The sequence below is a fragment of the Brassica napus genome, unplaced genomic scaffold (genome assembly GCF_020379485.1).
Source record: "Brassica napus cultivar Da-Ae unplaced genomic scaffold, Da-Ae ScsIHWf_1354;HRSCAF=1928, whole genome shotgun sequence".
Classification (NCBI taxonomy): Eukaryota; Viridiplantae; Streptophyta; class Magnoliopsida; order Brassicales; family Brassicaceae; genus Brassica; species Brassica napus.
Genome location: NW_026014771.1, coordinates 10,082 through 82,170, shown reverse-complemented (window position 1 = coordinate 82,170; position 72,089 = coordinate 10,082). Strand labels below are relative to the sequence as shown.

Sequence of the window (72,089 nt, the reverse complement as noted above, 5' to 3'; positions counted from 1 at the left end):
ATTTTAATTAGTTTTTGGGAATTTATTTGAGTATGTTGGTTTGGACAGGTTATAGATTCTAAGTAGCCGAACCATGCTTATCTAGACTTGATGTTAGGATATCGGCCTTATGAATGTGCATTGTGTCTTGTGTAGTTTCAGGATCGGACATGGACCGTGGTAAGGGAAAGGCACCGTGAAGACTCAGGCCATGATAAGATGTGTGGTGAATGGGTCATTGTAGATAGATATGAAATACTGATAGCCTATTGTGCAACTTGTGAACTTATGTTATACTAAGTGTGTATAACTTATTAGGACGAACCTAAGAATGATGTATGAATCTCAGTTTATATTTATACAATTGATTTGCCCCTGGGCCAAAATCACCCAAACAGTTCATGGGAAGGGCCAGCGTGCTGAGTCCAAGGACCAACGTGGTGATATGTGTACTGATGGACAGCCACAGACGTCCTGTGTGTGCTGACGGATACACACGGACACACATGGACAGCCACGAACATCCTGCGTGTGCTGACGGACACACACGGACGTCATGTGTGTGCTGACGGACACCCACGGACGTCCTGTGTGTACTGAAGAGACAGCCCACATGGGCCAAAATCACCCGAACAGTCCACAGGAAGGTCAGCGTGCTGAGTCCAAGGACCAATGTGCTGATATGTGTACTGATGGACAGCCACGAACGTCTTGTGTGTGCTGACGGACACACACGGACAGCTACTGATGTCCTGTGTGTGCTGACGGACCTGTGTGTGCTGACGGACTGCCACACACAGCCACGGACGTCCTGTGTGTGCTGGCGGACACCCACGGACGTCCTGTGTGTACTGAACAGACAGCCCACGTGGGACAAAATCTCCCAAACAGTCCACGGGAAGGGCCAGAGTGCTGAGTCCAAGGACCAACGTGCTGATATGTGTACTGATGGACAGCCACGGACGTCCTGTGTGTGCTGACGGACACACACGGACACACATGGATAGCCACGGGCGTCCTGTGTGTGCTGCTGGACACACACGGACGTCATGTTTGTGCTGACGGACACCCACAGACGTCCTGTGTGTGCTGACGGACACACACGGACAATCACGGATGTCCTGTGTGTGATGACGGACAGCCACAGACGTCCTGTGTGTGCTGGCAGACACCCGTGGACACACACGGACAGTCACGGACGTCCTGTGTGTGATGACGGACAGCCACAGATGTCCTGTGAGATAGACTGCGGTCCACAGATCAGTACCTGGAGCCGAACACACGGACGTCATGTGTGTGCTGACGGACACACACGGACACACAAGGAAATCCACTGACGTCCTGTCTGTGCGGGCAGACAGTCACGGACGTCCTGTGTGTGCTGGCGGATACCCACAAACGTTCTGTGTGTGCTGGCGGACACCCACAGACGTCATGTGTGTACTGAACAGACAGCCCACGTGGGACAAAATCACCCAAACAGTCCACGGGAAGGGCCAGGGTGCTGAGTCCAAGGACCAATGTGCTGATATGTGTACTGATGGACAGCCACGGACGTCCTGTGTGTGCTGACGGACACACAAGGACACACATGGACAGCCACGGACATCCTGTGTGTGCTGACGGACACACACGGACGTCATGTGTGTGCTGACGGACACCCATGGACGTCCTGTGTGTACTGAAGAGACAGCCCACGTGGGCTAAAATCACCCGAACAGTCCACGGGAAGGTCAGCGTGCTGAGTCCAACGACCAATGTGCTGATATGTGTACTGATGGACAGCCACGAACGTCTTGTGTGTGCTGACGGACACACACGGACAGCTACTGATATCCTGTGTGTGCTGACGGACAGCCACAGACAGCCACGGACGTCCTGTGTGGGCTGGCGGACACCCACAGACGTCTTGTGTGTACTGAACAGTCAGCCCACGTGGGACAAAATCTCCCAAACAGTCCACGGGAAGGGCCAGAGTGCTGAGTCCAAGGACCAACGTGCTGATATGTGTACTGATGGACAGCCACGGACGTCCTGTGTGTGCTGACGGACACACACGGACACACATGGACAGCCACCGACGTTCTGTGTGTGCTGCTGGACACACACGGACGTCATGTGTGTGCTGACGGACACCCACGGATGTCCTGTGTGTGCTGACGGACACACACGGACAATCACGGATGTCCTGTGTGTGATGACGGACAGCCACAGACGTCCTGTGTGTGCTGGCAGACACCGACGGACACACACGGACAGTCACGGACGTCCTGTGTGTTATGACGGACAGCCACAGATGTCCTGTGTGATAGACTGCGGTCCACAGATCAGTACATGGAGCCGAACACACGGACGTCATGTGTGTGCTGACGGACACACACAGACACACAAGGACATCCACTTACGTCCTGTGTGTGCTGGCGGACAGCCACGGACGTCCTGTGTGTGCTGGCGGATACCCACAGACGTCCTGTGTGTGCTGGCGGACACCCACGGACGTCCTGTGTGTACTGAACAGACAGCCCACGTGGGCCAAAATCACCCGAATAGTCCACGGGAAGGGTCAGCGTGCTGAGTCCAAGGACCAACGTGCTGATATGTGTACTGATGGACAGCCACGGACTTCCTGTGTGTGCTGATGGACAGACATGGACACACACAGACAGCCACGGACGTCCTGTGTGTGCTGACGGACACACATGGACGTCTTATGTGTGCTGAGAGACACCCACAGACGTCTTGTGTGTGCTGAAGGACACACACTGACAGCCACAAACAGCCACAGACGTCTTGTGTGTGCTGACGGACAGCCACAGACAGCCACGGACGTCTAGTGTGTGCTGGCGGTCACCCACGGACGTCCTGTGTGTACTGAACACACAGCCCACCAGGGCCAAAATCACCCAAACAGTTCATGGGAAGGGCCAGCGTGCTGAGTCCAAGGACCAACGTGCTGATATGTGTACTGATGGACAGCCACGAACGTCCAGTGTGTGCTGACGGACATAGACGGACACACACGGACACACACAGACAGCCACAGACGTCCTGTGTGTGCTGACGGACACCCACAAACGTCCTGTGTGTACTGAACAGACAGCCCAAGCGGGCCAAAATCACCCGAATAGTCCACGGGGAGGGTCAGTGTGCTGAGTCCAAGGACCAACGTGCCGATATGTGTACTGATGGACAGCCACAGACGTCATGTGTGTGCTGACGGATACACACGGACACACATGGACAGCCACGGACGTCCTGTGTGTGCTGCTGGACACACACGGACGTCATGTGTGTGCTGACGAACACCCACGGACGTCTTGTGTGTGCTGACGGACACACACAGACAATCACGGATGTCCTGTGTGTGATGACGGACAGCCACGGACGTCCTGTGTGTGCTGGCAGACACCCACGGACACACACGGACAGTCACGGACGTCCTGTGTGTGATTACGGACAGCCACAGATGTCTTGTGAGATAGACTGCGGTCCACAGATCAGTACATGGAGCCAAACACACGGACGTCATGTGTGTGCTGACGGACACACACGGACACACAAGGAAATCCACTGACGTCCTGTGTGTGCTGGCGGACAGCCACGGACGTCCTGTGTGTGCTGGCGGACAGCCATGGACGTCCTGTGTGTGCTGGCGGACACCCACAGACGTCCTGTGTGTACTGAACAGACAGCCCACGTGGGCCAAAATCACCCAAACAGTCCACGGGAAGAGCCAGGGTGCTGAGTCCAAGGACCAATGTGCTGATATGTGTACTGATGGACAGCCACGGACGTCCTGTGTGTGCTGACGGACACACACGGACACACATGGACAGCCACGGACATCCTGTGTGTGCTGACAGACACACACGGACGTCATGTGTGTGCTGACGGACACCCACGGACGTCCTGTGTGTACTGAACAGACAGCCCACGTGGGCCAAAATCACCAGAACATTCCACGGGAAGGTCAACGTGCTGAGTCCAAGGACCAATGTGCTGATATGCGCACTGATGGACAGCCACGAACGTCTTGTGTGTGCTGGCGGACACACACAGACAGCCACAGACGTCCTGTGTGTGCTGCTGGACACACACGGACGTCATGTGTGTGCTGATGGACACCCACGGACGTCCTGTGTGTGCTGACGGACACACACGGACACACACGGACAATCACGGATGTCCTGTGTGTGATGACGGACAGCCACGGACGTCCTGTGTGTGCTGGCAGACACCGACGGACACACACGGACAGTCACAGACGTCCTGTGTGTTATGACGGACAGCCACAGATGTCCTGCGTGATAGACTGCGGTCCACAGATCAGTACATGGAGCCAAACACACAGACGTCATGTGTGTGCTGACGGACACACACGGACACACAAGGACATCCACTTACGTCCTGTGTGTGCTGGCGGACAGGCACGGACGTCCTGTGTGTGCTGGCGGATACCCACAGAGGTCCTGTGTGTGCTGACGGACACCCACGGACGTCCTGTGTGTACTGAAGAGACAGCCCACGTGGGCCAAAATCACCCGAACTGTCCACGGGAAGGGTCAGCGTGCTGAGTCCAAGGACCAACGTGCTGATATGTGTACTGATGGACAGCCACGGACGTCCTGTGTGTGCTGACAGACACACACAGACACACACGGACAGCCACAGATATCATGTGTGTGCTGACGGACAGCCACAGACAGCCACGGACGTCCTGTGTGTGCTGGCGGTGTAAGACCCGATCCCGGCCGCCTAGGCCGCGGTCGATGCTTCACGTCGCTCGGTCCACTTCCTGGCCGAACCTCTTAATTTTCGCCCTTTATTTATAATATCACCTAAAGGCGAGGGCTAACTTAGATCTTAGCTAAAGACTTCCCTAGTCATTAATAACCTAGATCCTTTCAACTGTTGTGAACAATAGAGAATTCGTGTATAATTGTTCTGTATATTGTTAATCATCAAAAGGGGTTCCTTATATAAGGATTACAAGATAGAGATAAATGGAAAGAGTACATATCCTTATCCAAGATGAAATAGGAAAACTACTAATACATGGGAAAAGGAAACTATCTATATCCTAAGTTGGCCAAGGCTTTGGCCGACTCTCTCTCCTCCTTGCTGTCGGTTCTCTCTCTCCTTAAGTCGGTTAGGATGTGGCCGACTCTCTCTCTCTTGGACGCGGCCGTGGCTGGGCCTGGTCGTGGCCTGATGGGCCTTCTCTTCTTGTCTTGGTTAATGGCAATCCACACATGTTCATAACACTCCCCCTTGGATGCCATAACCATACAGGATTTGTAGTACGCTTAATGTTGCCTCATTAAAACCTTATCAGGAAAACCCAGTGGGACAAAACCATGATGAAGGAAAAAGAGTACAACATGCACTACTCCCCCTGATGTGAACCTCGGTGTAGGTTCTACATACTACGCATCTTGATGCGTGATCTATCCTGTCTGTGTAGGAAAAGGGTAATCGGCCAGTTTCTGTACTGAACCGTAACTAGACCTCTTCGACCTTTCATGGTCGTCTCTCATGTCCTTTTACATTGAGTGTCCCGGTAAAGCATGTGTGCTAAGCAATGTGAACCACATTGTCATCAGGGATGGTCTTTTCAAAACGTGTTTGCATCTGTCCATAGTCTAGACGTGATTGTCTATTTATCAAACTCATTTACTTAGGTTAACTATGATAACCATTCGGCCATGTTTCAATCTGGCCGATCAATGTCCAGTCCATAGACCACGTCCATACTTGTCCACTTATTAATTTTATGAGTGTTCAATGATTATTGGTTTGAGGTTTTATAATCTCTTATCATGGCTCTTCGGCCGAACACACTCTCATGTATGGACATCGATCTTTCTTGCCATAGGTAATGCCGTATTCTTTATTCTTTGCATTCCTATCTTAATGACGTCTCATGACCTTAGGTCATAGATCTCATAAGCTTTATGGGCTACAATACTTCTTTGGTATCCGACAGATTTAGATGTCTCCTTTTAATATTATGACAAAGCTTTATGGAGTTCATACAGCAGCAGACCATTCTGCTATGCTGGATCCTTAAGGGATCTGATGTCGGATTGCAACCTGATGGTTGATCTTTAGTTTCCATTAGCCCGTGACCAAGAAGAAGGGTCAGACACCTCTTAGGTCTAAAAGCTGGACGTGTCTAGAAGATCTGGATGCTCTTTGCTGAAGAGCCGGACGCCCTTGGACGGACATAGTCGGACGTCTTGAATTTGAAGGGACCGGATGCTCTCAGCCAATGTGCTGGACGCCTTTAGCCAGTTACTCACATAGATTTTATTCTATATCTACTAACCTCCTCTAGGTTTAGTATAAGCACAAGGAATTTCTTTATAAATTCTCATATGTATATGGACTGTTATTGGATTGTCTTTTATACAACTCCAAGATCAATGATCATGTGTGATCAATTTCCTTTTACATACTATATGCAGCTGCTTTTGCTTTAGTCCATGAATCAGCTTAGGAACGAAGCTGTTATTTCATTCTATATTATCTTATCAAGTGATCCATATGCTGCTTACTATATCCATATTGTATCTAATTCTTTCTCATGACCAGACCATTGTCAATTTCGAAAAACTGTAGCAGCAATCACCACATTGGAGTTCATCTCCTTATAATCTGTTCCTTTGATCTTTGTGAGTACCTTGTGTAACAAGCTATGATCTAATGCTGTTAATATGAAGACATAGACACTCTAGGTCACGTGATTATGTTTCTTCTCTCACGGTTTCTTTATCTCACAAGATCCATCTATTTCACTGGTTTATCGGATGGCGTTTCTGTATATGTTCATGGCCAATACGCTCATCTCTCTTTAGATACTTTTGAACCTCCACGTTTATCTTTCTAATCTTTATGATCTTTCATGATTCTATGATTGTATGATGAGTACTCATTCGTGGGTTCATCTGATCCTCGCTTATATCTTACATTCCGGTTATTCTCTTTATACATCTTTGTATTCATGTATGTGTGTGTCGACACCTTCATGTAGTTCCATTATGTTCCAGACATGATCTGATCACTTTGAGATTTCATTATCCAGGACCTTTATTACCTAGTAGCTTGGCGTCCCAAGCCACTTGGTTTGGTACCTTAGATGTGTAGCTGGCCAGCCTTATCTCTATGGCTGGTATGGTTTCTCTTATAACTTCGGATCTATCATTCTATGCACCTTTTCTTTCTATCCGAGTTTCCTTACTCTTATGGAACACTTGGTCTATCTTGTATAGACTCTGTAGCAACTTGATTATGTCTCTTCTACGACGTTTCATTTGGTGCTACGCTGGTTATGACTTAGTCATTCTTTTCGGGTCAGTGTCTGGCATCTCGATTAGCTTCTCAATTAGATAGCTTTGTATAATCTTTCTTTGGACGTCTTAAATCATATTCTCTTGTCCGAGGATCTTGCCAAGACAATGATGGTTAAAATCATTTTTATCATTCCTTTACTCTTTCTTTATCCAGCTTATAATCTTTCTCCTTTAATGTTTGGATAGTCGGATCTATGCAATCCGTACCTGGCCACTATTTTAATCACCCATGTTTTGGCTCAAGCTTTCTTTGAATTCGTGGGAGAAAGTAATACTCATATCCAACATATATTCCCAATCCTCTTATGAGGTTCCATCTTAGACGGCACACATATGTATGTGGTGGTTTATTTCAATGAACTCTTAAGATGGTGTATGTCTGGTTTTAATGACCCGTATTCATTCTTTAGATGGGAATATCTATGCTCACTTATATGGCCTGATGCATATTATCATTCTGTACATGTAAATTCATAATGTCCCCAAGCATATAGGTAATGGCCGAACCTTTTATAGGTAATGGCCTCTCCGGCCGGTTATGGCCTTTGCGGCCAGGCCGTTGTCTGTTATAGTCTCTTCGGCCTCTTTGGCCGAGTCATGGACTGTGTGCGTTCAAGCCTGCACTATTCAGACAAGTCACGGCCAAGTCATGGCCAAGTCGTGGCCAAGCTGTTTATAGGTGATAGCCTCTTTGGTTTGGCCGTTTGTATCATGGCCTCTCTTTGGTCGGGTAATGGCCCTTTATGGCCGAGTAATGGCCGAGTCATATATCATGGTCTTTAGACCATAGTACACGAACTTGTAGTATTGATCATGGGTTTATCCTCTCTCCCCCTCATGACCATACTATAAGGTTGTGGTGCTTGGGATAATTAAGCCTAATGAGTTTCCCTATGTGTATATGTTTCACAACGTGAGATCTTTACGGGATAACTAGGTTCCTTTAAATTTCTTTGCATCAAGTTTAAACTTTAGGATGGCTAATCCTATCATGCCATATAGTGTAATTTCGTGGGATATATCATTATAGTCACTACTTCTCTTGCCTCTTTTATCATACTGATCCTTAGCATAGTTTAAATCAGTAGAGATCATAGGTATAGTATCGATTACTTTCTTATAAGGTCTTAGACGATTTTTCTTTCAAAATCTGAATGAACTTGTTTCCTTCTTGTTTGTCCATTGTTTCTCATTTGGAAACCATTCATTATAACTCAATGGACCACGTTTTCCTTGGGTGTATATAATGCCTTGTAGGCAAATGCCTTAGCCATAGTTTCTTACTAGGCTTTCTATACCTTTCATGATTTCTTACTCGGTTTTTATGCCCTTTAGGCAACACTTTAAAACATTCATATGTTAAGTAAGATCAGGCAAGATTCAATAAACTTAAGACCAATTCATTTATATATAAAAATCGTGAATGACACTTAGGTTAAAGTAAACACAATTGCAATCATAAAGCAATAAGACTAGTCGTATCGAAATTTGGTCTCTGCCAGAAGCAGACATGCGATCAGGTCAGTATAAGTGGTGAAGCCTTTTATTCTATACTGTTGTTGCAGTATGATTTTCTACACATGGAATGTGGAATAGGTCTTCTCTAGTAACTCTTCCTTGGTTACTACTTCACCACAAAGTCTCAGCATCGAGACTGTCTTAAACAAGACTGAGTTGTACTCATCCATGACTTTGTAATCCAAGAATCTTAGATTCTTCTAGTCATTTCTAGCCTTTGGAAGCAACACCGTTTTCTGGTGGTAATTTCTATGCTGTAAAGCATCCCAAAAATCTAGTGGATTTTCCATAGTGATGTACTGATCTTTTAGACCTTCAATGAGATGATGGAATCCTGTACCAATTCATTCTCATTGTTTTCCTTTTCGATATCTGAGTCACATTGTCATTTAAAATTTAGGTTCACAATGTGGTCATGCAGCCGCATGATATTTAGCAAGCTCGGCCACAAACAAGTTCTTACGCATCTATGAGAACAATCGATCATGGTGTGAATCAAGTCACACGGCCATGTTAATGATACAACGATCTTAAAGATCGGTTCATGAGATATACAAACAAGGTCGCATGATCATTCAGATATGATGTCTCTCTAGACCATACGGTCATACATTGTGATGCCTTAAGCTTCACAGTATTTATGTGATACAACAATCCTAAGGATTGGATCATTATGCAATCCGGTTTCGATAACCATCCGGATGCTTGGCCATACGGCCATATACAATAGGGGATTATTTAGTATAAGTGTTTTCAATCCTATTGCATAGTTGCATATCTATTAATTTCAAGGTTGGTAATATTCAACTAGATTTTAGTATCATGCAATCTAGCAACCTAACTCTCATTCAATATGTTTATGCAAGCAACCTTAATCAATTGGATTCTACTTTATAAACTATATTGTTTTAATCTAAACTTTAGTAAAAATCGATTTAGCAAAATAAGATTAAGGTTTCAAGGCCTTTAGAATTTAAAACAAGATTTAGGGTTTTAAAACATTCAAGTAACCGATTAAGGGTTTCAAGGCCTTAACTCAATTCTCTCGTTCGAATGGGAGAAAATTCGAACTTAGGGTTTCAGTTCAAACAAGATTCAGATTCAAGTTTTAAAACAATCCTAATCACAGCTCTAGGTGATCAATCAAAACACTCAAGTTTCAAATCAAAATTAAAACCGATTTTCTAATTAGGGTTTTAGGGGATTTCGAATACTTTGATCTTTGATCAAGGGGATTTGATTTGAGATTCAAAAACCTTTAAGGCTCTGATTTTAATTGATCAATGGATCAATCTCTTTCTTAGGTTTAGATCGAACTTATAGAGCTTCGATTTACTCATAGGGTATTGATCTATTATCCTATGGCTTTCAGTTTTAGAGACTATCTTTTAGGGTTTCAATCTTGACAAGACAACCAGGTTCGATTCATGTTTTCAGAATTAGGATTACCTTTGTTTTGCAGATTGTAGAAACCGGACCTCCAAGATGGACTGATAAACCTCGGACGCGAGCTGTCTGTTTCGCGAATGCAAGCTGATCTGGATTGCGAGCTGTCTCACTTGGAACGTGGACTGGCTTTGTTTTGAACAGGGAGCTGAGGACGTCTTGGATCAGGAACACCTTATGTCTGGAGCTGATCGGATGATGCAAGCCGGAATGCAAGCAAGAACAATTTAGGGTTCTTCGCATTAACTCCTCTTCAGCTCCTTTCATAGGATTTGAAATTGGCTAGAAAATCTTGTAGGTTCGGATTAGGGTTCCAAAGAACTAAGTCGGCGCCGTGTATTGTTGCTGCAAGTGTGGGCGCGTCTGAGATCGGATCGACGAACGGTTTCGGCTGATGGATTCTTCTCGTCAAGATCTTCAATTTGATATGTGGCTCGTCGTCTGGTTCGTCGGGGTTGGAGAAATCGATTGATTTGAAGTTCCGCCTGATTTAGGGTTTATGTGTGACGGATTTTAGGTAATGGTTTTGTCTCAGGGTCTGGAGACTATCGTGCTGATAACGTGTTGTGAACAATAGAGAATTCGTGTATAATTGTTCTGTATATTATTAATCATCAAAAGGGGTTCTTTATATAAGGATTACAAGATAGAGATAAATGGAAAGAGTACATATCCTTATCCAAGATGAAATAGGAAAACTACTAATACATGGGAAAAGGAAACTATCTATATCCTAAGTTGGCCAAGGCTTTGGCCGACTCTCTCTCCTCCTTGCTGTCGGTTCTCTCTCTCCTTAAGTCGGTTAGGATGTGGCCGACTCTCTCTCTCTTGGACGCGGCCGTGGCTGGGCCTGGTCGTGGCCTGATGGGCCTTCTCTTCTTGTCTTGGTTAATGGCAATCCACACATGTTCATAACATCAACAGATACGCAGCGGATTATTCTGTAGTTAACCATTGGTCTAAAACCAATCTAACACTTGTCTGGTCGAATCACCTTAGCCTTGGTCAGTTTACTCAACTACCAATTAGCTTAAAGGTCAATCCTAAACCCAAACCAAGCCATACAATTATGAGGTTCCATTCCCCTAAACCATTCTATCTAGATCTACATAAGTAAATGCTAGATCATACCTTTGCCACATCTACGGAGCTTATTAGCTCATCGGTCCTCCATTGACTCGAATTGCTCTTGCTTGACAGCTGGACCACGATCACTCAATGATCTTACTTAAGGTCCTTATCTTGATTCCTGCATCAAACAACTCCCCTAGGTACTTAGTCATTCAACCAACCATCCCCACAGACATAAGTAACCTTTGAGAAGTTTTTGAAAGGATAAGGGTTTGCATCTGGCCTTTCTCGGCTCATGCACACTCAAACATCCCCTTGCCATATAGGCAATAGTACCCAATCCATATTCTGGACTGACAAATCTCATTAGATCCTAAGTCAATCAACCAACAATCCTCACATGACTTGGAACTGATGAGTCATCATCTGGCCTGACCGGCTTTGGGACTTAACCCAAACAACATATATGATTTGTTCATACCAAATGATGCATTCCTTAATCAGATTAGTTCCGACACCTTGAACCATCATTCAGAGGTCAGGTCATCCATACTCAACCATGATCAGATCTTACACGGCCTTCCTTGAACAATCACACTTAGGCTCAGTATCTATGGTCTACGACACATAGTACTAGCCATACACTTCGTCATGACTCTTAGCCAATCTCGAAGCTATCAACACCAAGGTTGATATCTAGAAGCATCACATCAATACTCTTACTCCAGCAACGTGACTATCCATACTAGTGCTCGGCCATCGAACCATCGTCATGAAACATGATCCGACCACCAGACTTGATAAGCCATCGTCTACTTAGCAGGTACTGATATAACCGGCCTTCCATTGCCATCATGTGGGTCTACGCCCTACATAATGCATATGGCGCCTATCCTACTCACCAACCCAAGGTTTATTGTAAGATATCCCACTTAGCCTTTGCGTCTAAAGCCATCCAACCATATCCGGATCGTCCATAGTCCCGTCTAACCGTCTGGTTAAGATCTAGGTGCGATCGACCAGTTATAAGTCTGGCCCAAAGGCTCACGGACCTTCTTACCTGATCCGACCCAAAGCCTGGATCCATACCAGAGAGTAAGGCCCAAGACCAAACCGGATTGCCTTGCAACCAATCAGACCTTGCGACACAACACTCCGGTTAAACTAACCGTCCATCCGTTTGACTATGCAGCCGGGGACTGTCCACTTGGTTCGGCCTAAGCCTTGAACCAATGGCACCGTTTGGATCTCACACCCTTTGGGAACTAGTACCCTTTGGACACTCGTGCCTCTTGGCAACTCATGACCCATGGCAACTCGCACCCATTCAGATGTTCCAACCGTTCGACCTAACTGTCCGTATGGACTTTCTGGTCTGTACGTGTGCCCGGCCAATGGCCAAAGGACCACGCCTTAACCTACACAAGTCATGAACCATTGTGACTGTTCAGGGAAGGGTTGCAACCGTTCAGAACAGAACATAACCGCCTCTATCCAATCGGATCACCTGAGGCCGGTTTAGACCATGCGCGCGCCTAACTCGACGGTTATGGACCGCGACCGCATTACTCTACCAGAACCACGGTTTTAACCAATCCCAACATATCCACAAGTCCACGCCAATGTACAGAAGGAGTATAAGAAGAATTGGATGAAAAGAATGAGAAGAATAGGACACAATCCAAACGCCCATGGCTAGACCGGTTCGGACTGTCTGATTGTCTTAGCCGATGAGTCGGTGGTTACCCCACTGACCCTATCTGACTGAACCACGGCTTTGGAGTCCTTCTCCAGACCTTTCTCTATGCCTTGGGTATTCATAACCACACGGCCTCCTCTCTCCTAAACCGTTCTCCTTTCCGGAGATACAAAACCACCACGACCGGCCCTTTTCCAGCCGATCTCTTGGCCGGTACTCTCTCTCTCTCTCTCTCTCTACGTTTTTCTATGAGCATTTTACTCTGGAATTGGATAATGAAACCAACAGGAGAGGCCCCATATTTATAGAAAACGAGGGGGTAAGTCTTGCCCCACGAACAGGCACGACTTGCTAGCGAACAGGCACCATCGGCCAAGGGTTGTGCCCTCTAGGCCACTTGCATCCCATCGCCCTTTCTGATTGGGTTTGGGGTCGGTCATAAGACCAACACACGCCCCAAGCCTCCTGGACTTAGCCCACGGCCTTGTCCAAAGACCCAACAGCCCATGGCCTCATGGCCGGACCTCACAGCCCGCCACTGACCCGGACCCGGACCATCGGCCTAAAGCCCGAACAGTCCGTCTAGCTGAGATGAGCTGACTTTCAGCTGTCTCAGCTGAGTGAGCTAGTAGTCCAGCTAGTGGAGCTGACTTAGTAGGGACTGAGCTGGAGTGAACTAAACCTAGCTTCGTTGAGCTGGTCGAGCTACTCGTCTACTTCGTCCAGTTACCGTCTTACTCGTCCTAGCTGTCTCTTAGCTTATATAAGGTTATGTCTAAGTTTCCTTATGTTCTTAACCTTCTTTTTCGACCATGGAACGCTTGCCTTGATGTCCTAAGACTGGCTGGTACGTTTCCTCGAACCATGGCCGTCCTGACAATCCTTTCCAGGATTGGGGGCGTGACAAGTCTCCCCCACTTGTAATGGATTCGTCCTCGAATCCGGTGATGATTATACCTTGTCCCAAGACAAAATAGTCCAACCGAACTTATTCTAGTCTTGATCAGAGAATAGAACAAGCTTGATTCAAAACCACCAATTGACCACTTCGATGATCAAATTCCTTTGACCATCGTTGTACAAGTCTCCCCCACTTGATAAGGATTTAACCACAAAAATCCTATCAAGTGGTCCTTTCTGGTTTTGCTGATGGCACCCTTACTTGTCTACTTCGACCATAGTCGAGGGTCCATCAAGCACCCATTCAAGTGATACTTGAAAATCCATCCAAAGACATTCCTTGTGTCACTGGCCGAACTCTCCAGGTTGCGGTCCTAGTATCCAACAAGTCTATGTATTTCCTTTGAATAGCATCTTCTTCAGATTTTATTCTTTATCTGATCATAGTCCAAGACTATATCATAATCAGTCCTTAGGAACATGCTGCATACTCGAGCCTTAGTAGATTTGGCCAATCCCCACACCACTCGATGTACCAGTCAAGTCCTCACGAACTTGTTCCAATCTTTAGGCTGCTCGTCCTACAACGAGTCCTAACAGATTGTTATGGTTCTTTTGTCCTTCATGGACAATAAGGTTCATGACCTCAGCCACAACGTACTGGATCATCCCCTTAACCGGATACAACCTTTTCAGGCTTGGCCACATTGCGATCTTAGTCCCTCCAGACTAAAAACGCCTCAGACTTGACTTCTGTCCTTCACTGGACTTTGTCATAATTCGATCCTGGTCCTTTCTTGGACTCGATCGTACTCTGGTCCTGGTCCACTCACAGACTTGACCGTTTCACCCCGACCAAAGGTCCATCTCCGAATAGGTCGTGGCCTGATCCTCGTCCTTTACTGGACTTGATCATTCTCAACCTTAGGTCAAACTCCGACTTGGTTGTACTCCGACCATGGTCCTCTCTCGGACGTGGTCAACTTTGGCTCTGCCATCTCGGCCAGAGCCGACAGAAACGGACTCTAGGACAGTGGTTCTGTCCCTGGTTCCAGTTTAATCATAAATGGATCCGACCTACCAGAGGGGACACTCTGTAGCGAACGGAACACATCTGGGAACTCGGACACCAACGGGTCCTCAAACAGATCTTTCAGATCAACAGAATTTGCCGCACTCCATAGTGGTAATTGTGGTCAAATATATACTTCACAATCCCGTCTAAGCATCCGATCCACACGGAATGCTGACACCACTACTTTCCTTAAAGCTGGACTCAGACAATGGATCTCGATACCAACGACAACAAAATTGCCGTGCTCCGTAGTGGTAGTTGTGGTAAAAAAATACTTCACAACCCTGTCTAAGCATCCGATTCATTTGGACTGCTGACACCCCTACTTTCCTTAGAGCCGGACTCAGACTTTGGTACTGGATCGGGTGAGGTCCAGTCTCCAATTGCACATGAACTTTGTGGCAATCAAGAGTGGCCTGACACTTTCCCAAACAGATTCATGCCTAGGATCATCTAGTGATTCTGTAGGCGCGTGGATATTTTTCTCGATCAGATCTACAGGCAGATTTCTCTCCTGGATCATCACTGGGATATTTTTCATGAGCCCTAGTAATGCATTATTTGCCCACCGGCTGCCCTCACTAGTCTCGAATCATCCCAGAACTCAGACAGAACAGACTCTTTCCGACCAGTCCCGGACTCACAAAACTATGTGTAGCCTCTGTGTCAAAAAGTACGTGTGTTTCCACACCACAAATCCACTTGTGGAAACTATCTCAGTGCATGACCACACCACAAAGAACGTCCCATAACATCCCTCATGGCATTGCCAATAACTTTAATACTTCCACTTCCAGTGGATACCTAGATGAGAAAGATCTCGGTTTGACCACACACTTGGAAAACGTCCCATACCATTCTCCAAGGCGTCTTACTTTTGCGAATGCTCACACCATTCACAAGAGCAATTTTAATATACCTCAATCCCCATCATACTACGGTACTTAAGATCATGTTCTTCCATTGATTGGAACGAACATCATGAGTTTCCTCAATCTTTCCTTGGACGGATTCAGATTGGAATTGATTCATTCCAACTGACTCGATCAATGGAAACCTACCTTGACTTATACCGAGTCCTAACTGATCCATCTGATCAGAAGTCCACTCGTGTACTGGTCATGTAGTGTCTCCCTTGAGTCAGATTTTAATATTGCATATGCTTTACTTATTATGAACGACCATCAAGGGATAACACTTAACTTCAGTAGAATGCTGCACGTTTATTTCAACCTAAGCCGCTCACTGGTCCATGTTACTTCCCTTGTTCAGGTCATCCATAAACAAGTCTTGCATTGTTTCCATCCCTTCCAACCCGTCTATTACTTCTAAATAACTAGATCGACCAACCTTTCTGTTTATAGGTTCTTGCCCTTGGAAAATGTATTTTGGCTAAGCCGGTTCATCTTAGAATTCCCACATTCACAAGCATGATACCCTAGCTTACCTCAACTGTTTCTTGGCTCACCCAAACTAAGGTTTCATAGTCATCATAGTTTTGGAAAAAATTTCGGTATGGAACGCATAATCTTAGAGCGTTGTCCTAAACAGGATCAAGCATGCTCTGATACCAACTTGTAAGACCCGATCCCGGCCGCCTAGGCCGCGGTCGATGCCTCACATCGCTCGGTCCACTTCCTGGCCGAACCTCTTAATTTTCGCCCATTATTTATAATATCGCCTAAAGGCGAGGGCTAACTTAGATCTTAGCTAAAGACTTCCCTAGTCATTAATAGCCTAGATCCTATCAACAGATACGCAGCGGATTATTCTGTAGTTAACCATTGGTCTAAAACCAATCTAACACTTGTCTGGTCGAATCACCTTAGCCTTGGTCAGTTTACTCAACTACCAATTAGCTTAAAGGTCAATCCTAAACCCAAACCAAGCCATACAATTCTGAGGTTCCATTCCCCTAAACCATTCTATCTAGACCTACATAAGTAAATGCTAGATCATACCTTTGCCACATCTACGGAGCTTATTAGCTCATCGGTCCTCCATTGACTCGAATTGCTCTTGCTTGACAGCTGGACCACGATCACTCAATGATCTTACTTAAGGTCCTTATCTTGATTCCTGCATCAAACAACTCCCCTAGGTACTTAGTCATTCAACCAACCATCTCCACAGACATAAGTAACCTTTGAGAAGTCTTTGAAAGGATAAGGGTTTGCATCTGGCCTTTCTCGGCTCATGCACACTCAAACATCCCCTTGCCATATAGGCAATAGTACCCAATCCATATTCTGGACTGACAAATCTCATTAGATCCTAAGTCAATCAACCAACCATCCTCACATGACTTGGAACTGATGAGTCATCATCTGGCCTGACCGGCTTTGGGACTTAACCCAAACAACATATATGATTTGTTCATACCAAACGATGCATTCCTTAATCAGATTAGTTCCGACACCTTGAACCATCATTCAGAGGTCAGGTCGTCCATACTCAACCATGATCAGATCTTACACGGCCTTCCTTGAACAATCACACTTAGGCTCAGTATCTATGGTCTACGACACATAGTACTAGCCATACACTTCGTCATGACTCTTAGCCAATCTCGAAGCTATCAACACCAAGGTTGATATCTAGAAGCATCACATCAATACTCTTACTCCAGCAACGTGACTATCCATACTAGTGCTCGGCCATCGAACCATCGTCATGAAACATGATCCGACCACCAGACTTGATAAGCCATCGTCTACTTAGCAGGTACTGATATAACCGGCCTTCCATTGCCATCATGTGGGTCTACGCCCTACATAATGCATATGGCGCCTATCCTACTCACCAAACCAAGGTTTATTGTAAGATATCCCACTTAGCCTTTGCGGCTAAAGCCATCCAACCATAGCCGGATCGTCCATAGTCCCGTCTAACCGTCTGGTTAAGATCTAGGTGCGATCGACCAGTTATAAGTCTGGCCCAAAGGCTCACGGACCTTCTTCCCTGATATGACCCAAAGCCTGGATCCATACCAGAGAGTAAGGCCCAAGACCAAACCGGATTGCCTTGCAACCAATCAGACCTTGCAACACAACACTCCGGTTAAACTAACCGTCCATCCGTTTGACTATGCAGCCGCGGACTGTCCACTTGGTTTGGCCTAAGCCTTGAACCAATGGCACCGTTTTGGAACTCACACCCTTTGGGAACTAGTACCCTTTGGACACTCGTGCCTCTTGGCAACTCATGACCCTTGGCAACTCGCACCCATTCAGATGTTCCAACCGTTCGACCTAACTGTCCGTATGGACTGTCTGGTCTGTACGTGTGTCCGGCCTATGGCCAAAGGACCACGCCGTAACCTACACAAGTCATGAACCATTGTGACTGTTCAGGGAAGGGTTGCAACCGTTCAGAACAGAACAGAACCGCCCCTATCCAATCGGATCACCTGAGGCCGGTTGAGACCATGCGCGCGCCTAACTCAACGTTTATGGACCGCGACCGCATTACTCAACCAGACCCACGGTTATAACCAATCCCAACATATCCACAAGGCCACGCCAATGTACAGAAGGAGTAGAAGAAGAATTGGATGAAAAGAATGAGAAGAATAGGACACAATCCAAACGCCCATGGCTAGACCGGTTCGGACTGTCCGATTGTTTTAGCCGATGAGTCGGTGGTTACCCCACTGACCCTATCTGACTGAACCACGGCTTTGGAGTCCTTCTCCAGACCTTTCTCTATGCCTTGGGTATTCATAACCACACGGCCTCCTCTCTCCTAAACCGTTCTCCTTGCCGGAGATACAAAACCACCACGACCGGCCCTTTTCTGGCCGATCTCTTGGCCGGTACTCTCTCTCTCTCTCCACTTGCATCCCATCGCCCTTTCTGATTCGGTTGGGGGTCGGTCATAAGCCCAACCCACGCCCCAAGCCTCCTGGACTTAGCCCACGGCCTTGTCCAAAGACCCAACAGCCCATGGCCTCATGGCCGGACCTCACAGCTCGCCACTGACCCGGAGCCGGACCATCGGCCTAAAGCCCGAACAGTCCGTCTAGCTGAGATGAGCTGACTCTCAGCTGTCTCAGCTGAGTGAGCTAGTAGTCCAGCTAGTGGAGCTGACTTAGTAGGGACTGAGCTGGAGTGAACTAAACCTAGCTTCATTGAGCTGGTCGAGCTACTCGTCTACTTCGTCCAGTTACCGTCTTACTCGTCCTAGCTGTCTCTTAGCTTATATAAGGTTAAGTCTAAGTTTCCTTATGTTCTTAACCTTCTTTTTCGACCATGGCCGTCCTGACAATCCTTTCCAGGATTGGGGGCGTGACAGGCGGACACCTACGGAAGTCTTGTGTGTAATGAACAGACAGCCCACGTGGGCCAAAATTACCCAAACAGTCCACGGGAAGGGCCAGCGTGCTGATATGTGTACTGATGGATGTCCTTTGTGTGCTGACGGACACACATGGACGTCCTGTGTGTGCTGACGGACACACATGGACGTCCTGTTTGTGCTGACGGACACACATGGACGTCCTGTGTGTGCTGACGGACACACATGGACGTCCTGTGTGTGCTGACAGACAGCCACTGACAGCCACGAACGTCATGTGTGCTGGCGGACACCCACAGACACACACGGACACACACGGACAGCCACGGACGTCCTGTGTGTGCTGACGGACAGCCACTGTGTTTACTGAACTGACAGCCCACGTGGGCCAAAATCACCCAAACAGTCCTCGGGAAGGGCCATCATGTGGAGTCCACAAACCAACATGCTGATATGTGAACTGATGGATAGACACGGACGTCCTGTGTGTGCTGACGGACACAGACGGACACACACGGACAGCCACGGACGTCCTGTGCGTACTGACCAGACAGCCCACGTGGGCCAAAATCACCCTGACAGCCCACGTGGGCCAAAATCACCCGAACAGTCCACGGAGTCCAACGACCAACGTGCTGATATGTGTACTGATGGACAGACACAGACGTCATGTGTGTGCTGACGGACACACACAGACACACACAGACAGCCACAGATGTCATGTGTGTACTTATGGACAGCCAAGGACGTCCTGTGTGTGCTGATGGACACCCACATACGTCCTGTGTGTACTGAACAGACAGCCCACGTGGGCCAAAATCACCCGAACAGTCCACGGGAAGGGCCAGCATGGTTAGATCTTATCAATACTGGGAGTATGTGATAAGGGTTTGATGAAGGCGTGCTAGGAGGAGCATGGACGCCCCTGATGAGGTAACAGGTGGGGACTGCAGACCATTTGACTTAGTCTGGTACACTATGGGCAGATCTGGTCCTGCAGTTACACCTTACTCTGTTTTATGATTATTAATCATATTATTCCTTCTTCTTATGATTGAGATTGATGATTAGACATAGTAGCACTGAACCATGGCTTGGCCGGTTCAGAAGAACCCTCCATGGCCTTGGTTTGGCAGCTAAGTATGGATCTCCTACTTCCTGATGGATTTATGGTGATCTGGCTTTAGAATCCTCTTAGTGGTGAATTATCATGAATTATCATGGTATTTGGGGATTTTTATCTGATTGATTTAGAGATGGTCCCTTGGGCCGGTTCGGCTGATCTTGGCCGAGATCTATGGGATGGAGGCCGGTTCTGGGAAATCTGATTGGACCATTCTCTTAGTTATGATTTATCATGAACTGTCATGAATTTTAATTGATTTTTGGAGCAGGTTTTCTTGGGGTCGAAATTGCACCTGAGGGCATATTGGGGTCAGATCCTTGAGTTAGGATATCTGATATATGTTTGTGTGCTGGAACATATTGTCACTTATGATATTGATCATAAGGAATTGCTGGTTATCAACCTTGGTGTTGGTAAGGCAGGCCGTGTGTGATCTGATCATGGGCAAGGATGGACGACCTGATCCTTGGATGATAGATCAAGGTGTCTGATCTGATTGGTCGAAGGATGCACCGGTGGTAAGAGCAACACTAATCAGGTTCAGTGGGACATGGTTCCATGACTGATTAGGAAGTATGAAGACTCATAAGTTCTGAGTCGTGTGGGGTGGTTGGTTGATTGACTCAGGATCTGATGGGTATTGTTAGTCCATGAGCTGGACTTGGTATCATAAGTTGATAAGGCAAAAGGATGTGGGACAGTGCATGAGCCGGTAAGGGCCAGATGCATGTCCTTAGCTGTTTGAAGACTTCTCAAGGGTTACTTATGTCTGTGGGGATGGTTGGCTGAATGACTAAGTACCTAAGGGAGTTGTTTTGTGTGTGTAAAGGAGCTGGACGCAGTATATGGCAGCTGGCCATAGCTCGGTCCTAGCTCAGTTCGAGTGTGACAGCTCGATCAGCTGGTTTATGAGTTCATTCAGCTAGAGTAGCTGGGCCGATGAGCTAACAAGCTCCATGGGTGTGGCAAAGGTATGATCTAGCAATGTTGCATAGATCTAGATAGAATGGTTAGGGGAATGGAACCTCAGATTTGTATGCCTTGATTTGGGTTCGGGATTGACCTTGGAGCTAGCTGGTAGTTGAGTATACTAACCATTAGCCGAGGTGATTCGACCAGACAAGTATTATATTGGTTATAGACCAATGGTTAAGTAGATACTATTCCGCTGTGCATAAGTTGAAAGGATCTAGCTAGGGAATGACTAAGGTAGTCTTGAGCTAGGATCTGAGTTAGCCCTCGCCAATGGGCAATATTTTAAATAAAGGGCAAAATTTTTAGAGGTTCGGTCCGGGTATGGACTGAGCGACGTGAGGCATCGACCGCGGCCTAGTCGGCCGGGATCGGGTCTTACAAGTTGGTATCAGAGCATGCTTGATCCAGTTACGGACAGTGCTCAAGGATGTTGAGTTCCAAACCGAAATTATTTCTGAAAACTATGATGACTTGGAACCTTAGCTGTGGTGAGCCAAGCGAGAGTTGAGGTAAGATTGGTTTCATGCTTGTGAACGGGGAAGTTCCAAGATGAGCCGGCTTAGCCAAGATACACTCTTCCACGGCAAGACCCTGAAAACATAAAGGTTAGTTTATCTAGTTATTTGGGAATAGTAGACGGATTGGATGATGGACGCAATGCAAGATCTTTGTATGGACGACCTGGACAAGGGAAGTAACATGGACCAGAGAGTGGCTTAGGTTGAAAGAAACGTGCAGCACTCTCTTGGAGGTAAATGTTATCCCTTGGTGGCCGTTCAAAACAAGTGAGCATATGCAATGTTCATGTTAGTCTAAGGGAGACGCTACATGGCTAGTACATGAGTGGACTTGTGATCAGATGGATCAGCTTGGACTCAGTGTAAGTCAAGGTAGGATTCCTTAAGATTGAGTGAATGGAATGGATCAATTCCAAGAGGAATTGGAAACACGATGTTAAGTATCTTAGTATGATGAGGATTGAGGTATACTATAAACACTTTTGTGAATGGTATGGGACGTTCACAGATGTGTGATGCTTTGGAGAATGGTATGGGACATTTTCCAAATGTGTGATCAAACCGAGATCCTACTCATCTAAGTACTTAATGATCGGTGGTGTGGAAACACACGTACTTTTCGATACTGGAACTGCACATAGTGTTGTGAGTCCAGGAATGATTGGAAAAGGTTTGTTCCAGTATGGAACATGGGATGGTCCTGAACGAGTGAGTGCGGCCGGAGGGCAAGTTATGAACTCACTCGGTCTGGTTAAGGACATCCCTGTGGTGATCTTGGATAGGCCGATGCCTATAGATCTGATTGTTGTCCCCCTCACGCATCATGAAGTGATCTTGGGCATGGACTGGTTGGGAAAGTATCAGGCAACTCTAGATTGTCACCGGGGAAGGGTGCAACTTGAGAACGAGTTTGGACCCCGATTAAATACCAAGGAATCAAGCCAACCTCTTGTAGTTTGGTGGTTTCAGCAGTCCAAGTAGAACGGATGCTTGGAAATGGTTGTGAGGCCTTTTTGGCTACCATTTACACTGATGAGGTTGTAGGGGCCTGTGACCCAGAGGGTATACCGTTGGTTCGGGAATTTCAGGATGTGTTTGGGGCACTACAGGGCATTACCCCTGATAGGGCTGACCCATTCATCATTGAATTGGAACCTGGAACGGCCCCATTATCTAAAAATCCATATAGAATGGCACCAGCTCAGATGGCAGAGCTGAAGAAGCAACTTGAGGATTTGCTTGAGAAGGGGTTCATACGCCCTAGTGTATCACCTTGGGGAGCACCTGTAAGACCCGATCCTGGATTCCCCAATCCAACCAGACCGCGGCCTCACCAAACAATGCAACCAGTTTCATTTACATATTCAAGTTCAAGTGTTAAATAATTCTAAGTCTTTTTCAGAGTTTTGAGGTTCCAACATTCACACTTAAACAATCCAACATCGACTAGGGCAAATAGATATTTCATAGATAATAACCAAGGTTCATACATCATTCATCATCCTAATAAATAGATCACACACTAGAATCGCATAAGTTCACAAGTTGCACAATAGGCTACAATAATTACACAATTTTCAGAATCAACCCAATCACCACACATCTTCCCATGGCTGCGGTCCTCATGGTGCTTTTCCCTTACCACGGTCCATTTCTGGTCCTGGATCCAACACAAACAAACACACAATCACAAGGTTAGATTACAAAACAAGAATCAGTTCACATTGCATGGTCGGATCCAATCTAGTCAAGAACAATCATCAAAAATGTCAAATCTGACCCCTTTAAAAAGAGATCCAAATACCAAATAAAATTCATGATAAATCATGACAATTCAGAAGAAAAATATTCCCATAATCAGATTCAAAAGAACCGGCTCAGATCATAGTGATCTCGGCCATGAACAGCCCACACAAGAACTAGGGGCTTTCATGGGGATTTGATCAGGCCAAGGCCTTAAGATCGATAGATCCTTCCCTGTAATATCATAAAACAATCCATAGTACAATATATATGAAGAAAACAGAGTAGAAGAAGTCAGAGTAAGGAGTGGCCAATCGATCCAAACCGGCCAGACTCACACGGCCATCATCCGCGGCCTTGTCCGGTTACTCTTGGCCACACCTCTCACCTTAGGAGTTCGGCCTCCAGGGGCGACTTCCTTCTCTTTCTCCTTTGCCTTCTCCTTGTCTTTCTGCCTCAAATCCATCCTCTTGATCACACGCCCAAACACACAAGGAACACTCAAGAACAATCGCTTGGATCAAATCGGCCAATCCAAGGTTTGTGTCTCTCTTTCTCTCTTGAATTTTCTCTGTGTTTCTCTCTGTGTGAAAGTGAGTAAAAATCGACTAGAATGGCAGAAATGAGAGAGAGAGGACGACTTAAACTGTCCCCAACCGCCTGGGCGAACAGTTACCAAAAATCACATCCCTTCTTCCCAAAACCGTCCCATAACCGTCCCATAACCGCCCATTGGCGGTTTCTCCCCTTTTCTTCCTTTGACAAATCGATCACTGAGCCTCAGCTCACACTCTGGAAGCTTGCCCACTCCCTGTCCCAAGCCTAAGACCAATTTGGTCGAACCGTCCTGCACCCGGACCATCGGCTCGCCCAGTAACCGTCCCGGACTCGTCCACACTGATCCGAACCAGAACGCACCATTCACTGGATTGAGCTGACCTCCAGCTGTTCCCAGCTGAGTGAGCTAGTCCACCAGCTCCTGTGAGCTGAACAGATCATGGTGAACTGAATACCAGCTTAACCGAGCTGATTGAACTCAAACCAACACTCATCCAGCTGCCTAAACACTCACTCAACTCCTTTACCCTTGTTTCCATCGTATCCTGGTTAAGTCTCAGCTGACTGATGCCCTTAACCTTCATTCAGGACCATGATACGCTTGTCTAAAGGTCTAATGACCTGACTGGTGCGTCTCCCCGCACCATGGCCCGTCCGGGCGATCCTATCTAGGATCGGGGACATGACAAGTCTCCCCCACTAACTTGGGATTCGTCCTCGAATCCATGTTAAGTGTTTCCTCAGGAAGAAATTGTATGTACCAATCCGGATACATAGCTTTCATTTTTGCTTCTGTTTCCCAAGTGATGAGGTCCTTACCATTGTAATCCCACACCACTTTGATCATGGGAACTGTCTTCTTTCTCATAGCTTTCTCTGACCGATCCACAATCCGAACCGGCAAGGTTTCCAAAGCCAGGTCCTTACCAAGGTCAGCAGGAATCTCGGGCAAGACAATGTCTTGTTCAGACAAGCATTTCCGGAGTTGGGATACATGGAACACATTGTGGTATGCATCCATTGCTGATGGCAAGTTAACCTTGTATGCCACTGCACCCACTCTCTCTATGATCCTGAATGGACCCAAGTACCTAGGATCCAGTTTCTTTCGTCCAGAAACCCTGGTCCTACCCTTAAAGGTAATCATCTTGAGATACACCAGGTCATTGACCTCAAACTCAAGATGTTTCCTACGCTTGTCTGCATAGCTCTTTTGGCGGTCCTGCGCCTCTTTCATCTTCTCTTTGACCATCCTGATCTTCTCAGTGGTCTGTTCTACAATCTCAGGACCCAACATGCTACGCTCCCCCACTTGGGTCCAGCATAGGGGTGTCCTGCACGGCCTACCATACAAAGCCTCATATGGCGACATACCAATGCTTGTATGGAAGCTGTTGTTGTAAGCAAACTCCACTAAGGGTAAGTGTTTTTCCCAAGACTCTCCCCAGTCTAACACACACGCCCTTAGCATATCCTCCAAGGTTTGGATTGTCCTTTCAGACTGCCCATCCGTTTGAGGATGATAAGATGTGCTCATATTCACTCTGGTTCCCAAGGCCTTTTGGAAAGCCTGCCAGAAATAAGATGTAAATCTTGGATCCCTGTCCGAGACAATGCTTGCTGGAACACCATGCAACCTCACTATCTCGTCTAGGTACACTTGCACAATCCTATCGACCCCATCCCCTTTGTTGATAGGCAGGAAATGAGCCGACTTGGTTAGCCGATCAACCACAACCCCCACTGCATCTTTCTTATTCCTGGTCGTGGGAAATCCAGTCACAAAATCCATTGTGAAAAGATCCCATTTCCATTCTGGTATGGGTAGGTTCTGAAGTAGACCACTGGGAACCTGATGTTCTGCCTTCACCAGTTGACAAGTGGGACACTTAGCCACCCACTCTGCAACATCAGATTTCATCCTCACCCAATGGTAGTACCTTTTCAGATCCCTATACATCTTGTTCAGTCCAGGATGAACTGAAAACTTAGACTTATGAGCCTGTCTCATAATCTCTTCTTTGAGTTCCTTATCATTAGGAACACTGACCCTCCCATTGACCAAGATGGTACCATTGTCAGTTGTCTGGTACTCGGTCTTGTCATTGGCGGCTACCTTCTTTAGATTTTCATCCAGGCCCTGTGCTTGCCTGATCCTGGTCAGGAGATCGGCCTGGTTCACTGCCTCCAACCCCAATGGCTCATCTGAACCAACCAAGGTGTTGAGGTTCAAGGACCTGATCATCCCTTCCAGTTCATCCGCCTCCCTCTCAGATGACACTTCAGCCCTTCTGCGGCTCAAAGCATCAGCCACTAGGTTAGCTTTCCCAGGATGATAAGCTATGTCCAGAACATAATCTGCAACAAACTCCATCCACCTCCTCTGCCTTAAGTTTAATTCAGGCTGAGTGAATATGTACTTCAAGCTCTTATGGTCTGTGAGTATTTGCACCCTGGCACCATAAAGATATGATCTCCATATCTTTAATGCAAATACTACTGCAGCCATCTCCAAATCATGGGTCGGATAGTTACCCTCATGCTTCCTTAACTGTCGGGAAGCATAGGCTATGACCTTCCCATGTTGTGTCAAAACACAACCAAGACCGGTTATGGACGCATCCGTATACACCACATAAGGCTGATCAGCCTCAGGCAACAGACCATGTGCTGCAAAACTTTTCGCACACTCCTCAGACCATGTGAACCTCACGTCCTTGCCTGTCAGCCTAGTCATAGGTTGAGCTATGCTCGAGAACCCCTTGACATATTTCCTGTAATAACCAGCCAACCCTAAGAAGCTTCTAACTTCCGTAGCATTCTGTGGCTGTGGCCATTCCTGGATACATTTAATCTTATCTTGATCCACTGAGACTCCTTTTTCAGACACCACATGTCCAAGGAACCCAATGCTCTTCTGCCAGAAACTACACTTGCTTAGCTTAGCAAAGAGCATCTGTTCTCTCAGGCGGCCCAACACCGCCCTAAGGTGTCTTTCATGGTCCTCCTTTGTCTTGGAATACACGAGTATATCATCAATGAAGATGATCACAAACTCGTCCAAGTATTCCCTGAAGATGCCGTTCATCATCTTCATGAATGCAGCAGGTGCATTGGTCAGTCCGAACGGCATAACCACAAACTCATAGTGGCCATACCTAGTTCGGAACGCTGTCTTCCTCACATCATCTGGTGCAATGGGGATCTGATGATACCCAGAGGCCAGGTCAATCTTGGAGAACCACTTGGCTCCACGGAGTTGATCCAACAACTCATCAATCCTGGGTAAAGGGTACTTGTTCTTCACAGTCACCCTGTTCAAACCCCTATAATCAATGCACAACCTAAAGCTACCATCCTTTTTCTTAACAAATAGGACTGGTGCTCCCCAAGGTGATACACTAGGGCGTATGAACCCCTTCTCAAGCAACTCCTCAAGTTGCTTCTTCAGCTCTGCCATCTCAGCTGGTGACATTCTATATGGACTTTTTGATAATGGGGCCGTTCCAGGTTCCAATTCAATGATGAATGGGTCAGCCCTATCAGGGGGAATGCCCTGTAGTGCCCCAAACACATCCTGAAATTCCCGAACCAACGGTATACCCTCTGGGTCGCAGGCCCCTACAACCTCATCAGTGTAAATGGTAGCCAAAAAGGCCTCACAACCATTTCCAAGCATCCGTTCTACTTGGACTGCTGAAACCACCAAACTACAAGAGGTTGGCTTGATTCTTTGGTACTTAATCGGGGGGTCCAAACTCGTTCTCAAGTTGCACCCTTCCCCGGTGACAATCTAGAGTTGCCCGATACTTTCCCAACAAGTCCATGCCCAAGATCACTTCATGATGCTTGAGGGGGACAACAATCAGATCTATAGGCATCGGCATATCCAAGATCACCACAGGGATGTCCTTAACCAGACCGAGTGAGTTCATAACTTGCCCTCCGGCCGCACTCACTCGTTCAAGACCATCCCATGTTCCATACTGGAACAAACCTTTTCCTATCATACTTGGACTCACAAAACTATGTGTAGCTCCAGTATCAAATAATGTGTGTGTTTCCACACCACCAATAGTTAAGGTCCCTACACAAGACCCATCAAAGTATATCTATCCATCCTAGGTTCCATACCATGCAATTCTACTGGAATTGTAAAAGTAGTAGTCTAGAATGTTACCAGTGATCATTTGGAAAGGCTGAGTCCCATCCACATCCATGGATAGCTCATACACACGAGGTGTTGAGGTCTGGCCTCGTCCCTGGACTGGCCTGCTAGCCTCTCCACGTCCCTTACTTTGGTTGCCTTGCAACTTAGGGCAATCCCTGCGGTAGTGGCCCTTCTGGCCGCAGTGGTGACATGTCCTGGACTCACCCAACGGGCTTGGACAATCCTTGGCTGAGTGATCCATCTTACCACATCCAGTACAGGCACCCATGGCCTTCCAGCACTCTCCACCGTGGTGTCGACCACACTTAGGGCACTCTGACCTACCACTTGAGGTTTTACCCTCCTCGGTCGAGTCCCTCTTCCTCTTCTTGTCACCACTCTGACCCGAGGATACCACCACACTCTTCAGCTTCTGCTTACCCTCCTTGGCGAGGTTGGTCTCCAGCAAGGCCATCCTCTCAACCAACTCAGAAACCGTGTGGAACTTACAAACAGAACAGTAGGTTCGAAGTTCCACCCTTAGGCCTCGGATGAACCTTCGGACTTGAACCTTCTCATCCTCCAGTTCTCTTCCCACATACCTCCTGAGTCGGTTGAACTCTTCTTCATACTCACGAACAGTCCTCCGTCCCTGAGTCAAGTCCAGGAACTTGGACTCCAAACGATCCCACGCGTCAGCAGGAAAGTACTTATGGTTGAACTCAACCTCAAAGTCAGCAAAGTGCTCAATGGTACCATTGGTACGATTGTCCAAAGCTAACCACCAATTATGTGTATCTCCCTCCAGGAAGTGTACTGCTATGTCCATCTGGTAATCCTCAGGACATCGTGTGGACTTGAAGTTTCGAACCAACCTGGTTCTCCACTCGTCCGCCTCCATAGGATCAACACTTCCAGCAAAGTGTTTGGTTACCAACTTGGAGATATGCTCCAGCACCTTCAGGTAGTCCATACCATGCACTGGCCTGACCGGTGGGTCTATCTCAATCACCTCAGCCACACGGCCAGCACCAACATCAGCCAATCCAGCAGCAACCCGAACCGGGGGATTAGCCTGTCCCACGGACGAGTTCACCAATGGTGTGAACGCCTGTGTCAAGGAGGCTATCTGAGCTCCCATGATCTGCATAGCCTCCACCAAGCCCCTTATGGTCGGCTCAATGACCTCCTCGGCACCAGTGACCCGAACATTGTTTGCATCAACATTCTGGCCACTCCCAGCACCAACGTTGGACAACCCAGTATCGTCTCCATGGACTTGCTCTTGCTGCTCGTCCACATTAGTTTCATTAACCTCAGTAGGAAGAGTTGGACCCACTGGAAGTCCGGTTGCATTGTCCACCTGCTCCACCAGAGCGGGTAGCACTGTGGTTGGAATGGTTCCAGCTGGTAACACTCCGGTCTGTTCAGCACCATCCTGCCCCACTGCTCCAGACGCTCCAGTTGCCTCCTTTCCTTTCCGAGATTTATACCTTCTTGTACCCTTAGGAGTTACAAACACAAACAAAAGGTTAGTCCACAACTGAACACACAAACCTCAATCACTCCTAAGTTAATCAGTACAAAAGATTACTTAGAACCCAACTATCTCACCATGAGTCCAAACGGCCAAGTGTGTGGTGAGCTAGGATAACCCAACAAATCCTAGAATCAAGAATGCTCTGATACCAACTTGTAAGACCCGATCCTGGATTCCCCAATCCAACCAGACCGCGGCTTCACCAAACAATGCAACCAGTTTCATTTACATATTCAAGTTCAAGTGTTAAATAATTCTAAGTCTTTTTCAGAGTTTTGAGGTTCCAACATTCACACTTAAACAATCCAACATCGACTAGGGCAAATAGATATTTCATAGATAATAACCAAGGTTCATACATCATTCATCATCCTAATAAATAGATCACACACTAGAATCGCATAAGTTCACAAGTTGCACAATAGGCTACAATAATTACACAATTTTCAGAATCAACCCAATCACCACACATCTTCCCATGGCCGCGGTCCTCATGGTGCTTTTCCCTTACCACGGTCCATTTCTGGTCCTGGATCCAACACAAACAAACACACAATCACAAGGTTAGATTACAAAACAAGAATCAGTTCACATTGCATGGTCGGATCCAATCTAGTCAAGAACAATCATCAAAAATGTCAAATCTGACCACCTTTAAAAAGAGATCCAAATACCAAATAAAATTCATGATAAATCATGACAATTCAGAAGAAAAATTTCCCATAATCAGATTCAAAAGAACCGGCTCAGATCATAGTGATCTCGGCCATGAACATCCCACACAAGAACAAGGGGCTTTCATGGGGATTTGATCAGGCCAAGGCCTTAAGATCGATAGATCCTTCCCTGTAATATCATAAAACAATCGATTGTACAATATATATGAAGAAAACAGAGTAGAAGAAGTAAGAGTAAGGAGTGGCCAATCGATCCAAACCGGCCAGACTCACACGGCCATCATCCGCGGCCTTGTCCGGTTACTCTTGGCCACACCTCTCACCTTAGGAGTTCGGTCTCCAGGGGCGACTTCCTTCTCTTTCTCCTTTGCCTTCTCCTTGTCTTTCTGCCTCAAATCCATCCTCTTGATCACACGCCCAAACACACCAGGAACACTCAAGAACAATCTCTTGGATCAAATCGGCCAATCCAAGGTTTGTGTCTCTCTTTCTCTCTTGAATTTTCTCTGTGTTTCTCTCTGTGTGAAAGTGAGTAAAAATCGACCAGAATGGCAGAAATGAGAGAGAGAGGACGACTTAAACTGTCCCCAACCGCCTGGGCGAACAGTTACCCAAAATCACATCCCTTCTTCCCAAAACCGTCCCATAACCGCCCATTGGCGGTTTCTCCCCTTTTCTTCCTTTGACAAATCGATCACTGAGCCTCAGCTCACACTCTGGAAGCTTGCCCACTCCCTGTCCCAAGCCTAAGACCAATTTGGTCGAACCGTCCTGCACCCGGACCATCGGCTCGCCCAGTAACCGTCCCGGACTCGTCCACACTGATCCGAACCAGAACGCACCGTTCACCGGATTGAGCTGACCTCCAGCTGTTCCCAGCTGAGTGAGCTAGTCCACCAGCTCCTGTGAGCTGAACAGATCATGGTGAACTGAATACCAGCTGAACCGAGCTGATTGAACTCAAACCAACACTCGTCCAGCTGCCTAAACACTCACTCAACTCCTTTACCCTTGTTTCCATCGTATCCTGGTTAAGTCTCAGCTGACTGATGCCCTTAACCTTCATTCAGGACCATGATACGCTTGTCTCAAGGTCTAATGACCTGACTGGTGCGTCTCCCTGCACCATGGCCCGTCCGGGCGATCCTATCTAGGATCGGGGACATGACAGCACCAGTCCTATTTGTTAAGAAAAAGGATGGTAGCTTTAGGTTGTGCATTGATGATAGGGGTTTGAACAGGGTGACTGGGAAGAACAAGTACCCTTTACCCAGGATTGATGAATTGCTGGAATCATAAACCTTATTGTCCAGGAAGGACTTAAGGGAACAGAACAATCTGTTAGGACTCATGGTAGAGTGACCAGCCTAAAGATTGGAACATGTTCGCTAGGACTTGGCTGGTGCATCGAGTGGCTTGGAGATTGGTTGAATCTACTAAGACTTGAGTACTCAGTATGTTCCTAGGTACTGAATTTGATCTGGTCATGGAACTAGAGCGTTCTACATGGACTTGGTGTCTACTACGAACGCAACCTGGAGAGTTGGGTCAGTGACACAAGTCATGTCTTTGTATGGGTGCTTGATGGACCACTTGATAAGATTTTGGGTTAAATATCTATCAAGTGGGGGAGACTTGTTGGGTATATGATGACCAAGAGGTGGTCAGTGAGAAGGAACAAGGTGGGAGATGCAACGAATTGATTAGAAAGAACCAATCGAGCATGCTCCATGTTCCGGGTACAAAGGAGTTCGGATGGAACCTTTGTCATGAGACAAGAGGTTAACACCACTGGATTCGAGGACGAATCCTTCGTAAGTGGGGGAGACTTGTCATGTCCCCGATCCTGGATAGGATCGTCCGGACGGACTGCGGTGCGAGGAAACGCACCATTCAGGTCATATGACCTAAAGATAAGTATACCATGGCCTGAAGGTAAGGTTAAGGGCATCAGGGAGCTAAGGCATAGCTAATCCAAGAAGGAGACAAGCTCAAAGGAGCTGGACAAGCGAGCTGGTAGCTGGACAAGATCCAGGTGAAGCTCGATGATGTGAGTGATCAGAATGGATCATGGAAAACAGACGTCCTGTGTGTACTGAACAGACAGCGTGCTGAGTCCAAGGACCAGCGTGCTGATATGTGTACAGGAAGGTCTAGCGTGCTGAGTCCAAGGACCAGCGTGCTGATATGTGTACTGATGGACAGCCATTGTAATTACCCTTATGAGCCAATAAATTTTTGGTCGAGAAAAATCCCGCTCTACCAGTTTTTAGTTGGTTCAACAACGATTAATAAAATATAAAGATCGACCCGGTAGATTAATTCCTCGAAGGGACTGTCTTGTGGTTGAAAGACCTTCACTTGATAGTTTGGTCGAGTCTTAAATATTTTGGTCGAATTTTTATTAAACTGGAAGAGATTTTCCGAGAACAAGACGAGAGCCAAAGACAAGGAATATTTGGTTGAAAAATTATTGAAAATTATCAACCAACTGCTACAATTAATTTTGGACCAGACTCATGTCTTCCACCAGCCTGCTTGCTCAGTCTTTAATCACATGACTTGCACCTGCCTGCTTGCCTAGCTTCTTCAGTAACTGTCACATGACAATCACAAGCTGCCTGCTTGCCTTGTTTCTTAGATTGTCATGTGAGAAGCACATGAAAAGGCTGGAGTTTCTTCAGGTTAAGGAAAAGACAGCAGCTTGTGCTGAGAGTGCTGAAGCAGCTGGCCAGCTGTCCCCACTCAGCTTAGCTTTGTCCTGAGTGAAACCCTCACCTGAAGCAAGCTCACCTCATATTTAACCCCTCTCCAGCTGCTTCCCACGTTCAGAACCCTGCAGAAAAACCTAGAGAATTTCAGAGAGAAAGAGAGAAAGAAGAACAGAAAAATCAGTGAGAAAAATCAGGAAAATAAATCAAAAAAAAATTGGTGGTGACCTAATCTTCAACCTTAGCTCAGTTTGTTACCTTGAGAAAGATCAGAAGGTGAGATTTTTAAATAAAACCCTAGACCTAGTTGAGTTCAGATCATGATCAGACCTTGATCTTTCTCTTTGATCAGTCCAGCCACAAGCTTACCTTGGAGAAGAGGATCAGCTAAGGCCATCTAGTCCTTTGGTTCATCTTGGTAAGCTTTGGTCTCTTACCTCAGTCATGTCTTGATCAGAGCTAGTTGATGTTTACATAAGAACTTGGTCGGATCAGTTCTCTAAGTGGTGATATAGTTTAGATTTTGATTAATTTCGGTTTGAATCAACCTCTTAGAATCACCAGCTATGATGTTTTGATCTGGCCTTGAGTAAACCGATTTGAACTCAGTCTGATCTTGTCCTGAACTATGGTAGACTGACTAGAACCGAGCTGAACTTGTATAGTCTGAGCAGAACCAAGCTTGAACGGATCAGATCTAAGGTGTTAAGGCATGAACCGAACTGATCTTGTGATCATACCACTCTGTTTCAGGTCAGAGGTAGAGTAAAGCTTGAAGTATCCAGTCCTGTCCATTCAGCCTTGTTCAAGTGGAACTCAAGTCTTGTCCAAGCCAGTTTCAAGATTAATCTTTAGGTGAGTCTAGATAGATGTTGAGATTGATTGAGTTAGTAAAGTCTCTCAAGTTTATAAGAATGTGTTATGTTTACTTATTGTGAACTATACATAAGAGTAATCAAAAGGTTAAAGTGAGGTTAATCATAATCATAGTACTTGTTCTCAAGTACTCATCTTAATTATGAAATAATCATGGTTTTGATTATAGATTAATCTTGGTTTAATTAAGAATTAATCTTGGTTTAATTGAAAGATTAATATGAGATGGAAGTGAGGTATATGATTTGATTCACAATGATGGAAGAATATTCCTTATAAATAAATATCCAGATATGAAATATATTTCCACTGCATACAAATGAAGTTGATTGCTTGAGATATTATTAATATATGTTGGGGTGCGGGACTAGGCTCACTGAGTAAACTAGTTACTCATGACTCATTTGTGATGCAGGTAACCAATAGGCGGGTGATATACCTTGGATTTGACCCGTTTTCATCCATGGTATATAGGTGTTTTACTATATATATATATCTATGTTTTCTACTCTTCTAGGTATGTTTTCAGGTTCAGGTGCATTTCGGAGTAAAGCTATGACTTTGGACCATTTTGGAGCTTAAAGGACATTTCACCCGAGCTGACCATGTAGAGGTCGACGAGAGGAAGAACAATCGATCGATCCGCATCAGTGCTATCGATCGACACCAAGGGATGCCTCGACAAATGAAGATTAATATCGATCAATGTACACAAGTACCATCGATCGATGTCGAGACACTAGACACGCGACATTTTGGATCCAACAGACTTAAAACACAAGGCCAAGCCAAATTACGAAAATGCCCTAACGAGTTTTTAACCTAGTAGATCATATACTGCCTAAGTGTTTTGATGGCAGGGAGAGCTTTTTGTTACAGTTTCACTTTGAGAGAGAAGAGAGAGTTTTGGAGAGAAGATCACTTGTGATTGGAACTCCTTGTTTTCATTTCTTTTCATCTATACTATGAATTTCTATTTCTTCATCGTTATGAATTGCTTTGCTATGTCTGAGTAGTTCACTTATTAGATCCAGGGTTCAGATAGGTTTGTGGAATTAGCCCCAAACTATAGATCTACCTTGTTGTGATATTCATGATAGATTTGTATTCACTACTTGTTTTAGCCTTGCTAACTAGAACTTGATCATAGGATTGCATATTCAAGCACCCTTGTTATCCCATCCTGACATCTATCTATCATATTAGGACTGCTAGAGAGGGCTAACCGCCAATTTAGTATCTTATTAGGACATATCATACTCGTGCATAGGCCTGGCTAGAACCCGTCGACCGATGTCCTCAACTCACTATCGATCGACGTTGGCAAAGGTGTATCGGTCGACGTCCCAATAGGACCATCGATCGACACTCTTTCGTTGTCGACATACTAACCGTTGAGACACGAGATCTAGCTTGTTAACCAGTGAAACATGCGACAGCTGATCACTGAGTTAAGCGATTGAGCTCTAATATATCATGCATGCAACAAATAGGCATCTATAGGTATTATAATCTCCAACACCTGAATAGTGGCCCTGCATCTAATATCATTTCCAACCAAGTTACATTTACTATTTACTTCGCTTGTTACTGTTGCTAATTCATTTAAACATTTACAACTCTTAGAATTAATAAACACCAGATTTAATTGTTCACTAGCTCCTTGTGGATTCGATCCCTAAGTACTACATCTAAACCTCTTTTGATGAGAGTAACACTCCTTAGGGTAATTTGAGTGGTATCAGCGGGAGACCTTACTCTAGGACGGGAAGGAACAGCATTAGCCAGCAGCAGTTTTATTATCCTTGCAAAGTCATTTTCATATATCTTATGTATAAGATTTGTTGACCGAAAACCTCGAGGTTAATTTATAACAAATTTTGTAAGATGCTTTTGATTGATATATAAAGAATGTTTTTTTTTTAGTACGGGTTCCATATGATATTAGTCCATGTCCGGACGAACTAACTATCGGGTATTACTTTGTCGGGTTGAAAAGCCTAGAGTTATATCTGATAGGAGCATTGGTGTTCTTTGGTTGTTGTTCTAAGGCGATCGGAAGTATTCTGAGAACCTCAGATCGACAATCGAGGAACACCGACCGTGTCATTTCTGGTCATCTACGATCGGGAGTGTCATAGACACCCACGGACGTCCTGTGTGTACTAAAAAAACAACCCATGTGGGCCAAAATAACCCAAACAGTCCACGGGAAGGGTCAGCGTGCTGAGTCCAAGGACCAACGTGCTGACATGTGTACTGATGGACAGCCACAGACGTCCTGTGTGCTGACGGACACAAACGGACAGCCACAGACGTCCAGTGTGTGCTGACGGACACACACGGATGTCCTGTGTGTGCTGACGGACACCCAAGGACGTCCTATGTGTACTGAACAGACAGCCTAAGTGGGCCAAAATCACCCGAACAGTCCACGGGAAGGGCCAGCGTGCTGAGTCCAAGGACCAGCGTGCTGAGTCCAAGGACCAGCGTGCTGATATGTGTACTGATGGACAGCCACAGACGTCCGTCATGTGTGTGTGCTAACGGACACACACGGACACACACGGACAGCCACGGACGTCCTGTGTGTACTGAACAGACAGCCCACGTGGCCAAAATCACCCAAACAGTCCACAGGAATGATCAGCGTGCTGAGTCCAAGGACCAACGTGCTGAGATGTGTACTGATGGACAGCCACAGACGTCCTGTGTGTGCTGACGGACACACACGGACAGCCATAGACGTCCTGTGTGTGCTGACAGACACACATGGACACACACGGACAGCCACGGACGTCCTGTGTGTGCTGACGGACAGCCACGGACGTCCTGTGTGTGCTGGCGGACACCCACAGACGACCTGTGTGTACTGAACAGACAGCGCACGTGGGCCAAAATCACCCAAACAGTCCATGGGAAGGGCCAGCGTGCTGAGTCCATGGAACAACGTGCTGATATGTGTACCGATGGTCAGCCACGGATGTCCTTTTTGTGCTGACGAACACAGACGGACACACACGTACACACACGGACAGCCACGGACGTCCTGTGAGTGCTGGCGGACACCCACGGACATCCTGTTTGTATTGAACAGACAGCCCACGTGGGCCAAAATCACCCAAACAGTCCACGGGAAGGGTCAGCGTGCTGAGTCAAAGGACCAACGTGCTGATATGTGTACTGATGGACTGCCAAGGACGTCCTGTGTGTGCTGACGGACACACACGGACTCACACGGACAGCCACGTACGTCATGTGTGTGCTGAAGGACAGCCACGGACGTCCTGTGTGTGCTGACGGACACACAAAGACGTCCTGTGTGTGCTGACGGACACACAGACGTCCTGTGTGTACTGAACAGACAGCCCACGTGGGCCAAAATCACCCGAACAATCCACAGGAAGGGCCAGCGTGCTGATTCCAAGGACCAGCGTGCTGATATGTGTACTGATGGACAGCCACAGACGTCCTTTGTGTGCTGACAGACACACACGGACAGCCACATACGACCTGTCTGTGCAGGCGGACACCCACAGACGACCTGTGTGTACTGAACAGACAGCCCACGTGGGCCAAAATCACCCAAACAGTCCACAGGAAGGGCCAGCGTGCTGAGTCCATGGAACAAAGTGCTGATATGTGTACAGATGGTCAGCCACGGATGTCCTTTGTGTGCTGACGAACACAGACGGACCCACACGGACGTCCTGTGTGTGCTGGTGGACACCCACGGACATCCTGTTTGTATTGAACAGACAGCCCACGTGGGCCAAAATCACCCAAACAGTCCACGGGAAGGGTCAGCGTGCTGAGTCAAAGGACCAACGTGCTGATATGTGTACTGATGGACAGCCACAGACGTCATGTGTGTGCTGACGGACACACACGGACTCACACGGACAGCCACGTACGTCATGTGTGTGCTGAAGGACAGCCACGGACGTCCTGTGTGTGCTGACGGACACACAAAGACGTCCTGTGTGTGCTGACGGACACACAGACGTCCTGTGTGTACTGAAAAGACAGCCCACGTGGGCCAAAATCACCCGAACAGTCCACAGGAAGGGCCAGCGTGCTGATTCCAAGGACCAGCGTGCTGATATGTGTACTTATGGAAAGCCACAGACGTCCTGTGTGTGCTGACGGACACACACGGACAGCCACATACGACTTGTGTGTGCTGGCAGACACCCACAGACGTCCTCTGTGTACTGAACAGACAGCCCACGTGGGCCAAAATCACCCGAACAGTCCACGGGAAGGGCCAGTGTGCTGAGTCCAAGGACCAACGTGCTGATATGTGTATTGATGGACAGCCACGGACGTCCTATGTGTGCTGACGGACACAGTCGGACACAGACGGACACACACGGACAGCCACAGACGTCCTGTGTGTGCTGGCGGACACCCACAGATGTCCTGTGTGTACTGAATAGACACCCCACGTGGGCCAAAATCACCCAAACAGTCCACGGGAAGGGCCAGCGTGCTGAGTCCATGGACCAACGTTCTGATATGTGTACCGATGGACATCCATGGAAGTCTTGTGTGTGCTGATGGACACAGCCGGACACACACAGACAGCCACAAACGTCCTGTGTGTGCTGGCGGACACCCACAGACGTCCTTTGTGTATTGAACAGACAGCCCACGTGGGCCAAAATCACCCAAACAGTCCACGGGAAGGGTCAGCGTGCTGAGTCCAAGGACCAACGTGCTGATATGTGTACTGATGGACAGCCACGGACGTCCTGTGTGTGCTGACGGACACACACGGAAAGCCACGTACGTCCTGTGTATGCTGAAGGACAGCCGCGGACGTCCTGTGTGTGCTGACGGACACACAGACGTCATGTGTGTACTGAAAAGACCGCCCACGTGGGCCAAAATCACCCGAACAGTCCACAGGAAGGGCCATCGTGCAGAGTCCAAGGACCAGCGTGCTGATATGTATACTGATGGACAGCCATAGACGTCATGTGTGTGCTGACAGACACACACGGACACACTCGAACAGCCACAGATGACTTGTGTGTGCTGGCGGACACCCACGGACATCCTCTGTGTACTGAACAGACAGCCACTTGGGCCAAAATCACCCGAACAGTCCACGAGAAGGGTCAGCGTGCTAAATCCAAGGACCAACGTGCTGATATGTGTACAGATGGACTGCCACGGACGTCCTGTGTGTGCTGACGGACACACACGGACAGCCACAGACGTCCTGTGTGTGCTGACGGACACACACGGACGTCCTGTGTGTGCTGACGGACACACACGGACGTCCTGTGTGTTCTGACGGACACCCATGGACGTCCTGTGTCTACTGAACAGACAGCCCACATGGGCCAAAATCACCCGAACAGTCCACGGGAAGGGCCAGCGTGCTGAGTCCAAGGACCAGCGTGCTGAGTCCAAGGACCAGCGTGCTGATATGTGTACTGATGAACAGCCTTGGACGTCTTGTGTGTGGTGACGGACACACACGGACAGCCACAGACGTTCTGTGTGTGCTGACGGACAGCCACAGACGTCCTGTGTGTTCTGGCAGACACCCACGGACGTCCTGTGTGTACTGAACAGACAGCCCACTTTGGCCAAAATCACCCAAACAGTCCACGGGAAGGGCCTGCGTGCTGAGTCAAAGGACCAGCGTGCTGATATGTGTACTGATGGACAGCCACGGACGTCCTATGTGTGCTGACGGACACACACAGACACACACGGACACACACGTACAGCCACAGACGTCCTGTGTGTGCTGACGGACACACACGGACAGCCACAGACGTCCTGTGTGTGCTAGACGTCCTGTGTGTGCTGGCGTTCACCCACGGACGTCCTGTGTGTATTGAACAGACAACCCGCGTGGGCTAAAAACACCCGAACAGTCCATGGGAAGGGTCAGCGTGCTGAGTCCAAGGACCAACGTGCTGATATGTGTACTGATTGACAGCCACGGACGTCCTGTGTGTGCTGACGGACACACAAGGACACACATGTACAGCCACGGACGTCCTGTGTGTGCTGACGGACACACACGGAAAGCCACGTACGTCCTGTGTATGCTGAAGGACAGCCGCGGACGTCCTGTGTGTGCTGACGGACACACAGACGTCATGTGTGTACTGAACAGACCGCCCACGTGGGCCAAAATCACCCGAACAGTCCACAGGAAGGGCCATCGTGCAGAGTCCAAGGACCAGCGTGCTGATATGTATACTGATGGACAGCCATAGACGTCATGTGTGTGCTGACAGACACACACGGACACACTCGAACAGCCACAGATGACCTGTGTGTGCTGGCGGACACCCACGGACATCCTCTGTGTACTGAACAGACAGCCACTTGGGCCAAAATCACCCGAACAGTCCACGAGAAGGGTCAGCGTGCTAAATCCAAGGACCAACGTGCTGATATGTGTACAGATGGACTGCCACGGACGTCCTGTGTGTGCTGACGGACACACACGGACAGCCACAGACGTCCTGTGTGTGCTGACGGACACACACGGACGTCCTGTGTGTGCTGACGGACACACACGGACGTCCTGTGTGTTCTGACGGACACCCATGGACGTCCTGTGTCTACTGAACAGACAGCCCACATGGGCCAAAATCACCCGAACAGTCCACGGGAAGGGCCAGCGTGCTGAGTCCAAGGACCAGCGTGCTGAGTCCAAGGACCAGCGTGCTGATATGTGTACTGATGGACAGCCTTGGACGTCTTGTGTGTGGTGACGGACACACACGGACAGCCACAGACGTTCTGTGTGTGCTGACGGACAGCCACAGACGTCCTGTGTGTTCTGGCAGACACCCACGGACGTCCTGTGTGTACTGAACAGACAGCCCACTTTGGCCAAAATCACCCAAACAGTCCACGGGAAGGGCCTGCGTGCTGAGTCAAAGGACCAGCGTGCTGATATGTGTACTGATGGACAGCCACGGACGGCCTTTGTGTGCTGACGGACACACACAGACACACACGGACACACACGTACAGCCACAGACGTCCTGTGTGTGCTGACGGACACACACGGACAGCCACAGACGTCCTGTGTGTGCTAGACGTCCTGTGTGTGCTGGCGTTCACCCACGGACGTCCTGTGTGTATTGAACAGACAACCCGCGTGGGCTAAAAACACCCGAACAGTCCATGGGAAGGGTCAGCGTGCTGAGTCCAAGGACCAACGTGCTGATATGTGTACTGATTGACAGCCACGGACGTCCTGTGTGTGCTGACGGACACACAAGGACACACATGTACAGCCACGGACGTCCTGTGTGTGGTGATGGACACACACGGACGTCCTGTGTGTGCTGACATACACCCACGGACGTGCTGTGTACTAAACAGACAGCCCACGTGGGCCAAAATCACCCGAACAGTCCATGGGAAGGGCCAGCGTGCTAAGTCCAAGGATCAGCGTGCTGATATGTATACTGATGGACAGCCACAGACATCCTGTGTGTGTGCTGACGGACACACACGGACACACACGGGCACACACAGACAGCCACGGACGTCCTGCATGTACTGACTGACAGGCACGGACAGCCACGAACATCCTGTGTGTGCTGGTGGACACCAACGGAGATCCTGTGTGTACTGAACAGACAGCCCACGTGGGCCAAAATCACCCAAACAGTCCACGGGAAGGGCCAGCGTGCTGAGTCCAAGGACCAACGTGCTGTATGTGTACTGATGGACAGCCACGGACGTCCTGTGTGTGCTAATGGACACACACGGACAGCCACAGACGTCCTGTGTGTGCTGACGGACACACATGGACGTCCTGTGTGTGCTGACGGACACCCACGGATGTTTGTGTGTGCTTACGGACACACACGTACACACACAGACACACACAGACAGCCACGAACGTCCTGTGTGGTATGACGGACAGCCACGGACGTCATGTGTGTGCTGGTGGACACCCACAGACGTCATGTGTGTACTGAACAGACAGCCCAAGTGGGCCAAAATCACCCAAACAGTCCACGGGAAGGGCCAGAATGCTGAGTCCAAGGACCAAAGTGCTGATATGTGTACTGATGGACAGCCATGGAAGGCCTGTGTGTGTTGACGGACACACACGGACACACACGGACAGCCACATACGTCCTGTGTGTGCTGACGGACAGACACAGACGTCCTGCGTGTACTGACGGACAGGCACAGACAGCCACGAACATCCTGTGTGTGTTGGCGGACACCCACAGACGTCCTGTGTGTACTGAACAGACAGCCCACGTGGGCCAAAATCACCCGAACAGTCCACGGGAAGGGCCAGCGTGCTGAGTCCAAGGACCAACGTGCTGATATGTGTATTGATGGACAGCCACGGACGTCCTATGTGTGCTGACGGACACAGTCGGACACAGACGGACACACACGGACTGCCACAGACGTCCTGTGTGTGATTGCGGACACCCACGAACGTCCTGTGTGTACTGAATAGACAACCCACGTGGGCCAAAATCACCCAAACAGTCCACAGGAAGGGCCAGCGTCCTGAGTCCATGGACCAACGTGCTGATATGTGTACCGATGGACATCCACGGAAGTCTTGTGTGTGCTGATGGACACAGACGGACACACACGGACAGCCACAAACGTCATGTGTGTGCTGGCGGACACCCACAGACGTCCTTTTTGTATTGAACAGACATCCACGGAAGTCTTGTGTGTACTGATGGACAGCCACGGACGTCCTGTGTGTGCTGACGGACACACACTGTAATAACCCTCACGAGGCAGTTAATTTTTGGTCGAGAAAAACTCCGCTCGACCAGTTTGGAGTTGGTCGATCAGATTTAAAAATAAAGTCGACCCGGTGAATTAATACCTCGACGGGACTGTCTTGTGGTCGAAAGGCCTCTCATTGATAGTTCTGGTAGAGTGTTAATAATGTTGGTCGAATTTTATTTAAGCTAGGCAAGCTTAGTTGAAAGCAAGACGAGATTCGAAGGATGAGAAATTTTAGTCGAAAACTGTCCGAAATTGTCGTTAAGTTTCTTAACTAAATTCCGACCAGTCTAATACTTTCACCAGCTATTCTTATTGCTTTCTCAGTAAATCAGTCACATGAGCTGCACCTACCTGCTTGCTTGCTTCACTAAAGTCACATGAAAGTCACAAGCTGGTTGCTTGTTTAATAAAAACAAAATAATCTTTATTCAAAGGAGGGAAAGGACAGCAACTTGCTTTGGTTTAAGTAAACCCTCACCTGAAGCAACTTCTTATGTTATAAAACACCATCTTCTCTCCTCTGGACGTTCATAACCTGCAAGAAAAACCAGAGAAAAATTCAGAGAGAAAGAAGAGAGAAAAATTTGTGAGAAAAACTAGTTGAAAAATTCAGAAAAAATTCAGAGAAGTGAATTGAGCATGGACAAACCTTTCTCACCATCCTGTGACTTTATCCAGTGTGTTCTGGTGTGGTTAAGAGCTGAAGGTTTGGTGTCCAAGAGTTTAGAATTACCCATATTCTTCAGCCTTTGATTTTGATCGGTAAGATGTTTGTGGATCAGTTTCTGTGAGAAGTTTTGTTGGTTTGCCTACACTGGAGATAAATTCTGAATAAATCCAACCATGGATTCTTGTGGTGTTTATCAGGTTAATTCGTGGTTAGCTTGAAGAGAGACAACCAGTCAAGTTTAATTAGTTGAGTAAAACCGGTAAGCTTCAGCTTCTTGATTCAGCCATGTTTTGATGGGAACCAATTGCTGTATGTTGGTTAACCTGTCAGGATCAGTTGTCTAAGGTCTTGTTCTCTTCAGTCTTGGTTGGTTTATGATTTAATCAGTCTCATAGAACCAGTAGACGAACTGATAAGAATTATGGGAATTAAACCGAACTGATTTTATCTTGTTTAGAACTGAATTGAGCTGAGTATGTTCTGATCTGATCTGAGCCGAGCTGTCTATGGTCTGAAATTGTCTTGAACTGATGTCGTCTGAGTATAACCGAGCTATGCTGTTGGGAACTGATTAGAACCGGAGTTAGCTGAGCATGAACTAAGCTGATATGAACCGAGTTAAATTGTTAAAGCTTGAACCGAGCTGAACATGGTATCAATCTGTCTTGAACCGAACTGATATGAGAGAATTGAACTGAAATGTTATGAACTGAGTTGAGTTTCTTCTTGAACCAGACTAGTGAACCTTATGTTCCAACTGTTATGTTTTGAATTCAGATGGCCAAGGAGAGTATTCGGATAAGCCGGATCCTTGTGATGGTTCTGAACCGAGAGTGATCCAGAAGTGAAGTGTGATTAGCTTGAGCTCGAGTCTAGTCTTCTTTAGCCAATCTCATGGATTTAAAGGTGAGTCTAGATAGATGATGAATGGATTATGAATGAGTATGCATGATTGCATATTGAATATGGTTGATTAATTAAGGATTAATCATGAATTAATTAAGGGATAATCATTGATTAATTGAGGATTAATCATGAATTAATTAAGGAGTAATTATGGTTGATTGATTAAGTATTATCCCTTGATCTATATTTATATATGAAGTATTTATCTAGTTTAAATACTTAAGAATTAATAAGAATAATTCTTTGAGGTTATCCCGAGCCTTAGTACTTGTTCTCAAGTACTAATCTATAAGTATTCTATTAATCAGTGTGAATCATGTGAAGTCTTATTGTATACTCACTCTCCCGAAAGTCCCGCATTACCGTGAATTGGTCCTGCGATATGGATCAAGGTCATGAAGACACGATGATGGGGTCGCACCCTGGAGGCCGTGTAACTGCATGCAGCATTGGATGTTCTATCTTGGAATATCTGATGGAGATGATGGTTATATTTATTCCCCGTTAGGCTCGGTTAGCCTTGGTGGTTTTCCGGGTTTAGCATATATATATATTAAGAGTGAGTGATTGGCGGGTATCGTGGACGTGATGTTTAAGGTAGATTCACATGGATGGATTGAGAGGCCTTATAATTATATTAATTATGGAATATAATTCCACTGCATTCAAATGGTGTCGCTTGCTCGGAATACTATTGATATGTGTTTGGGTGTGGGATTAGACTCACTGAGTAAACTAGTTACTCATGACTCATTTGATATGCAGGTAACCAGTAGGTGGGAGACCTTTAGTCTAGGACGGGAAGGAACGGCATTATCCAGCGGTAGTTTTATTATCCTTGCAGTCGTTTTGATATACTTTATGTATAAGGTTTGTTGACCGAAAACCTCGAGGTTAATCTATAAGATTTTGTAAGATTCTTTTAAATGAATAAGTATATAGTGTATAAAGAATGTTTTTAAAGTATGGGTTCCAAATGATATTAGTCCTTGTCCGGACGAACCAACTATTGGGTATTACTCTTAAGGTTGTAAAGCCTCGGGTTGTACCTAATAGGATATGTGTACTTAGGCGGTTGGCCTAAGGTACCTGGACTTATTTCGGGAACTTCGGGTTAGTCGTTTATGTACACATTATGGCTTCTCGGTTTGGTTTCAGTTCCGAGTGATCGACTGTACATGTTCTTGTTTGATTGTTGCACGGCTGGTCGAGTCAACTTATACTTAGACCAGATCGGGGGTGTCACACACACGGACAGCCACGTACATCCTGTGTATGCTGAAGGACAGCCGCGGACGTCCTGTGTGTGCTGACGGACACACAGACGTCCTGTGTGTACTGAACAGACCGCCCACGTGGGCCAAAATCACCCGAACAGTCCACAGGAAGGGCCAGCGTGCTGAGTCTAAGGACCAGCGTGCTGATATGTATACTGATGGACAGCCACAGACGTCATGTGTGTGCTGACAGACACACACGAACACACACGAACAGCCACAGATGACCTGTGTGTGCTGGCGGACACCCACGGACATCCTCTGTGTACAGAACAGACAGCCCACGTGGGCCAAAATCACCCGAACAGTCCACAGGAAGGGTCAGCATGCTGAGTCCAAGGACCAACGTGCTGATATGTGTACAGATGGACAGCCAAGGACGTCCTGTGTGTGCTGACGGCCACACACGGATAGCCACAGACGTCCTGTGTGTGCTAACGGACATACACAAACGTCCTGTGTGTGCTGACGGACACACACGGACGTCCTGTGTGTGCTGACGGACACCCACGGACGTCCTATGTGTACTGAACAGACAGCCCACGTGGGCCAAAATCACCCGAACAGTCCATGGGAAGGGTCAGCGTGCTGAGTCCAAGGACCAACGTGCTGATATGTGTACTGATAGACAGCCACGGACGTTCTGTGTGTGCTGACGGACACACACGGACACACATGGACAGCCACGGACGTCCACAGTGTGGTGACGGACACACACGGACGTCCTGTGTGTGCTGACAGACACCCACGGATGTCCTGTGTGTACTGAACAGACAGCCCACGTGGGCCAAAATCACCCGAACAGTCCATGGGAAGGGCCAGCGTGCTGAGTCCAAGGATCAGCGTGCTGATATGTGTACTGATGGACAGCCACAGATGTCCTCTGTGTGTGCTGAAGGACACACACGGACACACACAGACAGCCACAGACGTCCTGCATGTACTGACGGACCGGCACAGACAGGCACGAACATCCTGTGTGTGCTGGTGGACACCAACGGACGTCCTGTGTGTACTGAACAGACAGCCCACGTGGGCTAAAATCACCCAAACAGTCCACAGGAAGGGCCAGCGTGCTGAGTCCAAGGACCAACGTGATGATATGTGTACTAATGGACAGCCACGGACGTCCTGTGTGTGCTGACGGACAGACACGGACAGCCACAGATGTCCTGTGTGTGGTGACGGACACCCACGGATGTTTGTGTGTGCTGACAGACACACACGGACACACACGGAGACACACGGGCACACACAGACAGCCACGAACGTCCTGTGTGTGATGACTGAAAGCCACTGATGTCCTGTGTGTGCTGGTGGACACCCACGGACGTCATGTGTGTACTGAACAGACAGCCCAAGTGGGCCAAAATCACCCAAACAGTCCACGTGAAGGGCCAGCATGCTGAGTCCAAGGACCAACGTGCTGATATGTGTACTGATGGACAGCCACAGACGGCATGTGTGTGTTGACGGACACACACGGACACACACGGACATCCACATACGTCCTGTGTGTGCTGACGAACAGACACGAACGTCCTGTGTGTGTTGACGGACACACACAAACGTCTTGTGTTTTCTGACGGACACTCACAGACGTCCTGTGTGTACTGAACAGACAGCCCACGTGGGCCAAAATCACCCGAACAGTCCACAGGAAGGGCCAGGGTGCTGAGTCGAAGCACCAACGTGCTGATATGTGTACTGATGGACAGCCACAGACGTCCTTTGTGTGCTGGCGGACACCCACAGACGTCCTGTGTGTACTGAACAGACAGCCCACATGGGCCAAAATCACTCGAACAGTCCACGGGAAGGGCAAGTGTGCTGAGTTCAAGGATCAAGGTGCTGATATGTGTACTGATGGACAGCCACGAACGTCTTGTGTGTGCTGACGGACACAGTCAGACACAGACGGACACACTCGGACAGCCACAGATGTCCTTTGTGTGCTGGCGGACACCCACGGATGTCCTGTGTGTACGGAACAGACAGCCCACGTGGGCCAAAATCACCCGAACAGTCCCCGAGAAGGGTCAGCGTGCTGAGTCCAAGGACCAACGTGCTGATATGTGTACAGATGGACAGCCAAGGACGTCCTGTGTGTGCTGACGGCCACACACGGACAGCCACAGACGTCCTGTGTGTGCTGACGGACATACACAAACGTCCTGTGTGTGCTGACGGACACACACGGACGTCCTGTGTGTGCTGACGGACACCCACGGACGTCCTGTGTGTACTGAACAGACAGCCCACGTGGGCCAAAATCACCCGAACAGTCCGCGGGAAGGGCCAGCGTGCTGAGTCCAAGGACCAGCGTGCTGATATGTGTACTGATGGACAGCCATGGACTTCGTGTGTGCGGTGACAGACACACACGGACAGCCACGGACGTCCTGTGTGTGCTGACGGACAGCCACAGACGTCATGTGTGTGCTGGCAGACACACACGGATGTCCTGTGTGTACTGAACAGACAGCCCACGTTGGCCAAAATCACCCAAACAGTCCACGGGAAGGGCCTGCCAGTAGTCATATGCTTGTCTCAAATATTAAGCCATGCATGTGTAAGTATGAAAGAATTCAGACTGTGAAACTGCGCATGGCTCATTAAATCAGTTATAGTTTGTTTGATGGTAACTACTACTCGGATAACCGTAGTAATTCTAGAGCTAATACGTGCAACAAACCCCGACTTTTGGAAGGGATGCATTTATTAGATAAAAGGTCGACGCGAGCTTTGCCTATTGTTCTGATGATTCATGATAACTCGACGGATCGCATGGCCTTAGTGATGATGTTGTTGTTAGTGTTTTAGAGTTAGAATGTGATGCCATATAGCTTGTGTGTAACCCACCAAGGAGTTAGTGTTTCCTCAACCGCGTACCCAGTAGGTTTAAGGAAACCCCTTATTCGCTGGATCGAGAACACTCAGAGAGACGGGGTCATGGCCTATGGTTGAGTGGTTGCCCGATGGGGTAGTGACCGGCAGTGACCCGAACGTACTGTGGGCTGTCTTGCGGTGACCCGAACGTACTGTGGGCCGTAACCGTCGTGTGAAAACCGGCAGTGGCCTGAACGTATTGGGGCTGTCGTGCGGTGACCCGAATGTACTGTGGGCCACGTTCGATTGAAAGTTCCTTCTTCTGGCCTTTGTGGTAGGGAGATAGGATATTCCCGAGGATAGAGGAGGAACACTAAGTCACAAAGGGCCCTAGTTATAGTGTAGTTACTGTAGAGGGTTGTTGAACCGTAGATTGAGTTGAGTTTGAGGTTAAGTGGTTAGCTAGTTATTAGCGGTTATAATTTCATATCGTTAGTTATATAGTTATTATTATCTGCTGCGTATTTCTTATATTGGTTATCTATTGAATTGGATTGATTTGTTGTTAGGTGAACCTCTCGCTTTAGATTGTTTGGGGTGGGATAGAGAGGGGTTGTATTTGTTAGTTCGGGATCATAATTCACTGAGTAACATTAGGTTACTCATCCAACTCCGTTGTCCTTTTTGCAGGTAGCTTAGGTAAGGATGATCGGATAACAGGGTGTTGGACGTTAGGACCGCCGATGTAGATTTTCATGCCTTTTGTAAACAGTATTGTGGATTTATGTTTAGTTGACTCGTTTTGGCATTAGGCCGGGACCGGTCTCGAATTATATCAATGTATGGATATTTCTCGAATCAATAAAGTAATTGATTTATATGCGCTTCATGAGTGTAAGACCCGTTCCTGGTCTCTCGACCCAACTGGATACAAATGCTTACTTATTAATTTCTTTGCTTGTCTGATTCATTCTAAGTCTTTTCTTTACTAAGTCATATTCGAATATGAGGTTCATAAACAAAGGGATAGATTGCACAGCGGAATAATAATATATAAACTTTGTATTACTTAGAAACATGAGATTCAATACACAACTTCTTAACAGTCTCATAGACAATCACTAGTTCATCCCTAGCATCATCTAACCACACGTTACACAGCCTCTCACTGACCGAGCCTTCACGGCTCCTTGGCTTGACCAGAACCATCCTTAGTTCCTGAAACCACAACCAGATAAGCATTAATCATAACCGAGAATAGAACGGATTGATTCTACAATGCTTGGCTTGGTTCCTAGAACTTAGATAAACCTCAGTCAACATAATCATAAAACGTATGAACCTACCTACCGTATCCTAAATCATTCAACCAACCACCCCTTGACTTAGAATCAGATAGACAGTCCAGAATAGATAAACAGAACACACGAACAGATCCGGATCGTCCCCAAAGACCAATCCGTCTAACCGGATAGAATCTAGGTGCGACCGGCCAATGGAGTCAGGCTCAATGGCCCAACGGACTCCCTTACCTGATCCGGCCTTAGGCCTGGATCCAATCGGCCGAGTAAGCCTCAAGCCTAATCCGGAAGGCTTAGCAACCGGTCAGACCTTGCGACTCTACCTTGGCTTAGACAAACCGTGACCTTGTCTTAACTAGACAAGCCATAAGCTGATCCATAAGGATCGGTCCTAACCTGTCCCGAAAGACACCGTTTGGAACATGTACCCTTTGGCCATTCGTGCCTCTTGGACACTCATGACTCTTGACAACTCATGCCCTTTGGGTCATTCCCAACTGTTCGTCTTAACCGCCCAGTCTTGGTGCGATCGGATCATCCCACTAACCGACCCGTGTCTAGGCTAGCGGTTTGATTATGTCCGGACAAAGTCTAGGGACGTGTCCCTTGGACTCAACCAACACAACCTTTTGTGTTTAACCAGAGAGAAGAGAAGAGAAACGAATTGAAACAGATAAGGAGAGCCGGATGGGACTTAGGAACCGAGCAGAGCCGCGGTGCGGTTGCATGGACCGTCTGTTCGGTCTGATGGAGCCACGGCCCATCACATAACTTGTGAACCACGTCTGGGTTCTCCATGGTCTTCTCCCTGTCTTGATCTCCCATTCTTGACCAGAGTTAGTTCTCAAACGATCAGAGTCGCCGGAACACAACACCACCACAATCAGCCTTTCTCTTGGCCGAAACTCTCTCTTTCTCTCTTTCTTTCTCTCTACGTTTTTCTCTGAGTGTTTTACTTTGGAATTGGATAATGAAATCGACCAGAGAGCCCCCATATTTATAGAAAACGAGGGGGTAAGTCTTGCCCCACGAACAGGCATGACTTGCTAGCGAATGGGCACCATCGGCCAAGGGTTGTCCCCTTTCGGCCACTTGCATCCCTTCGCCCTTTCTGATTGGGTTTGGGGTCGGTCACAAGCCCAACCCACGCCCCAAGCCTCCTGGACTTAGCCCACGGCCTTTTCCAAAGACCCAACAGCCCATGGCCTCATGGCCGGACCTCACAGCCAGCCACTGACCTGGACCCGGACCATCGGCCTAAAGCCCGGACAGTCCGTCTAGCTGAGATGAGCTGACTCTCAGCTGCCTCAGCTGAGTGAGCTAGTAGTCCAGCTAGTGGAGCTGACTTAGTAGGGACTGAGCTGGAGTGAACTGAACCTAGCTTCATTGAGCTACTCGTTCACTTCGTCCAATTACCGTCTTACTCATCCTAGCTATCTCTTAGCTTGTATAAGGTTAAGTCTAAGTTTCCTTATGTCCTTAACCTACTTTCTCGACCATGGAATGCTTGCCTTGATGTCCTAAAACTGGCTTGCACGTTTCCTCGAACCATGGCCGTCCCAACAATCCTATTCAGGATTGGGGGCGTGACAAGTCTCCCCCCCCCCTTGGGATGGATTCGTCCTCGAATCCGAACCAAATGCTTCCTTGGGATGGATTCGGTTTCCCAGACGACCTTAACCATCTGGACCGTCTTCTTCCTTGTTGCTTTTTCCATCCTATCTATGATTCGAACTGGCCTCGTTTCCAAGGTTAGGTTCTTACCAAGATCGTCTGGAATGGCAGGAAGAGCGATGTCTTGGTCCGTCAAACATTTCCAAAGTTGGGAGACGTGGAACACATTATGAAATGCGTCCATCTTGGCCGGCAAGTCCAACTTGTAGGCCACCATCCCAACTCTTTCAATGACCTTGAACGGCCCCAAGTATCTCGGATCTAACTTCCGTCTTCTGGAAATCCGGACTCGTCCTTTGAAGGTAATCATTTTAAGATACACCAAGTCCCCTACTTGAAACTCGAGATCTTTCCTTCTTCGATCTGCATAGTTCTTTTGGCGGTCTTGTGCCTGTCTCATCTTGTCCCTCAAGAACTTGATCTTTTCGGTTGTCTCTTCGACAATCTCCGGACCAATCATCCTGCGTTCCCCAACTTGGGTCCAGCATAAGGGTGTCCTGCATGGACGCCCATACAGAGCTTCGTATGGCGACATGCCAATACTACTATGTAAGCTATTTTTGTAAGCAAATTCTACCAGAGGTAGATGTTTCTCCCAGGAATCACCCCAGTCTAGAACACATGCTCGCAACATATCTTCATATGTCTGGATCGTTCGTTCAGACTGTCCATCAGTCTGTGGGTGATAGACTGTCCATCAGTCTGTGGGTGATAGGCTGCCTTTTCGGACGATCTCATCAATGTACATACGTACAATCTGATCTACCCCATCCGACTTTTTGATAGCCAGGAAGTGTGCTCATTTGGTCAAGCGATCAACCACAACCCAAACCGCATCTTTCTTACTCCTCGTGGTAGGGAACCTAGTCACAAAGTCCATTGTGATGTGATCCCATTTCCATTCCGGAATAGGCAAGCTTTGCAATAACCTACTAGGCACTTGATGTTCTGCTTTGATGAGTTGGCAAGTGGAACACTTGGCCACCCACTCCGCGACATCTGCTGTGGGAACCGAAATTCGCACTGTCGATTTCCGTTTAAATAAGGAAACTAGGAAAACCCTAATTTCCCAGAGGTCCCGGATCTCTGCGAGAGCCAACGACAAGTGATCGAATATATGCAGAAATCATGAAAAGATAACAAACGAGTTTAGAGAAAACAGTAGATCTTATTTCGAGTCCGCGTAAGAGCGTTGCGATCATTACAAGAGAATACAAAGGCTTTGGCCGCAGGGGCCGTCAGCGAGTTACCTAGTTCTAGCAACATAAAACCCTAATCCTAGTTGAGTCGCAGCTCGATAACAAAGGACGAAAAAGGTATCTAAAAGGCTTAGATTGATTTCGGACTGAACCTTGTTAAAGGCTGCCTACGTACCCCTTTCGAGGATCAAGCCGAACGTAGTTAAATTGATAGAGCTGGACAAGAGATCGAACTGCCTGGGCGAGTTCGTCTAGTAATTGAGTGCCAGTCATAGAAACCGAACTTGTCGAGAATAAGCCTAAAGTTTCTAAGTGCAGAGAATTCCGAATCTAAAAAGTTCTCCTCTCTTGCTCCTCGCCTAGGACTCCTTATATACTAGCTCCAAGGTCGGTTTACGCTTTTACTCTTCTGCCCTTAAGCCGTTATAGCATAAAAATGGAGATATTCCATTTTTCCCGATCTTCACAATTATCTTCAAAACTTCCGTATTTATCCGCGGAAACATGACATTTATCCTTCCTTGTGGACCAAGCGTAAACCAGGCTGTGGTTTACGGGCTTTTGGTTAGGAAAATCATAGGATGGGCCTCGAGTCGTGTTTTAGGTCCCTTTGGGCCGTCTTCCGACTCGACACGTTTACTACGAGTTTTTCGCGGTTTCTAATCCGCGAAGTTTGACCGATGAATTAGAATGGCGGGAAACATGGACTGAGCTTGCTACGGTCTTCGGGAGATAGCATTCAAAGGTTTTGACGAGAATGCAAGAACTGGTGTCGTATTGACGTTCGGAAAGGTTCAATCGCTACACATCGACCGAACTTTGGCTTGAGCCCGGTCGCTTCGTAGCGACCGAGCGGGACGAGCGCTCGGTCGCTACGTAGCGACCGAGCTTGGCTGAGCTCGGTCGCTACGTAGCGACCGAGGGGGACGAGCGCTCGGTCGCTACGTAGCGACCGAGCGGGACGATCGCTCGGTCGCTACGTAGCGACCGAGCTTTGGCTTGAGCTCGGTCGCTACGTAGCGACCGAGCGGGACGAGCGCTCGGTCGGTACGTAGCGACCGAGCTTGGCTGAGCTCGGTCGCTACGTAGCGACCAAGCGGGACGATCGCTCGGTCGCTACGTAGCGACCGAGCTTTGGCTCGTCCCGCTCGGTCGCTGCGTAGCGACCGAGCGGGACAATCGCTCGGTCGCTACGTAGCGACCGAGCTTTGGCTCGGGCTCGGTCGCTACGTAGCGACCGAGTGGGACGATCGCTTGGTCGCTAAGTAGCGACCGAGCGATACGTAGCGACCGAGCGATACGTAGCGACCGAGCTTTGGCTCGAGCTCGGTCGCTACGTAGCGACCGAGCGGGACGATCGCTCGGTCGCTACGTAGCGACCGAGCTTGACGATCACTCGGTCGCTACGTAGCGACTGAGCTTGGCTCGAGCTCGGTCGCTACGTAGCGACCGAGCGGGACGATCACTCGGTCGCTACGTAGCGACCGAGCTTGGCTCGAGCTCGGTCGCTACGTAGCGACCGAGCTGTGTGCATGCTTGGTCGCCGCGTATCGATCGAACTTGGCTTGTCCGCGGTCTGATTTCCATACTCGAACTTGTCCGCGGCCGATTTGGATACATGTCCGTTGCCTTCGGACAATCGGTATTTAGTGGTTCGATTGAGATTTGGACGATATTTTACTGCAAGGATGTTTGTAAAGATATCTTTACGAAGATTACTTTTCGTAAAAACGGTTATGCTGATTTTTACGGACTTTCAGACATTGATTCCGTCGTGACCGATTTTGACCCCAACATCTGCCTTCATACGGATCCAATGATAGAACTTCTTAAGGTTCTGGTACATCTTGGTCGCACCAGGATGAACCTAGAATCTGGACTTATGAGCCTCCCTCATAATCTCTTCCTTTAGACTTCTATCATTAGGAACACTGATCCGACCGTTTACTAGGATGGTACCATCCTTTGCAGTTTGGTACTCCGTCCTATCATTCTGAGCAACCTTGTTCAGGTTCTCGTCATGACCTTGAGCCAACCAAATTCGGGTAAGCAGGTAGGCCTGATTGACCGCCTCTAATCCGAGTGGTTCAGACTCTTTGGTTGATGCGTTAAACCGTAGGGCACGAACCGTACCGTCCAGGTCGTCCGCTTCTCGTTCGGCTGATACATCGGCCCTTCTCCGGCTCAAGGAATCTGCGACCAGATTAGCCTTTCCCGGAAGATAGGTGATATCCAGATCGTAATCAGCTACAAACTCCATCCACCTTCTCTGCCTTAAGTTTAACTCAGGCTGGGTGAATATATACTTAAGACTCTTATGGTCCGTAAGTATCTGAACCTTGGCACCATACAAGTACGATCGCCAAATCTTTAAGGCGAACACTACCGCAGCCATTTCAAGGTCATGGGTGGGGTAGTTTCCCTCATGTTTTCTCAACTGCCTTGATGCATAGGCAATGACCTTCCCATGCTGGGTTAATACGCAACCTAGTCCTGTTATGGACGCGTCCGTATAAACCACATAGGGTTGGTCGGCCTTTGGAAGAACCAAAATGGGTGCACTAGTCAGCATGTCCTTAAGCGCGGAAAAACATTTCCCACACTCCTTAGACCATGTGAACTTAACGTCCTTCCCGGTCAATCGTGTCATAGGCTGAGCCAAGCTTGCGAATCCTTTCACAAAGTTTCTATAATAACCTGCCAGCCCTAGGAAGCTTCTGACTTCCGTGGCACTGCATGGTCGAGGCCAATCCTTGATTGCCCTGATCTTCTCTGGATCCACCGAGACGCCCTCACCGGACACAATGTGGCCGAGAAACCCAATGCTCTTCTGCCAAAAACTGCATTTACTGAGTTTTGCATAGAGCTTGTGTTCCCGTAATCGTTCCAGCACGGCTCTCAGGTGTTTCCGATGAGATTCCTCATCCTTGGAGTAAATCAGGATATCATCAATGAAGATGATCACTGATTCGTCCAGGAAGTCTCCGAACACGCTGTTCATCATTTTCATGAATGCAGCAGGCGCATTGGTCAGACCGAATGGCATAACCACAAACTCGTAGTGGCCGTACCTGGTCCAGAATGCTGTCTTTCTAATATCATTTGGCTCTATAGGGATCTGATGATACCCTGAGGCCAAATCAATCTTAGAAAACCACTTGGCTCCTTTGAGTTGATCCAACAACTCGTCTATTCTGGGCAACGGGTACTTGTTCTTCACAGTAACCCTGTTCAACCCTCGATAGTCAATACACTGACGCATGCTACCATCCTTCTTTTTCACAAAGAGGACTGGTGCACCCCAAGGAGAGCTACTTGGACGTATGAACCCCTTGTCCAGCAATTCTTCTAATTGCTTCTTTAGCTCGGCCATCTCGGCCGGAGCCATTCGATACGGACTCTTGGACAGCGGAGCTGTCCCTGGTTCTAGTTCAATCGTAAATGGATCCGACCTATCAGGGGGGACACCCTGTAGCGAACGGAACACATCTGGGAACTCAAACACCAACGGATCTTCAAATAGATCTTTCTGATCATCAGACCTGCCGTGCTCCATAGTGGTAATTGTGGTCAAATATGCTTCACAACCCTGTCTAAGCATCCGTTCTGCTCGGATTGCTGACACCACTACTCTATCCAGAGCCGGACTCATATTCAGACTGGTACTGGATCGGGTGAGGTCCAGTCTCCAACCGTACACATCCTCTGTGGCAGTCGAGAGTGGCCCGATACATTCCCAACCAATCCATGCGTAGGATCTCATCGTGATTCTGTAGGCGCAACACAATCAGATCTACATGCAGATTTTTCTCCTGGATCATTACCGGGATATTTGTCATGAGCCCTAGCGAGTGCATGATTTTCCCACCGGCTGCCCTCACTAGTCTCGAATTATCCCCAGAACAGAGGCAGAACAGACCCTTTCCGACCAGTTCCGGGCTCACAAAACTATGTGTAGCCCCTGTGTCGAAAAGTACGTGGGTTTCAACACCACCAATCATGAGGGTCCCTATAAGAGACCCACATCAGAATCCCCTAGCCACTCTAGGTTCCAGACCAAGCATTCTATTGAATGTAAGCGGATAAATTCAGAAATTACCAGAGATCGAATCAAACGATCCAGAAGCACCGTCGTCTCGGGACAGCTCATACACCCTTGGTGTTGTGGTCGGCCTGCTCTGGGTCGACTTTCCCGTGTCTCCGCGACCCTTTTCTTGTCGTCCTTGCTGCTTAGGGCATTCACTTTGAAAGTGTCCGCTTTGGCAGCAATGGAAACAAGTCCGAGAGCCGCTGCCACTGGATTGGCCCTGAGTCCGGCTTAGTCGAGTGCAATCTCGGATGGAATGATCCAAGCTGCCACATCTCACACAAGCTCCCATGGCTTTCTAGCATTCACCTGGATGGTTCTTACCACACTTGGGACATTCAGGTCGTCCACTAGAGGCCTTGCATCCGTCAACCTGGTCCCACTTCCTCTTTCGGTCGTTAGTCTTACCCGTCGGGACAGACTGCGACTTCGTCTTAAGCTTGGCTTCTTCGGCCAAGTTAGACTCCAAAAGAGCTACACGTTCTACCAGCTCTCCGACGGTGCTGAAGGTGCGGATCGAACAGTGGGTTCTCAGCTCGGGCCTTAAGCCTCGAATGAACCGACAAACCTGGACTGTCTCGTCCTCAAGTTCCCTTCCAACAAACCGTCGGAGCCGGTTGAAATCCTCTTCGTACTCACGTACGGCCCTGTGGCCTTGGGTAAGGTCTAGGAATCTACCTTCCAGACAGTCCCAAGCCTCTGCAGGAAAGTATTTGCGGTTGAATTCATCTTCAAAATCCGCTAAACTCTAGAGACTTCCATTGGTGCGCTTGTTCACAGCCAGCCACCAATTATGCGCGTCCCCTTCCAGGAAGTGAACCGCAATGTCTCTCTTGTAATCCTCGGGACAACGAGTTGAGCTGAAGTTTCGGACTAGCCTACTCCTCCACTCGTTTGCCTCAATAGGATCGGCGCTTCCTGAGAAATGGTTCGTCCCTAGACGGGAGATGTGCTGAAGCAAGCTCAGATAGTCCACCTTTTTCCCGGTCCTTTCTGGTGGAACAATCTCGATCACCTTGACCGTTTCCACAACTGGACCATTGGTGTTGGGGGCAGTCGTAGCCACAGGCGTAGCTTGGCCAACCGAGGAGTTTACTAATGGCGTGAGTTGAACCCTAGATTGAGTCACAAAGGGCCCTAGTTATAGTGTAGTTACTGTAGAGGGTTGTTGAACCCTAGATTGAGTTGAGTTTGAGGTTAAGTGGTTAGCTAGTTATTAGCGGTTATAATTTCATATCGTTAGTTATATAGTTATTATTATCTGCTGCGTATTTCTGATATAGGTTATCTATTGAATTGGATTGATTTGTTGTTAGGTGAACCTCTCGCTTTAGATTGTTTGGGGTGGGATAGCGAGGGGTTGTATTTGTTAGTTTGGGATCATAATTCACTGAGTAACATTAGGTTACTCATCCAACTCCGTTGTCCTTTTTGCAGGTAGCTTAGGTAAGGTTGATCGGATAACAGGGTGTTGGACGTTAGGATCGCCTATGTAGATTTTCATGCCTTTTGTAAATGGTATTGTGGATTTGTGTTTAGTTGACTCGTTTTGGCATTAGGCCGGGACCGGTCTCGAATTATATCAATGTATGGATATTTCTCGAATCAATAAAGTAATTGTTTTATATGCGCTTCATGAGTGTAAGACCCGTTCCTGGTCTCTCGACCCAACTGGATACGAATGCTCACTCATTAATTTCTTTGCTTGTCTGATTCATTCTAAGTCTTTTCTTTACTAAGTCATATTTGAATATGAGGTTCATAAACAAAGGGATAGATTGCACAGCGGAATAATAATGTATAAACTTTGTATTACTTAGAAACATGAGATTCAATACACAACTTCTTAACAGTCTCATAGACAATCACTAGTTCATCCCTAGCATCATCTAACCACACGTTACACAGCCTCTCACTGACCGAGCCTTCACGGCTCCTTGGCTTGACCAGAACCATCCTTAGTTCCTGAAACCACAACCAGATCAGCATTAATCATAACCAAGAATAGAACGGATTGATTCTACAATGCTTGGCTTGGTTCCTAGAACTTAGATAAACCTCAGTCAACATAATCATAAAGCGTATGAACCTACCTACCGTATCCTAAGTCATTCAACCAACCACCCCTTGACTTAGAATCAGATAGATAGTCCAGAATAGATAAACAGAACACACAAACAGATCCGGATCGTCCCCAAAGACCAATCCGTCTAACCGGATAGAATCTAGGTGCGACCGGCCAATGGAGTCCGGCTCAATGGCCCAACGGACTCCCTTACCTGATCCGGCCTTAGGCCTGGATCTAATCGGCCGAGTAAGCCTCAAGCCTAATCCGGAAGGCTTAGCAACCGGTCAGACCTTGCGACTCTACCTTGGCTTAGACAAACCGTGACCTTGTCTTAACTAGACAAGCCATAAGCTGATCCATAAGGATCGGTCCTAACCTGTCCCGAAAGACACCGTTTGGAACATGTACCCTTTGGCCATTCGTGCCTCTTGGACACTCATGACTCTTGACAACTCGTGCCCTTTGGGTCATTCCCAACCGTTCATCCTAACCGCACAGTCTTGGTGCGATCGGATCATCCCACTAACTGACCCATGTCTAGGCTAGCGGTTTGATTATGTCCGGCCAAAGTCTAGGGACGTGTCCCTTGGACTCAACCAACACAACCTTTCGTGTTTAACCAGAGAGAAGAGAAGATAAACGAATTGAAACAGGTAAGGAGAGCCGGATGGGACTTAGGAACCGAGAGAGCCGCGGTGCGGTCGCATGGACCGTCCGTTCGGTCTGATGGAGCCACGGCCCACCACATACCTTGTGAACCACGTCTGGGTTCTCCATGCTCTTCTCCTTGTCTTGATCTCCCAATCTTGACCGGAGTTAGTTCTCAAACGATCAGAGTTGCCAGAGTTTCTCTTGGCCGGAACTCTCTCTTTCTCTCTTTCTTTCTCTCTGTGGGAACCGAAATTCACACTGTCGATTTCCGTTTAAATAAGGAAACTAGGAAAACCCTAATTTCCCAGAAGACCCGGATATCTGTTAATTACCACACGTCAAGCAATCAGAACACGAGAATAACAACGATAAAAATAAGAAATCGAAAAGAGAGCAAAGTAGATCTTTATTCCGAATCTGCGTATGAGCGTTACAACAAGGTATAAGCCTGGGCTCGAGAGCTGTCGGCGAGATTCCTAGTTCTAGCAACCCTAAGACGGCTAAACCTAATTGAGTCGCAGCTCGAAATAACAAAAACGGAAAATTGCCTAAATTGCTCTAAGTGCTAAGTTTGCTCTGAAAAAGTTCTCCCCTGCTCCTCGCCTAGGACTCCTTATATACTAGCTCCAAGGTCGGTTTACGCTTTTACTCTTCTACCCTTAAGCCGTCATAGCATAAAAATGGAGATATTCCATTTTTCCCGATCTTCACAATTATCTTCAAAACTTCCGTATTTATCCGCGGAAACTTGACATTTATCCTTCCTCGTGGGCCAAGCAAGAACCATGCTGCGGTTCACGGGCTTTGGTTAGGAAAAATCATAGGATGGGCCTCGAGTCGTGTTTTAGGTCCCTTTGGGCCGTCTTCCGACTCGACACGTTTACTACGAGTTTTCCGCGGTTTCTAATCCGCGAAGTTTGATCGATGAATTAGAATAGCGGGAAACATGGACTGAGCTTGCTACGGTCTTCGGGAGATAGCATTCGAAGGTCTGACGAGAATGCAAGGATTGGTGTCGTATCGATGTTTGGAAAGGTTCAATCGCTACACAGCGACCGAACTTTGGCTCGAGCCCGGTCGCTACGTAGCAACCGAGCTTTGGCTCGAGCTCGGTCGCTACGTAGCGACCGAGCGGGACGATCGCTCGGTTGCTACGTAGCGACCGAGCGGGACGATCGCTCGGTCGCTACGTAGCAACCGAGCTTTGGCTCGGGCTCGGTCGCTACGTAGCCACCGAGCTTTGACTCGAGCTCGGTCGCTACGTAGCGACCGAGCTTTGGCTCAGGTTTGGTTGCTGCATAGCGATCGGACGGCGTGTATACGTGGTGACCGAGCTTGGTTTGTTCGGTTTGAATCCCAAAGGATACTTTTTCGTAAAAACTTCGTATTGGTTATTTTTACGAAAATTACATCTCTTCTTTTACTATCTCTTTCGGAAATACGATCTCCAAGGATTTTCGGGTGGTAATTCCGTCGTAACCGTTTTTGCCCCAACAGTTAGCCCCCCAGCCCGTTAGGATCATGCATCGTAGGATCCTAGCGTGCGGTTAGGCATGTTTGGCAAGTTAGGCGTGATGGATGGAATTATTATCCGAAAGTCCGAGCTTGAATAGTAAATCCTTATGTCTTATAAGAAGGGAGGTAACTTGTTCCATAATTTTTTCACTTTCTTATCTTTCTCTAAGATCTTTCTTAAAAAAAAAAAACTTTCTATCTTTCTCTCCACCCTTTTCCTCTATTCTCTCAAGAGAAGTGTAAATATGTCGAGCAAGAAAAAGATTGCGAAAAAGGGTCTTCGTCCGCGAGTCCTTATGAAGAGCTCGTCGTTCCGAAGATGGAGTTCGTGCCTCACTCGGTGCATCCTGCCGAGAACGAGGCATGGTGGGTTGCTCATTATGGCTCGTTGACCCCTCCCAAGGAGAAGCCGTTCCCGGTCCTGGTCCATCGTGGAGTCGAGGAAGAGGATGCAAGTAGGACTACCGATGAGTTTCTCGCGATGATGCGATCGTTCTACCATATCCCGGATGCTGTGGAGTTCCGGGTTCCCCGCCGCGGGGAATGTGCTAACAGCCCCCCGGAGGGTTACTTTACTTGCTATGAGGCGTTCGTAGTGCGTTGTCGCCTATGGTTCCGCATACCCGAAATTCTCGTCCGAGTGTTGGATCGTTTCGAAGTTGCGATAAGTCAGTTGACTCCCCTTTCCATTCAGCATCTTATTGGGATCCTGATCCTAAGCTACGAGCATGGCCTTTCCCTTTCCGTCGATCATTATGAAGCGCTTTTGAGGCTTCAACTTGTCAGAGATACGGATAAGCATAGGTTGGTCCCTCGGAAATTTATGTCAGTGGTTAAGAAGTTTATTTCGAACTTCAACTCGTGGAAGAAGTTCTTTTTCTTCGTTCGTATAGACGCTGCATCCGTCAAAGAGAGTTGCATTCCACTGTTCCGGAGGTTGCCGAATGATCGTCCCTTCATCAACCCTTTTGCTCCGTTCCCCGAGGACATCATTTCGGTGAGGGATCTTCTCAGGAATGGTCCCTTCTTCTGGACTTCTTTTACGCCGAAGAGGGTTCGGAAGGCACAAGGGTTCGGAAGGCACTGAGATTCGTGCAACCCGGTCCTGCTTTGGATGCGGACACGGGAAGCGACTCCGAACCTGACGACCAGAATCCCGTCGAAGCTCGAACGGCTGTGCCGGAGTCGAGTTCTTGGAAGGGAAAAGATGTCGATCTTGGCGACATAGAGTTTTCGATGGATGACTCTATGCTTCCAGGATGGGATCCGAACCTTGCTTACGGCGATGGGAGCGGTTCGAGCGAGGCCCCTGTTCCGGATTTCGATGACTTCTTTGCTGGACTGCCACCGGGTTTCGATGCTCCTCCTCCTACGAAAGAATCGGCGAGGCCGAGAGTCGTTGCAGAGGGATCTCGCTTCATCAATGGGGTTAGTTTTTGAGGATTTCTTGGTGATTGTCCTGTGTATATATGTTTATAACATGTCAATCGATTTTGCAGGGCCTGAGCCTGCTGGGCTCGGCCATTGAGGCGGGCCATAGAGAAGCCATTGTCTACCACTTTAAAGCGGAGAAAGTGGAGCGGGATCTCGCTCGCGTGCAAGGCGAGATGCTGGAGCGAGAGGCGCAACTTACTCGTGACCATGCTCGGGCTGTTCGTAAAGCGGAGAGGAAAGGCAAAAGAGAAATCGTCGAGGTGATGAACACTCGCACATCTCAATTCCAGATTGAGTATGGGAACCTCAAGAATGCCTTTACCTCGGTGGGTGACTTTCGCGAGTGCCGCGGTTCGGTCGGAAGTCTTTGGAGGACGCGAGCCGATGACTATGTGTTTGAAGAGGAAATGAGCTTGATGAAGAATGGGATGAGTGAACGTGCCCATGCTGAGGCGCTTATCCCTCCGATTGACGAGAAGATTCAAGGGTTCTGGGATTCCATCCCGGTTTCCCCTGATACCGAGGAGGTTCCGACCGGGTTTCCCGATGGTGGCGAGGAAGTGGATCGTCCCGCGGATGCGTTTGGTGCTTCGTTGTCCGGGGACTTTGACTTTGGATTATGAGGGGCGGATTAGTTATCCTTTTATCTGTTTTCGGCCAAGTGTGGCCCTTTGAATTTGGATTTTGTTTAGGCCTAGATGGCCGTATTTGTATTTACCGGGACTGGCCGTTGGTGGCTTTGAATCCCTTGCCGCTTTACGCGGTTTATTTATATGATAAATGTTTTGTTTCGAGTTTTCCTGAGTAGGGTTGAAGTAAATACGAGTTGTCGTCTCGTATTTAGTTCTGATTAGACGTTCAATCTGTTGGTTCGTTCGTGATTTTCGTAAAAATTTACTTATCTTTACGATTTTCGAGAACATTGAGATATGAACGGAGAGACATGGTTTAGGATCTCGTATCTTTTAGATATCATGCCTTGAGATGTTTGAGACCAGAGCGTTGGGTTTAGGGCAAGACCTAGGTTTACTTTCGGTTAAGGTTTGTGCGGTGACTAGCCGGCTATCGTTTTTCCTGTTGCGATTTCTTCCTGACTCGCACCGATTTAAAGTCCGCGATATGTTCTCGGCTTATATGACTTGTATGGTACGAATCGAGCATCTTCTCAGAATCAACTGGAAGTGCTAAACCAAAATTTCGGATTTTTGTTGTAGCGCGCTTTTGTCCTTGTGCTGGACGTTTTTAAAGATCAAAAGAGTGATCGGATTGCGTTTGTTTAAGACGGCTGGCGTGTTCGTCGGGGCCAATCGACGAACGGGGTGTAAGGTTTTTGGTGGTCGCGTTCGGACAATTTGTTAGCATTGTCCTCGAATTTTAACTTTTGCGACGTCTCGCAGTTATTTCGAGGATTATACGTATATTTTTGCGTGTTTGAAAAATGATAATCTTTACGATTTTTGGGCCGGAAGGGGACGCAGACAAGAGTCTTAACGTTTTCAGGCGTGTCCTGAAAGTTTCTTTTGTGTTTTACTGAAGCGTAAACGTTTTCGATAAAAAGGACAACGTATATTGTAGTAAAAGTTTTTGAAGTTTCTAAAAACTCGATTACAATAATGATGATTTTTCGAAGTGGGAGTATACGAGTATACGCACCCACTCCCCCCCCCCCCCTTTTTAGAGAGGGGGATAGCTGAACTCTTCCTTTGACGAGCTGCCTACGTACCCCTTTCAAGGATCAAGCCATCTCGTAGTTCGGTTTCATGCCGCGAGTGTTCTTACTCGGCGGTAGATGTCGCGATGTCCGCCTTGACCGTGTCGATCGTGGCTGGGTTGACGCTATTTTCCGGATGTTCCGGTTGAGTTGTCGCGTAGGCTTCGGATTTATGTCGAGCTTCGACGTCCGATGCGTTTGCGTCGATAGACGATTTTACTTTGTCTTCTCTTGGGGCGCTTTTGGCTGAAGATCGATCTATCTTCGCGCGTTTGCCGTTTGCGGAAGCCGTGATTTGCCTTAACTTATGCTGCGCGAGGAAGCATAGTCGCGACTGTTTTTGGCATCCCCAGATGGCCACGACTCCGCTCGGCGTTGGGAACTTGAGACCCAGGTGGTAAGTTGACGGAACTGCCTGCATGGCGTTGAGCCATGGGGTTCCCATGATCACGTTGTAGATAGCGGGATGATCGACTACCGCGAATTCGACGATTTTTGTGATCTCCTTGGCCATGACTGGCAATTGGATTGATCCGAGAGTCATCGACACTTCGCCTGAAAAACCCGTGAGTGGTTTTTGCTTCGGAATTACTTCTCCGAGTTTGATACTCATCCGCTTGAGAGTGTCGCGGAAGATTACGTTGACCGTGCTTCCCGTGTCGACGAGTACCCTTCCGACTTCTAAATCTCGTATGACGAGATCTATGACGAGCGGGTCGCAGTGAGGTTGGTCGATACCGCCGGCTTCTTCCTCTGTGAAGGTGATCGAGCAACTTTGGCCGTCTCGTGGCGGAGACCATGTAGGCCAATTTGCACTTGATTCTGCCTTCCGTTGGTAAGCCTTGATGGCCGACACGGTATCGCTGCAGTATTGTGATCCTCCGATGATCATATTGACTCTGCGACGATTGTTATCGTTCCCTTTGTCATCCGGCCTCCTACCGCGTTTATCCCCAGGTTGGTTTCGTTGAGGGGATTTTTCAGCGGGCGGATTTCTATCCGTCTTTGGAGGGCGATCGGAATCGAGGATGAGATCCTTGACGCTAGTTACTTCCGAAAGCTCTCCAGCGAGTAGCTTCGCGGCCAGTCTTGCTCCCAAGACTTTGCAATTGGTCGTGGAGTGTCCTCGGGATTGGTGGAACTCGCAGAAGGTGTTTTCGTCATACCCTTGATTGCGAGTCCATGTGTTGCCCGTGGTCCGGCCTTGATCCGAATTGATCGCATAGTTATGTGCCCCTTGGAGATCTTCCCCCTCGTGATGGACGTATTTGTCGTTACGAGAGTTCTTCTTTTTCCCCTTCGGATCTGCGTCTTTCGAGGATGGTCTCGCCGGCTTATGTTTTTGCGATAAGACTTTCGTTTCTTCCTCGACTATGATGTAGTCCGTTGCTTTGTGGAGGGCGTCCTGGATCGTTCGCGGTTTGTCGAGAGTTATCCATTTTCTGAATTTCGACTTGTACCAGAGCGTCTTTCTCAGCGCGTCGATGGCCACTTTGTCGCTTATCCCGCTGACCCTGGACATTATCAGTTTGAACCGACTGATAAACTCGCGGAGGGGTTCGTCTTCCCTCTGGGAGAGACTCCATAAGTCAACATCGGAGGTTTCTCTGTCTATGAATACAGAGTACTGTTTGAGAAATTCCGATGCGAGCTGTCGAAAACTCCCGATGGTGTTGCGACGAAGGCGTGCGAACCATTCGAGCGCTGCTCCTTCAAGATTTTCGACGAACAGGCGGCAATAGCCGGCATCTTTTTCGCCGTCCTTCAGTCTTGCTCTTCCCATCGCGATGTGGAAAGCCTGAAAGTGCGCTTTTGGATCGGCCGTACCATCGTACTTCGGTACTTTGATCTTTCCCGGATCGGACACCCTCATGTCCGAAATGCGACTGGTAAAGGGGGTCTTTCGAGCTCCTTCTAGCAGTCGATCGATCTCGGGGGCAGCACTAGTAGCATGATGGATTTGAGACTTTACGGCTCTCACTTCTGCCGCAGTCTTGGTGATGTAGTCGCGAAGATCGCGGATATCCGATGTCTCGTCAGTAGATTTCCGAGCCTGTCGGCGTTTACTGCGAGTGAGCTCGGTTTGCCTTTCGGCCAGCTCCTCTTGTTCGTTCCAATAGGCGACTTCTTCTTCTTCCGTCATTGGTTTTTCGAACGGGGAGCCTTCCCGAGCGGATCGGCTTCTGGTCCTTCTTGGATGTCTGTCGACATCCTCGTCGGTGTCGTTGGAGACATCGCTAGGATCCAGGTCAATGTGTTCGGCTTCTTTATCCTCCGAGTCCTTTGCAGGGGGCGGAAGATTTTCAGGGTTCCCCTTTTCGACGGGAGATTTCTCGCTAGGGTTTTGACCGGAAGGTCGTTCCCGCGCGAGTCCTGCTCTATCGAGTGGGGTGGCGAAGTCGAGCCTCTTCCCGCGGATTTTGGTGGTTCCGCGGGGACGGATAGCTTGGGTCCTTGCCGTTAAGGTTTCAACCTGTTTGGTTAAGGTATTCACGAGCTTATCCTGTTCTTCCGACCTTTTCTCATAGGTGGCGAACATCTTTTTGAACTCCTCGAGCGTCGCGGCGTTGGCTTGCGCGTTGGCCGCGGATACGTCCGCTACTGGAGTGTGGAGATCGGTGCCGCTGCCTCCATTAAGAGGAGTTTGCACGTTATCCGCGTCGTTGGTTGACATGTCAGATTGTGTGTGGCTTTTGCGGGTTAGATTGATCCGTAAGTCCCCCTCCTTCTAGCGCCAAACTGTGGGAACCGAAATTCACACTGTCGATTTCCGTTTAAATAAGGAAACTAGGAAAACCCTAATTTCCCAGAGGACCCGGATATCTGTTAATTACCACACGTCAAGCAATCAGAACACGAGAATAACAACGATAAAAATAAGAAATCGAAAAGAGAGCAAAGTAGATCTTTATTCCGAATCTGCGTATGAGCGTTACAACAAGGTATAAGCCTGGGCTCGAGAGCTGTCGGCGAGATTCCTAGTTCTAGCAACCCTAAGACGGCTAAACCTAATTGAGTCGCAGCTCGAAATAACAAAAACGGAAAATTGCCTAAATTGCTCTAAGTGCTAAGTTTGCTCTGAAAAAAGTTCTCCCCTGCTCCTCGCCTAGGACTCCTTATATACTAGCTCCAAGGTCGGTTTACGCTTTTACTCTTCTACCTCTAAGCCGTCATAGCATAAAAATAGAGATATTCCATTTTTCCCGATCTTCACAATTATCTTCAAAACTTCCGTATTTATCTGCGGAAACTTGACATTTATCCTTCCTCGTGGGCCAAGCAAGAACCATGCTGCGGTTCACGGGCTTTGGTTAGGAAAAATCGTAGGATGGGCCTCGAGTCGTGTTTTAGGTCCCTTTGGACCGTCTTCCGACTCGACACGTTTACTACGAGTTTTCCGCGGTTTCTAATCCGCGAAGTTTGATCGATGAATTAGAATAGCGGGAAACATGGACTGAGCTTGCTACGGTCTTCGGGAGATAGCATTCGAAGGTCTGACGAGAATGCAAGGATTGGTGTCGTATCGATGTTCGGAAAGGTTCAATCGCTACACAGCGACCGAACTTTGGCTCGAGCCCAGTCGCTACGTAGCGACCGACTGAGACGAGTGCTCAGTCGCTACGTAGCGACCGAGCTTTGGCTTGAGCTCGGTCGCTACGTAGAGACCGAGCTTGGCCGAGCTCAGTCGCTACGTAGCGACCGAGCGGGACGATCGCTCGGTCGCTACGTAGCGACCGAGCAGGACGATCGCTCGGTCGCTACGTAGCGACCGAACTTTGGCTCGAGTTCGGTCGCTACGTAGCGACCGAACGGGACGATCGCTTGGTCGCTACGTAGCGACCGAGCTTTGGCTCGGGCTCGGTCGCTACGTAGCGACCGAGCGGGACGATCGCTCGGTCGCTACGTAGCCACCGAGCTTTGACTCGAGCTCGGTCGCTACGTAGCGACCGAGCGGGACGGTCGCTCGGTCGCTACGTAGCGACCGAGCTTTGGCTCAGGTTTGGTTGCTGCATAGCGATTGGACGGCGTATATACGTGGTGACCGAGCTTGGTTTGTTCGGTTTGAATCCCAAAGGATACTTTTTCGTAAAAACTTCGTATTGGTTATTTTTACGAAAATTACATCTCTTCTTTTACTATCTCTTTCGGAAATACGATCTCCGAGGATTTTCGGGTGGTAATTCCGTCGTAACCGTTTTTGACCCCAACACTCTCTACGTTTTTTCTCTGAGTATTTTACTCTGGAATTGGATAATGAAATCGACCAGAGAGCCCCCATATTTATAGAAAACGAGGGGGTAAGTCTTGCCCCATGAACAGGCATGACTTTCTAGCGAATGGGCACCATCGGCCAAGGGTTGTCCCCTTTCGGCCACTTGCATCCCTTCGCCCTTTCTGATTGGGTTTGGGGTCGGTCACAAGCCCAACCCACGCCCCAAGCCTCCTGGACTTAGCCCACGGCCTTGTCCAAAGACCCAACAGCCCATGGCCTCATGGCCGGACCTCACAGCCCACCACTGACCCAGACCCGGACCATCGGCCTAAAGCTCGGACAGTCCGTCTAGCTGAGATGAGCTGACTCTCAGCTGCCTCAGCTGAGTGAGCTAGTAGTCCAGCTAGTGGAGCTGACTTAGTAGGGACTGAGCTGGAGTGAACTGAACCTAACTTCATTGAGCTGGCTACTCGTTCACTTCGTCCTGTTACCGTCTTACTCGTCCTAGCTGTCTCTTAGCTTGTATAAGGTTAAGTCTACGTTTCCTTATGTCCTTAACCTTCTTTCTCGACCATTGAATGCTTGCCTTGATGTCCTAAGACTGGCTTGCACGCTTTCTCGAACCATGGCCGTCCCAACAATCCTATTCAGGATTGGGGGCGTGACAATGAGTACTCTGATATTTGACAAGTCAGGTCTAACACAACGTTAGGTCATAGTACGGGTTGAAAAGCCTTAGGCCTCGATCAACGGAAAACGCTAACTTTAGGTACGGGTTGCAAAGCCTTGTGCCTTGACGCAGCGGGACAGTTAGTGGATGAACTGTTCTAGGTCGTGGAGTAAATTTTGTTACTCTGACCGGATCGTCCCTAGCCCGTCACGTAGCGCTTCTGGACCATGGTGTTGGGTTGGACGGTCAGTCATGTTCTTGCTTGATTGTTGGCTGGCCGGTTGGCTCAATCATCTCCAACCCTGGGTGTTGGACAGTCGATCGGTCATGTTCTTGTTTGATTGTTGGCCGGTTGATCGACCATACGTCTAGGACGGTTCGAGGGTGTAACAGTCGGGGGCATTCGTATTTCATAGTCAGAGGTGAAATTCTTGGATTTATGAAAGACGAACAACTGCGAAAGCATTTGCCAAGGATGTTTTCATTAATCAAGAACGAAAGTTGGGGGCTCGAAGACGTTTAGATACCGTCCTAGTCTCAACCATAAACGATGCCGACCAGGGATCATCGGATGTTGCTTTTAGGACTCCGCTGGCACCTTATGAGAAATCAAAGTTTTTGGGTTCCGGGGGTAGTATGGTTGCAAGGATGAAACTTAAAGGAATTGACGGAAGGGCACCACCAGGAGTGGAGCCTGCGGCTTAATTTGATTCAACATGGGGAAACTTACCAGGTTCAGACATAGTAAGGATTGACCGAGTGAGAGCTCTTTCCTGATTCTATGGGTGGTGGTGCATGGCCGTTCTTAGTTGGTGGAGCAATTTCTCTGGTTAACTCAATTAACGAACGAGACATCAGCCTGCTAACTAGCTACGTGGAGGCATCCCTTCACGGCCGGCTTCTTAGAGGGACTATGGCCGTTTAGGCCAAGGAAGTTTGAGGCAATAACAGGTCTGTGGTGCCCTTAGATGTTTTGGGCCGCACGCGTGCTACACTGATGTATTCAACGAGTTCACACCTTGGCCAACAGGCCCGGGTAATCTTTCAAATTTCATCGTGATGGGGATAGATCATTGCAATTTTTGGTCTTCAACGAGGAATTCCTAGTAAGCGCGAGTCATCAGCTCGCGTTGACTATGTCCCTGCCCGTTGTACACACCGCCCATCGCTCCTACCGATTGAATGATCCGGTGAAGTGTTCGGATCATGGCGACGTGGGTGGTTTGCCGCCTGCGACGTCGCGAGAAGTCCACTAAACCTTATCATTTAAAGGAAGGAGATGTCGTAACAAGGTTTCCGTAGGTGAACCTGCAGAAGGATCATTGTCGTACCCTGGAATTAGAACGACCTGAGAACGATGAAACATCACTCTCGGTAGGCCGGTTTCTTATTGTGCCTACCGATTCCGTGTTTATGCGTTCATCCATTCCCAAGACTTCAGTTTTGGTTGGATCGTACGCATAGCTTCCGGATATCACCAAACCCCAGCACGAAAAGTGTCAAGGAAAATGCAACTAAACAGCCTGCTTTCGCCAACCCGGAGACGGTGTTTGTTCGGAAGCAGTGCTGCAATGTAAAGTCTAAAACGACTCTCGGCAATGGATATCTCGGCTCTCGCATCGATGAAGAACGTAGCAAAATGCGATACTTGGTGTGAATTGTAGAATCCCATGAACCATTGAGTCTTTGAACGCAAGTTGCGCCCCAAGCCTTCTGGCCGAGGGCACGTCTGCCTGAGTATCACAAATCATCGTACCCCCATCCTCTTGAGGATATGGGACGGAAGCTGATCTCCCGTGTGTTACCGCATGCGGTTGGCCAAAATCTGAGCTAACGACGCCAGGAGCGTCTTGACATGCGCTGGTGAATTCAATTTTCATCATATAGTCAGACGTTCCGGTCCAAAAGGTATTGATGACCCGAAGTCCTCAACGCGACACCAGGTAAGGCGGGATCACCCGCTGAGTTTAAGCATATCAATAAGCGGAGGAAAAGAAACAAACAAGGATTCCCTTAGTAACGGCGAGCAAACCGGGAAAAGCCCAGCTTAAAAATCGGACGTCTTTGGCGTTCGAATTGAAGTCTGGAGAAGCGTCCTCAGCGATGGACCAGGCCCAAGTTCCCTGGAAAGGGGCACCAGAGAGGGTGAGAGCCTTGTCGTGCCCGGACCCTGTCGCACCACGAGGCGCTGTCTACGAGTCGGGTTGTTTGGGAATGCAACCCCAATCAGGCGGTAAATTCCGTCCATAGCTAAATATGGGCGAGAGACCGATAGCGAACAAGTACCACGAGGTAAAGGTGAAAAGGACTTTGAAAAGAGAGTCAAAGAGTGCTTGAAATTGTCGGGAGGGAAGCGGATGGGGGCCGGCGATTTATCCCGGTCGGATGCGGAATGGAGCAATCCGGTTCGCCGATAGATTCGGGCCGTGGACCAACACAAATTAAGGTGGTGACCTAAGCCCGGGCTTTTGTTGTGCCCGCAGAGACGTCGCTGCCTTAATCGTGGTCTGCAGCACACGCCTCACAGCGTGCCTCGGCATCTGCGTGCTCAGGGTGTCGGGCTGTGGGCTCCCCATTCGACCCGTCTTGAAACACGGAACAAGGAGTTTGACATGTGTGCGAGTCAACGGGTGAGTAAACCCGTAAGGCGCAAGGAAGCTGATTGGCTGGATCACTCACGGGTGCACAACCGACCGACCTTGATCTTCTGAGAAGGGTTCGAGTGTGAGCATGCCTGTCGGGACCCGAAAGATGGTGAACTATGCCTGAGCGGGGCGAAGCCAGAGGAAACTCTGGTGAAGGCCGGCAGCGATACTGACGTGCAAATCGTTCGTCTGACTTGGGTATAGGGGCGAAAGACTAATAAAACCATCTAGTGGCTGGTTCCCTCCAAAGTTTCCCTCAGGATAGCTGG

General features: G+C 48.1%; 1 non-coding gene across 1 annotated transcript; it reads left to right on the top strand.

The window, feature by feature from the left end:
- Window positions 1-70,762: 70,762 nt before the first annotated feature.
- LOC125597007 lies at window positions 70,763-70,918 on the top strand. The gene has a single exon (XR_007331389.1). It is a non-coding gene; the product is annotated as a 5.8S ribosomal RNA (ribosomal RNA).
- Window positions 70,919-72,089: the final 1,171 nt, after the last annotated feature.